The 72089-nt window shown below is 30.7% G+C and overlaps 12 protein-coding genes across 12 annotated transcripts; all 12 read left to right on the top strand.

Moving 5' to 3' along the window:
- The first annotated feature begins 23132 nt into the window (after window positions 1-23132).
- On the top strand, window positions 23133-27424 carry LOC127081716 (uncharacterized). Its single transcript, XM_051021941.1, has 2 exons — window positions 23133-23919; window positions 27204-27424. The coding sequence occupies exons 1-2, from the start codon at window positions 23133-23135 to the stop codon at window positions 27422-27424; spliced, it is 1008 nt and encodes a 335-aa protein (XP_050877898.1).
- A 5735-nt stretch (window positions 27425-33159) lies between these two features.
- LOC127081715 (uncharacterized) lies at window positions 33160-34110 on the top strand. Its single transcript, XM_051021940.1, has one exon. The coding sequence runs from the start codon at window positions 33160-33162 to the stop codon at window positions 34108-34110; it is 951 nt and encodes a 316-aa protein (XP_050877897.1).
- Window positions 34111-36506: 2396 nt separating this feature from the next.
- On the top strand, window positions 36507-37457 carry LOC127081714 (uncharacterized). Its single transcript, XM_051021939.1, has one exon. It carries the CDS (start codon window positions 36507-36509, stop codon window positions 37455-37457), a length of 951 nt encoding a protein of 316 aa, XP_050877896.1.
- Window positions 37458-39853: 2396 nt separating this feature from the next.
- Window positions 39854-40804, top strand: LOC127081713 (uncharacterized). The gene has a single exon (XM_051021938.1). It carries the CDS (start codon window positions 39854-39856, stop codon window positions 40802-40804), a length of 951 nt encoding a protein of 316 aa, XP_050877895.1.
- Window positions 40805-43198: 2394 nt separating this feature from the next.
- LOC127081712 (uncharacterized) lies at window positions 43199-44149 on the top strand. The gene has a single exon (XM_051021937.1). The coding sequence runs from the start codon at window positions 43199-43201 to the stop codon at window positions 44147-44149; it is 951 nt and encodes a 316-aa protein (XP_050877894.1).
- Window positions 44150-46544: 2395 nt separating this feature from the next.
- LOC127081710 (uncharacterized) lies at window positions 46545-47495 on the top strand. Its single transcript, XM_051021935.1, has one exon. It carries the CDS (start codon window positions 46545-46547, stop codon window positions 47493-47495), a length of 951 nt encoding a protein of 316 aa, XP_050877892.1.
- Window positions 47496-49890: 2395 nt separating this feature from the next.
- Window positions 49891-50841, top strand: LOC127081708 (uncharacterized). The gene has a single exon (XM_051021934.1). It carries the CDS (start codon window positions 49891-49893, stop codon window positions 50839-50841), a length of 951 nt encoding a protein of 316 aa, XP_050877891.1.
- Window positions 50842-53236: 2395 nt separating this feature from the next.
- Window positions 53237-54187, top strand: LOC127081707 (uncharacterized). The gene has a single exon (XM_051021933.1). It carries the CDS (start codon window positions 53237-53239, stop codon window positions 54185-54187), a length of 951 nt encoding a protein of 316 aa, XP_050877890.1.
- A 2395-nt stretch (window positions 54188-56582) lies between these two features.
- On the top strand, window positions 56583-57533 carry LOC127081706 (uncharacterized). The gene has a single exon (XM_051021932.1). It carries the CDS (start codon window positions 56583-56585, stop codon window positions 57531-57533), a length of 951 nt encoding a protein of 316 aa, XP_050877889.1.
- Window positions 57534-59928: 2395 nt separating this feature from the next.
- LOC127081705 (uncharacterized) lies at window positions 59929-60879 on the top strand. The gene has a single exon (XM_051021931.1). It carries the CDS (start codon window positions 59929-59931, stop codon window positions 60877-60879), a length of 951 nt encoding a protein of 316 aa, XP_050877888.1.
- A 2395-nt stretch (window positions 60880-63274) lies between these two features.
- LOC127081704 (uncharacterized) lies at window positions 63275-64225 on the top strand. The gene has a single exon (XM_051021930.1). The coding sequence runs from the start codon at window positions 63275-63277 to the stop codon at window positions 64223-64225; it is 951 nt and encodes a 316-aa protein (XP_050877887.1).
- Window positions 64226-66616: 2391 nt separating this feature from the next.
- On the top strand, window positions 66617-67567 carry LOC127081703 (uncharacterized). The gene has a single exon (XM_051021929.1). The coding sequence runs from the start codon at window positions 66617-66619 to the stop codon at window positions 67565-67567; it is 951 nt and encodes a 316-aa protein (XP_050877886.1).
- The last annotated feature ends 4522 nt before the right edge of the window (window positions 67568-72089 follow it).

Here is a 72089-nt window from a genome sequence, read left to right as displayed (position 1 = left end):
GAAGCCCACAAATTCCGCTGAGGATAAGATGAATGAGTACCGGTTAGTGAGCCACTATTCATTCATGCCCCAGGGCAACACAAGAGACAGTCAACAAGAAGCCAATTTAGGATCGATCCAAAAAGGCAAACTGAATCAAGACTCATCCTAATGAGGAAAGAACTCAATAGGGAAACCCGTCCCGTGAGGGAGGGAACGGAAACAACCGTCATCCACGAGGATCTAACTCGATGGGGAGCGCAGAAAGAAATGGTAGACACTTTCTGCTTAAAGGGTCAACTCTATATGGAGAGATCAGACACACCCACATCTACTAGGAGGCTACTGGGTAGAACCAGGTTTTTCTTTCACCAACGGATGAGGAAATAAACCTCTCTGGGGGTACCAATCCTAAGTGCCGTCAGGAGCAACTGTAGCGAAAGCGCTGTACAGACGTCGAACAAGAAGCTGCCTCTGCCGGGGAGACGGTCTGATCGGGTTGACACATGAATGCATATGTTTGAATTTTTCTATGGCGTAATGCTCCATTATGAATGGAAATGCTACGCCTTTGAGGATGCAATGATTACTATATGCAAAATGCAAAATGAACTCCGGCTAGGGAGCCGAACTGATCAGATACTCTAACTCTGTGGGGAGACTTTGCTGAGGAAATCTGCTTGATGAAAACTCTGTAGGGAGAGCACTGACTTCTCACTCATGCTGGAGAACGGAGATACCAAGAATCAACCAGGCCTCTGATGGGGATAGATAGGCATTGATAAAGTTCACCATGTCAACCACTCTGCCGAGGATCTATCCGGGAAAATGACGTAGTACTGGGATGCCAATCCTCCAAATACTAAATCTTCACAGAAAAGCACCCATGCCGGGGAGAAGAGAAGACTGCTTTGCTGGAGAGACGAAAGTTGAAGTCTTCAGTATACCTACTGCTTGAGAACTGGCCCACGATAATGTCCAAAACAACAACCTTGCTGGGGATGCCCCACGATAGGGCTCAAACAGCACTCTATTAGGGATGCCCCACCATAGGGCTAACAGAGACTTGGAGAAAACATGTTGCACTGTCGGGGACGTGAAGATGAACAACTTCAACCAACACTGCACTGAGCAACCTCGCTGAGGAGAGACCGTGAGAAGGTTCTACAGGACAAAGATACAGTTATGCCCGAGATACGAACAAATGTCTTACCTGTTGGTAATCGTACCACCCTTGGGAGAGCACTGCGGGTCTCCTAGGTATCCTTTCATCATTGTGAATGTTCACTTTGTTTAAGAACAATTTTGTGAAAATTTTTTGTTTATTTTGAAAACAATGATACTTTATCAATTAAAACATGCAAAACATTTGTTGAGTTGAAACAAAGAAGAGTGCAAACAATTGGATAAAAGCTCAAATCGATGTGATGGAACGGTAGTCTGCAAAGGGCGAGACTCCATAGATCTGTACAAGTTTGAAATCGGTGATATATATTGGAGAGGGCTACATTGAACATAATGACCTTTCCTCTACCATTCTGAATTTCGATGTATTCGGAGCATCGGTCGACGACGCATAGAGAATTCCTGGCGGATGACAGATATAGAACACGGTCTTGTCAAGATGCAGTTACTTGCCAAATCCCTAATTTTTGCCTAGATTGCCCCGGTGTGAGGTGCTCAATCTAGCGAGATGCAAATTCTTTTTTTCAATGTCTCTAACTTTTGTCTGGATCGCCCTTTCGGGTTTTCAATCCACCGAGACGCTCCTTTTTGCCTAAGTTACCCTTTGGGGTGTTCAACTTAGCGAGCTGTTTTGCTTTTTTTTTTGTTTAGGCTAAGTATTTCTTGACTGCATCTGGATTCACAGGACGAGTGAACTTCTTCATCCATTGCTGTAAGTGTCAAAGCACCGCCTGAAAAGGCTCTCTTGAAAGCATATGGACGTTCATAGCTTGGAGTCCACTTGCCCCTGGAATCGGGCACGAAAGACAAGACTTTCTTGAGCACAAGGTCATTTTCTCAGAACTCGAGACTCGACCTTCTAGTCGAATGCTTTCGTCACTCTCTGCTGATATAACTGACCATGACACCTGGCAGTTAATCTCTTCTTTTCGATCGAATTCAACATCAGTCAACTTGGGACTTTGAAGGTGCTATTTTTCCTTTGTTTTTTCTTTTGATTTTGCTTTTGATTTCTTTTGATTTCTTTTGCACCCTTTCTTTTTTTTTTTGATTGATTTTTTTTTATGCCCCAGTTGGCTGTTCTGCTGATTCTCGAGATGCAGCTGAGTGATCTTCTTTTCTTGCTCAAGAAGTCGGGAAATCTCGTCAGGAATCCCTTCAACATCATCCTCTTCTACTTCGAATACAAGGAATTCAAAATTGGGAGATGACGTTCGATCATTATGTTCAATGGGTTTGAGAAACAACCTGCATAATGATTTCGATATGAAAAACTTTTTGGAAAACAAACAAGACAATCGTTATGCAGATGAAAAGATTGCTTTTATTCCTGTTTTTAGGGTTTTTTGTGATCACCAATTTCATGCAAAAAGCGAAAAGGGAAAACAATTGGAAAAACAAATGTTTAACATGCATTTACTTGAATGAAAATATCATTGCACAAAATGTTGCCAACAATATCATCACTTCTCCTTTTGGCATGGGAGAAGGGTTTTTAAACAAAGTGATTATTACTCTGACTTATGAACAACTGTAGGAACGCCCACAGTGACCCAATTGTGATAGATCCCACCAGGGATAACAACTGTCAGAATCTCTTGCATTAGTAGCTTCTGCTTTTGATCAACCCTCTTTGTTGAAGACCTCAGGAGAAAAGCCAACGCCAGCCCGCGACTTGTTATCTTCAAGCTTGATTAACACGGGGACCCAAGTCTTCAAAGTTCAGAATACCTGACTGCACGAGGTCTTGAACCTTCATTTTCAACTGAAAGCAACTATCCACATCATGACCAGGAGCACCCGAATGATACACACAATGCTGCTCAGGCCTATACCACCACCGAGGGTTGACGGGTATAGCCGGCGGGTCTCTGGGAGTGATCAAGTTCCGCTCTATCAACGAGGGATACAGCTCTGCGTAAGACATGGGAATCGGGTCAAAAATGATCCTCTTCCTCTCATTACCCGTATTGGCTTGATTATCATAGGGAGGCTGGTAAGCTTGCTGTTGCGGACGATGTTGCTGATGTTGATACCGCTGAATTGGCCTTCCCTGTTGCTGTTGGGTTGCTGGAATAGTCACAGCGGCAGCTTGACGATATTGTCCTCTGTTCGCACTCCCTCGCCGGTGCACATTTGTTTCACTCTCTCCCCTTTTGGGTGCCCCAGAGAATGGCTTCTTAGAATTCAACGAACTTGAAGAGCCACGATGGCGAACCGGAGTACGGGTTGCTTTGACATTAACAGTTTCTGTAGCAAGAGGCTGTCCATTGACTATGATACCCCTCAGATCATCATCCACGTCGTAGTTGTTGACGGGAATAGTGACAGCAGCAATTTGATCATTAACGGGGACCCCCTCTGGTGAAGCACGACTGGGTGGCAGAATCATGGCTTCCTGTCCCTGGGCTAAGGCTCGCAGCTCCTCTTGCCCCTGAATGACCCCTTGCATCATGGTCATGAACTGGGCCATGTTTGCCCTCATCTCAGCCAACTCAGTCTGAACCTGATCCATACTCCTCTGATGATTCGATCTGGTTGCGGTGCGGACGATGATCAACAATCCTGTCTCAGACAGGAGCCAGAGTGAGAAGTCCGAACTAGAACACCTGTTATGCAACATGTTATGATTATGATGCTAATGCATATGATGCACATGATAATGATCATTTCTCAGGCCTTCAAAGAGCCTGATTCATCTTCGAAAAAAAAGCAATCTGCAGCTACGGCACATTATATGCACATTATATATGAGCAATGAGTACCGAGTGAAACCAACAATTTCATCTGTAAATGAGCACCCGGATCTATCAGTGAACAGACTCTGGAATGTACCTGAGAAATGATATGTATGCAGAGATCATTTTTTTTTTCTCTTTTTTCAAAAATTTTATTGATTCTTTTTTTTTTGTTGATTGCGTTTCTTTTGAAAAATAAACATGCTATGATGCACACGATGCAGACACGACTGGCAAGCTGTGCATATCTGGACATAGGATCGGAGCTTCGGCTCGAACTCTGATCACAACCATCTGAAACCCCAAAGTCAACTGGTCAACTGTCATCTGAACCCAATCTGAGGAACCGAGTCACCAACGGAGCAACCTTAAATTCAGCCCAGGGTTCCGAAATAAACGGAACCCTCTGATCAATACCGGGGTCAAACCTCCGGCGTCCAGAAATAACGATCCATAAATCCGACTTATAAATATGACTCTGATCAACGGAACCAAAACTCACCATCAAAGTCACCATCAGAACATGCATCTGTAAGAATCACCCTCCCCTCACAGGTAAATTCTAATCAGGTCATCCTAAGGCGGATAATAGTCTCAACAATCGGGCAGAGATACTCAATGGGTTTGCCCTTTCGGGTGTGCCATCGTAGCTCTCCTGAGATCGTCTAAACCAAAGATCCGGGAAAGAACGGTCACCAGAGTCAATAGTTCAGATGAAGTAACTCAACCAAAGTGGAATACCCACAGAGGCAAGCACTATCAAATGAACCTCGTCCGGCTTGTGGTACATCATGTTGCCAGGCACATGTTGACCTAACATGAAGGAGGCAACATGAGACCACACTAATCCTAGGTGTATACTCGGGCCTGGGTTTTAGCCCCACTCAGAACACCCACCCCAGACAGAAGAACCACCTGCACAGGAGACAGTTCAATGCCAGTATGATGCATGCAAACGTACATGCAAACAATAAATGCAAACAATAAATGCACATGTATACAACATAATAATCATGCATGCAATAAATAACAGCAAATAGCAACCAAAACCCTAACCTAGAGAGCGCTAGGAGAGACTCGCTTAGGGAAGATGGACCAGCACAGGCCAACTTCTCTTTGATCCCCAGCAGAGTCGCCAGCTGTCGCATTACGCGAAAAACCGGCGGGAAAACAAGAACAACAGAGCCGCCACCGTGCGTTATTTATCCCAAAAGAGGGAAAGGAAACGCTCGAAGTAAACCTGGAAAAGACATGGTCTCGCGACCAAAGAGAATGGGATCGGGAGTCGGTTATGCGAAGGGAAGGTATTAGCACCCCTACGCATCCGTCGTACTCGACGGGATCCACGCACAATAGGAAGGAAAATGGTTGCTAAAAAACGCTGCTCACACACACACACACACTGGCTGAAGGAGACACAAGAAAACAGACTGAAACTGACTCGGCAGGATATCGCATCCTGGGCCTACTTAGTCTATCAAGCATAGACATCAGAGTCAAAGTAGTTCGGACTGGGGAAACGACACATGCTCGCTAGGATGTCGTATCCTATGCATACGTATCTCCTTGGACGAAGGAGAATCAGAGCATTCGTAGCTCGGCTAACACGCACACAAACAAACACAGGCGAAGGCAAACGTGGAGCCTGAATGCCAATCACTGGACTTACATCAGCATCCGAACCAAAACACACACAAAAAGGCAAACGTGGAGCCTGAATGCCAATCACTGGGCTTACATCAGCATCCGAACCAAAACACACACGCTGGAACCTGAATGCCACTCGATGGACTTACATCAGCTTCCAAGCACACAACAAGAAGAAGGGTCTCGATTGCAACTAGGGCAAGAGAAAGGGAAGGTCTCAATCGCAACGAGGGCGAGAGAAAAGAATTAGTATTAGTTGTTAGTCAAACTCGACAAGACATCGCATCTCGTGCCTACGTATCTCATCTGAACATGAGAATCAGAGTTGCCGTAGTTCGGCTAAACTATTCCTGTTGGTTTGTGTTTTTTAAGTGGACGACGTCACTACGCAATCTACCGGATGCTCGACCTTTGGAGACTTACTCACCTGTAGTAGAAGGAGTTGACGTATCCTTAAGAGAGGATAATGTTTGTTTGTGTTTTAGGAAAGCTCAAGCAAGAAAGGAAGTCCTATACGAAGGAACCGTGCTACCTTAATTGACATGCAAACGAGACTACGCGGAGTCTAGCAAACCTAGGGGATACAATCACACCACACAAACATATACAGCATGAAATAACACACCAACAAGGGGCTCAAACATCGGGGCTAGGCTTTAGTCGAGGGGTCATATCAACCTCAACAAACAAGCCTCTGTATCGGGGTCAAGTTAGCTCTTAACCTTGCCATTGAGGGGCTAAGGTGAAGCTAGATGAAAGGTGATGAGGGGTGTGCCTCATTGCTTCTATCTCAATTCAGAGAGAGCATCAGACAAGGGAACGTGGGTCCAGAATGGGGGGACCCTTCTACGCTCAGGACATAGACTCGACTGTACAATGTACAAGATCTTGGGCTTGGATCTCAATGCTACAACCATGTAATGGGAGCAAGGAGAAGACTCACAGAATAGTGGGGGATAGATTGCTTATCCCTACCTTCCACCAATTGCCTCAAATGAGGACTTTCCCTGCTTAGGACAAATATAAACATACACAAGCATTGCCTCTTAAGGAGGACTTCAGACAGTTTTGCCCGGCCCGGTAACAGCCGGGTCTCCAGACTACATGAAGAAGAAGGTTCTATACCTCAATGCCAATTGCTTATAAGCAAAGCAATGCAAAGCAAGTTCTTAAGAGAACTGAGCAACTAAGTGTACCTGTACAAAAGTCAAACAGAATCAGCATCCCATTCATAATCAGACAACAATATAATGACCAATTAACAATCCCAATCATAATCAAACAATAATGTGCATAGCACAAAGCTCAATGCGAACCAACATCCTACAAAACAGCCACATTAGTTTACAAGTCAAGTAAGATAATCCCAAATGTGAAACAATTCCTTTAATCATTAACTTCTTAACCTGAAAAGCCAAAAACAAGTTCAAATGTAAGTGACAAGACCACTAGGACTAGCCTAGGGTCCAAAAGAAGGAAAAATCCCAAAACAGCAACCAATTCATGATCAAAGTCAAGATATTTCAAATACAAAGGGATCCCAATTGGTCCCATATCCAAACTATACACCTATTTCAATTTATACAACATGTAAGGCAAAGTGAACAAACGGGGATCATATAAGAGCAACCAGCAAGATCAAACTCAAGTAAATGCCAAAACAGCATGGAAAATTCCACAAAAATTACATCCTAAACAGAGGACCTTCAACAAGCTACATGTCAATTTTCAAGCAATTTGGATTAGTGGAACAATGGGAATTAATTCAACATGTCTAAGCATGCAAAAACACAATCAAATGAAGCTACAAAATATACATTAACTTCAATTCAATGGTAAACAGTGACATTACATGGGAAATTAGTAGGACCAAAGCCAAATGAAAGCTACACATGTCAGGAACTATTCTACCAAATTTCATGGTCATAGGGTTAAGTATGTGGATTTGGCAACATATACACAAAAGGTTACACAAGTAAAGCCCTAAAATGCTAGGCAGCACTCAAAAATTCTAATCAATTAGGAAATGGATTATAAAAATCCACAAAAATTCACAGTGAATGTTAACATATTAAATGTGCTACATGCAAAAATTCAAGGCCATAGGCCAAGGGGAAGCATGGTAAAAAATTCAGGGAACTCAACATATCATTTTGTGTCACATATTAGCACACTCAAGTTCATTAAATCATAGCAACAAAACCAGAGGTCCAAAAATTACAAAACCTATGTCAAAAATTCCAGAAATGTGTCAAGAATCTACACCTAAAATTTCAAGTCATTTGGTTTATGTATGATGATTTTATGATTAAAATGGTACAACATGTGAAAATGGTATACATTAAGGATATCTCTATGGCAATTAATTTTTCTACCAAGCAACAATTTATTTTTTATTCTATAAAAAAAAGTAGAGAAAAAAAGAAGATTAACAAAAAAAGTCTTGAATTTTTTGGACTAAGATTGATCATTTTATGATTTTTTGAAGTTTTTAAATATTTATTTCATAATTATTTAGGATTTATTATGATTTAATTAATTAAATGTGAAAGAATGGCAATTCCGTAAATAATTAATCCACCGCCAAAACGCTGCCGTTCTGTTTAATGTGCTGGCGTGTTGTGGTTCGCCGGAATCGAGCGGGAAACAGAAATTTGAAACGGCCAGGCGCGGAGATGAATCAAAACGCGTTCTGCAGAAAATCTTCAAGAACTTCATCAAGTTCTTCCGTGTTCTTGATGTTCTTGGCTGGGAAAACGCATCAGGATCAAACCTTCATGAAAATCGACGAAGCGCATACCGATGGAAAGGTTGTTCGATGTAGATCTCAAATATCCTAATGAAATCGTCCAGAACCTCGTGTACGCAACGAATCGATGGAAAGAAAATACGGCACATAAACTTCAAACGACGATAACTTAATCGATTCACGACGAAATCATAATCTACAAGTTTCAGATGCTTCTACAATGAATGCTCTACAGAATCCCTAACACAATTTGTGAAACGGTGACGATCGAATTTTTCACCTTATTGAAGAGCAGTAGCGGAATCTTGCGTGATTTGCCTTGAAATGCAGAAACAGATGCAGGAGGTTGTTGTGGAAGGTGAATGGCGAAGAAAATCCAACTCCAGAGTGCTCGAATCAAGCGATTCCTCGAAATGCCATGGAAGGACCTCTTTAAAACAGTTGCGAATTGGCTATGGTTTTTCCTTGATCTTCACTAACAGCAGCTCAATATCACCTGCAGATTATCAATCAACAGAAAAATCGCACCAAGATTGATAGGATCTTGATGAAATGATCAAAAAATGTTGTGAAAATTTTGAGCAAAAATGAGAGAGAATGAGAGTTTTTCTTTTTGGATTTGTAAATTGTGATTAGTCCCTTTTTTCTGTTATGGTTTAAGTTTATATATGGAAGCACTAATCCAACTATAATCATAATTAAGCAAAAAAAAAAGGTGATTAGTGAATGAAGCTTATGTGCATTTTTCTTCAATTTGGCCAAAATGCCCTCTCTCCAAATCAGTTCATGTAGCAGCTCAATTTTGGTTCCAACAAGTCCAAAATACCATATGTAATGTGTAGAAACAAGTTTCATTTCAATAGGCCATGTATCTTGCAATTTCACTATGTGGTAGAAAAAAGCCTAATTATGCACTTTCATTCTTCGAGCCAAAACTCAAATTATGAGGCCTAGCCATGAAATGAGGATTCAAACACATTCCAAATGCCATTCCTGAGGTGTTACAAAAAGTCCCATCTCAAAATTCCAAATATTTTGACATTTGGACAATTTTGCCCCTGGTCCAATTCAACAGTCCAGTTGAAAAGTGACTTTTTGCATTGGCCACCTTTGGAAAAATCCAATGATGCACCCTTGAAGTACATGTAAAATGGAGTTTGTGCATATAAAGAACTTGCAATTTGGACAATCCATGTGGTAGTTATGGCCTCCTGATTACGGGTCTTTTCTGAAATTCACTGAGCCATATTTTGCAAACCACACATTGGATTTTCAAGTTCTTGGACTTTTTGGAAAGGTGAGAACAAGATCTTCAACTTTCATGTTGGACAAAATTCCATTTGAAGCTTGTATGATGAAGTTATTTTGAGGAGAAAAAGTTTCCATTTTGGGCAGCTGAAATCACAGGTCGCCTGCTATTTTTGGAAACTTTCTGTCGGGCCTCCAAATCTTCAACCTTGGTCTTTGGCATGCCAAATGAGACTTATATGGACATGAATGAGGCCTTTCAAACCATTTCCCACCTTCCAATCCATAAAATCAGGCACAGTTGACCACAGTTGACCACAGTTGACTTTCTAGGGTTTCTGGTTGACTGAACAATGACTGGTGACTTCTGAGCATCCAATCTTTGGCCAAACCACTTCAAAATGATCCTTAGACCATATGAGCTTGCTACCTCAACCCTAGGGCTTTGTCTCAATAAAAAATGGCACTTGCTTGCTCGATTGACCTGATCTCCTGACCAGTTTGTCCTGATTCATCAACTGAGCTTGCACTTGGGCAAATGGACAATGCAATGTTATGCAGTGGACATTGTTAATGCTATGCCCTAATATGAAATGAATGTACACAATGGTAGGGTGCAAATTTGAGGTGCTACAGTAGTTTCTAGGATTTATTTCGCATGAATCCTCCCGGAGTTCATGGTGGACTGAGTCATGTGAAATCTTATGAGTGGATACCCAACATAGAAAGAGAGTTCACTATCTATGGAGAGTTGTATAGACAATGTTATGTGACTGAGAATAGTTTGAAGAAGGTCCAAGAGGAAAGGAGAAAGTATGGAGTTGACCAGAAGAATCAAGGAAGATTAATTCATCAATTTAGACCTAGACCACAAGCTTTCAAAGGCAAACAAGTGTATCGTGCAAAACCTACTTAGGTTCCCCAGTGTCAAGTGTGTAAGAAGTTCCATTTTGGAAGGTGTATTGGTGGTGTAGTCAGGTGTTTTACTTGTCATATAGAAGGTCACATGGTTAGAGAGTGTTCACAAAATAAGTTTCAGACATAAGAAAAGAATATTGGTCGGTTTTATACCTCGGATACGGAGAAGGCTAAAGGTAACAATGCTTTGATTGTTGGTTTGTGTCACGTAAATAATCATCCTTGTCCAGTATTCTCTGATTGTGGAACAACACACTCTTTTGTTTCGATTCAATGTATGAAGCATTTTGGTATGAAAAAATTTCTTTGTCTCCTCCTATGGTGGTAACTATTTCCATGGATGATGTTGTAGACACACCATAAATTTGTGAAAATTGTTCGCTATCGGTGAATGGTAGAGTTTTCCAGATTGATCTTATCTGTTTACCACTTAAGAAGGTTAATGTAGTCTTTGGGATGGATTGGATTTCTGCTAATTCAATGTTTATTGAACGTGAAGAGAAGTTAATCATCATTCCATATAGTGAAGCCACTCTAAAGGATGTATTAACTACTATTCTAGAAGGTAAAATTGGCATGGTTAATTTATTGTTCGAGAAGGAAAAATATGTTCTCTTGGTTCTCACAAAAGAATCAAGTAACAATCTGAAGGTTGTGCAAATTCCAATAGTTTGTGAATTTCCAGAAGTTTCCCCCGAGGATGTCACTTCTCTCCCTCTCGAAAGGGAAATGAATTTCTCTATTAATCTGATACCTAGAACGACCCCAATATCCGTTTCTCCGTATCATATGTCATCATTTGAGTTGAGAGAGTTGAAGAATCAATTGGAAGAGTTATTTTGACCAAGCATTTCATTCGACCTAGTGTCTCATCATGGGGAGCTCTAGTGTTACTAGTAAAGAAGAAGGATGGTGGTATGCGGTTATGTATTGACTATCGCCAGTTGAATAAAGTCACCATTAAGAATAAATATCCCCTACCAAGGATAGACAATTTATTAGATAAATTAAAAGGAGCCTAAATGTTCTCGAAGATTGATTTACAATCGGGCTATCATCAAATCTGAGTTAAAAGTTCTGATATACTAAAGACTGCATTTAGAACCCGATATGGCCATTATGAATTTCTTGTAATGCCATTTGGTGTGACGAATGCTCCTGCCGTTTTCATGGATCATATGAATAAAATATTTCAACCTTATTTGGACCAGTTTGTGGTGATATTTATTGATGACATTCTTGTTTATTCTCGTACTCCATAAGAGCACGTAGAACATCTAAGAATTGTTCTGTCAGTATTGTAAGAGAAGCAACTTTTTGTCAAATTGAGTAAGTGTGAATTTTGGATGACTGAAGTTAAGTTCTTGGTCATGTCATATCACATGGAGAAGTAGCCGTGGATCCATATAAAGTTGAAGGAGTTATTAATGGGGGAAGACCAAAGAATGCTTCTGAAGTTAAAAGTTTCTTAGGATTGGCAGGTTACTGTCAAAGGTTCATTAAAGGGTTTTCTTAGTTGTCTTTACCTTGAAGGTGTGGTGTCACTACTTGTACGAAGTATGTTTTGAAAAGTCTAGTGACCACAAAAGTCTGAAATATTTGTTTGATTAGAAGGAGTTGAACATGCACCAATGGAGATGGATGGAATACTTGAAGGATTTTGACTTTGAGCTAAAGTATCATCCAGGTAAAGCGTATAAAGTTGCAGATGTATTAAGTCGGAAAGAGATATACAAAGCTGAATGGATGATGTTAGAGTATGCATTATTGGAGAAGTTTCGAGATCTTAACCTCCAGTTTGCTTGGACTCAGAAGGGTGTGATAGTGGAAAATTTGAATGTTACTTCCAATCTAAGAGAAGAAATCCATCAAGGGAAAATGATAGATGAAAAGTTTCAAGAAATGTTGATTCAACCAGGTTTCACTCAAGCTACAGATTGAGTGGTTCTTTTTAATCAAAGGATTTGTGTTGCGAATGTTCGATGAGTTGAAAAGAAAAGATTTGGAAGAAGCTCATGAAGGCACGTTTATCATACATCCATGTTCATCAAAGCTGTATCAAGACTTAAAGAAGGACTATTGGTGGCATGAAATGGAAAGGATATTGTGGAGTATGTGACTGAATGTGTAATGTGCCAATAAGTAATGATTGAACATCAGAAGCCAGGTGGTTTGTTATGACCCTTAAAGATTCCAGTACGGAAATGGGATAGTATTTTAATGGATTTCGTAGTTGGGTTACCTCGTACACAAGGAGGGTATGATTCCATATGGGTGATTATGGATTGATTAACTAAGTCTGCATATTTCTTAGCTGTGAAAACTACTTACAAGGAAAGTCACCTAGCCCGGTTGTTTATTTTAGAAATTGTGAGATTGCATCGTGTCTTCACTTGTATTGTATCAGATAGAGATCCAAAGTTTACTTCAAGATTTTGGAGAGCTTTTCAGCAGGCCATGGGATCGAAGTTGTGTTTGAGTACATCTAATCATCCTTAAACAGATGGTCACACCGAGAGGATAATATAGACCTTGAAGGGTATGTTAAGGGCTTGTGTGCTTGAAAGTGGAGGAAATTGGAAAGAGCTGTTACCATTGATTGAATTTGCATACAATAATAGTTACCATGCGAGTATCGAAATGGCTCCTTATGAAGCTTTATATGGGAGAAAATGCAGAGTACCTTGTGATGAACGGAAGTTGGTGAAGAAAGGATCTTAGGACCAAAGATTATTCAAGAGACTACGGAAAAAACAAGAATGATTCGTGATAATGTGAAGAAAGCACAAGATCGTCAAAAGATTTATGTAGATAACAGAAGGTGACCTTTAGAATCTGAGGAAGGTGACCATGTAATCTTGAAGGTTACTCCAAGATTGAGATTGAAAGGACCATTTAAGTCACATAAGTTAAGTCCGAGATACATATGACCATATCATATTATAGAGAGGATTAATGAAGTAGATTATAGATTAGTCTTGCCACCTTATCTATCTGAGATGCATAGTGTCTTTTACGTATCTCAACTTCGGAAATTTATTCCTGATTCTCTTTAGCCAATTCTTCCTGATTCAGTAGAAGTAGAAACAAACCTAACTTTTGAACCTCAACAAAGTATTATTGTAGGAAGAGAAACTAAAGTTTTGAGGAACAAAGAGATTTCTCTTATTAAAGTTCAGTGGGACGAGTCACATCTGGGTGTTGCTATTTGGGAGCTTGAATCCGAGATGCGAGAAGTTTATCCTTATCTTTTCCAGGTAATCTTTAAATTTGAGGACAAATTTTAATTTAAGGAGGGGAGGATGTAATACCCCGTGTTTCATTAAATTATCAAATTCATATCAGTTGAGATCAGCTGAGTTCCTATGTGCTCTGAAAGTTATCAGTTGGGATAAATAGAGTAACTAGTGAACTCAGATTGACTTAATTAATATTATTTGGAACTGATCTTTTATTAATTGGGAAATTTTGATAACACTAATAATAGGTCAATTTCTCTAGTAGAATAAATAAATAAGTTGGTAGCACTTAAGATATTTTTCTACTACCTATATTCATCCCTATCCACACAATTCTTACCACTCTTAATGTCCACATATTCCTACCAAGTGAACTATCCACCACATGTAGTAATATCTTTTCCTAGGTATTGTTTCTTTGTACCATTCATTCTCTAAGTATCAGTAGAAAAACACTAGCAGAGAAAAGTTAGAAAGAAAGAAGGAAAATCTTGTGTAGAGGAGTAGAAGAGGAAACTTAGAGAAATCAAGAACTTGGAATCACCATCTTATCTCATCTCCACATCTTGCAACATCAATCTTCTTCATCTCTTTTGCTAAGGTGGGTTCTAGTTATGAACTCATGATTTTAGGAGTTAAGGCTTTATTGTTGAATCATAGGATAGCAAGTGAAATCCATGATAAGTATTCTAGGTTAATCATGAATGTTTGCTATAAACCATGAATTAACCATGTTTTATACGATTGTTGTGTTTTTGTGATTATATGTGGTTATTGTTGTTGTTATTATGGGTTTATGTTCATGATCTTGAGGAAACTTATGGAATATATTCTTGTTGTGATAAACCATGGCTTGTGTCATTGGTAGTTTGGATACCATGGTTGTGCTAAAAGTGAAACAAAACATTTACAGGTTGGAAAATGGGGTTTTTGGGTGAAAAAGTCCAGTATAGGTCGACATATACGGGTTTTAGGTCAAGCTATAGTAGTTTTCCTTTAGCATAGGTCGACACATAACTTTATAGGTCAACACCCACGCCTCAATGTTGAAGCATGTAGCCTCTGACTTATGTGTCGCCTCTCATAGGTCGACCTAAGACCTCCATAGGTCGACATGTTTCCTTCATAATTCGACATATAGACCTATTTCTTTGAAAAAATGAATTTCACCACTAGGCCAAGGCTTTTGTTGTTGAATACTTGTGCAATGATTAATTGTTAACCTAAATCTTGATTAGGTTAGTTTGTGAGATAATTCGAGTGTTGTAACTCCGTTTTGGATGCAAACAAATGAATTAGAAAGATAACGTAGAGGACTATTATTCTTGTACCATATTATATTACATTGTGTACTTATGAATGCTATGAATCATATTACAATGTATGCTAGATATTGTTGTTATATTGGCTGAGAAATAAAATGTTTAAAACCTTATGAAGATGAGTGAGGAAACCTAGGTTTATAACTAAGTAAGTGGACTAGAATGGATAACTTAGGGTATGACAAATTACCTAGAGGGAAATGCTTATACACAATGATACCTAGGTGTGTATCATGGACAAGTAATTGTTTAGCCATAAATGATAGGAACTGTATGGGACATGGGTGGATGATATGAATATTGGTGAATGAGGTCACCTAGTGATTGAAAAATTCAGTCATGTTTTTTGGAACTAGTCACATATTAAGATAATTTTCCCTTGAGGGTGCACATCCTCTTTGATATGCTTATGTAAAGTAGGAATGGGATGTGGCACCAATGATTCGTGCCTCAATTGGGTTTGAGTCCCAACCATGGCGGACATGGGGGAAAGGTCGACACCTAATTGGGTTAGAGACCTATACGGTGAAAGATATCCTATATGGGTTAGAGGTCCATACAGGTGACAGTCGCTTGAACTAAGTTTGAGTCTCATAGAGGATCCGATATCCACCACGAAAGTCGAATCATACGAACATGCGTGGACCGAGTTTTCCCTTGATGTAGGTCCGCTCGGGGATTGATGTTTCGTGAATAATAGTAGTGATTTAATTAAGTTATGAGAACTCAGATAACATGTTTTCATGCATTGCAAAATTTCCCCATTACTTGTGTCTTCTTTCCCTTGTTGACTTAAGTAGAGTTTTGATTAGAAACCCTGTAGAGCCGACTGGACCCATAAGATGGGAAACCCATTGAGATTGTTATCTCACCCCGTGTTGTTAATCATTTTTCAGGTAGTTCTGAGTAGATGAAGTGTGATGATAAGATAGCTTGATGTCCTTGCTTATTCGATGTTTTGGATGACTTTTTCCGGTGTGTAGATATCTCTTTTGAGATCATTCTATAATGATCTAGTTCGTAGATTTATTTTTGGGCACTCTTGTATATATTGTGCTATGTTTGTATTTCATTTTGGGCATGTAACATGTACAATGCTGCCACTAGACACTTATGTATTTCAGTACAAACATTTAAACTATGTATAATACGTATTTCTAGGCATGTATTATATATGGGTGTTACAAAAGATCTACAATTGATTTGAATAATATTTAGTTTTTACCTTAGCAAATTTTTTAATTAACATTTATATCATTATAAATAAAATGATATGTAATAATCAAGAATAATAGATCTATCAACATTAAGCAACTAAAAAAGTTTTAATTACTGCACTCTGAATGAAAATAAATAGGACCAGTATGCATTCTCTATTTAAACTATATCTATATTTATTTGGAAATTTTACAAATCAATTGAGAATATGAAAATGTTTAAATCATAATTTGTAACAATACATCCACATGTTTTATCTCCTAATGAAGAATTAAGTATATATTTCAATTTTATAAGTTTGCTCCCGCTCAAGATAAATCTCAATCGCACAAATGACCAAATAAGTGACGATGCTTCTTTTGATTTTGATAACTTTGCTTTCATCCAAGATAATCTTGATCTATATTGTAGCACAAAAAACACATTAACAACGACACTGTATTATATTTTGATGTCTTTTCTCCCGCTCAAGATAACTCTCAATCGCATTGTAGAACAAATCAACAAATTCAAAAAAGCGACGAAGAAAATAATGAAGAACAAGAATTTAGTTTTGCATGCACCGATGTCAAAGGAATGCATATATATGCCGATGACATATTTGAAAATGGAAAAATGAGAGCATTACTGCCTACTTTTGACCAATCGCTTCAATTATTCCCCACCATAAATAACAATGCTTCACATATTCGACATCCTCTAAAGAACATCTTTATTAAGAATTCTGCAAGTCCACAATCAATATCGAGTGGTATTTCTAAAGAAACTCAAAATGAGATATTGCAAAATATTACAATGAAGGCTTCAAGTGAGTGTTACGAGAAAAGCAACTCAACAGGATCATCAAATCTCTGGAGATTTAGACAAAATTTGGATCTTCAAAGTAACAGTGACCATAAGGATTCTTTTGTTATATTGAATCCTTCAGAGTCAAAAACGTCAATAAAGCCCAATGTAGAAAACATCATTATTAAAAAGAGGAAAGGTGAAAAACCCAAAAATACATTAACGGCTTATGAGAAGCTTTATGTGACAAATAAAGCAAGAAAAGGAAGCAATAAACGAAGATCACTTTTGCCATACAAACACGGGCTATTCGGATTCTTTACCAACATGCATGAATTGAGTAGAAACCTACACCCCTTTTGAGATCGAATTACCAACTTTTTTCATTGTTGAGGATTCATCTTATTTTGACAATGTAGATTAATTTATATGTACATAATCATTAGGTAGTTATCATTAGGATTTATTTTTCTCTTGATAAAAATCAAGTGCTTGTACTTCCCCTTATGACAATGAGGAGAGAATGATTAAATCTTTTATGATAGAATCCATATTCTCATATGTGTATTATTAAAGAGTAACCCTTGGTACACATATATTTTTCTCATTTCCAGTTATGATGGATCAAATCGTGAAACATGAGCATAAATTTTAATTTTTAATTTCATCTAACTCCCTCTATACCCCATTAAAATGGAAAAAGTTCATTTTAAGAGTATTATTTGTATCATCAATTAGAATAATCGTCAACTTCAATTTCCTACATGAAATGATATAATTAAATAGTTTATGTGGTGCCCATAACAAATATTCGACCTCACAACCTTATTACGAATCCCATTAAGGGACTTCCTCACATGAGATCATTGTTTTAAACGAGTTTTTAACGCCTTTTTTCTATTATTATCTTGTTTCTTAAACGGAAAATTGAATAATATAGCCTCCAACAAAATAGATTTAGAACTCCTTATGAATTCTACATGTTCTTTTTACATTAGTTTTTTTTCCTTCATGTCAATAGAGAAAGCACTGTGAAGAAAGTTTAAATAGGTACGTAAAGTGGTCGCTTAAATAATTAAATATAAATAAGACAAAACAAGCAATATTAATTTCTATCACGATTTGGATCTAGAAAATAAGTATCTTATAGTTTTCATGTTTATTACGTATCGAAGAAACATTTTTCTAAGGGACATTATATAACAATGCCACATGATAACTTTTTTCTTCTTCAATTAAAATGTGTACTTATTGTAAAATTATATTTGGAGGGTATTTAAATTTAAGACTCATAAAAACAAAATATATGGACTTATCTCTTAAGCTTCAAATTAAATAATATGGTAGATTATAAAGTTAGAGGTCAACATAGGAAAATAAAGCAGGTAAAAATAACAAATATTTTATATAATAAACTTTCATACATAAATGAAAAGTCCTCTTCTCCCTTTCCCATTAAATTACTTCCTTTCCCCGTGTTCTCTATACTCCCAAACAAATTAATGTTAAAGTAAAATAAAAGAAAAATGTGTTATCTTATGTTTTCCTTGCAAGAAATGAACTCAAAATGAAAACTTATGAGATACGGAGATATAGGGAGATTGTTGTAATATATTATTATGTACAAACCCACTCATCTCCAAGAGCAAAGTAAAATAAAACATAACCCAAACTATATGTGAATATGTTTTCGATCTTTGCCTTACTAGAAACTTGCATAATATCATTTTATAAACGAACTAACATGCATATCTTAAATGAAAATGTATTAATACAGTTAATATATAATAATTTTCTATAATAAGTCTTAAAATTTTCTACTACAAAACATAAAATGGTTATTAACTTGCTTGTCAATTTCAGAGATGTTACAACATAAAAGATCTACAATTTATTTGAATAATATATAGTCTTTACCTTAACAAATTTTCATATTAAAATTTAAATAATTATAAATAAAATAATATGTAATCATCGAAAATAGATCTATCAACATTAAGCAACTAAATAATATTTTTATTGCACTCTGAAGGAAAATAAATAGGACCAATATGCATTCTCTATTTAAACTATATCTATATTTATTTGGAAATCTTACAAATAAATAGAGAATATGAAAATGTTTAGAGCACACTTTATAACAATTACATCCACATGTTTTATCTCCTAAAGAAGAATTAAGTATATATTTCAATTTTATAATGTTTTTTAAATTATATTTTTTTACGTAAGGACAATGTCATGAATTTTAAATATAAAGTGTTTCCATCCAAGTTTAATTTTAATTTTTCAATTTCAATTTATTATTTTTAATTTAGTAACCAACAAGAAAATCATAATCGACAAACAAACTTTATAAGTAGCCACTAACAAGCAAAACTGAAGCGGCTGCACTTACCCATAAGCAGTTTAACACCGCTAACACATGATAACAGAAAAATAATTTTCTAAAAGAGGGGAATCGGTTTTAAATCCAAATATAATTTCCTTAATTGAAATAAATAAATAAATAAATTTATTTGGCCTAAAATTGTTTCGAAACAAATATAAGGTATAACTTAAACAAATTAGCAAGTTTTTAATAATCTTCACACCTTTCGCATGTAACTACCTCCTTAAATATCCAAGCTAACCGTGTTCCATTGAACTAACAAAATACAATAAAAATTGTTGTTTATATATAAATATCTCTCATTTAACAATCACTTTCAATAACAAAGTTACTTCACCACATTTCTCAATCTCTCTATTAAAACAAAATGCAGAAGACAAACTCAAATATAGAGATGTTAAGGGTGCAAGCACTATCAATCCTTTGTACACCTCACCCTTTCCTTGATTTTTCTTGCTTATCTCCTATTCAAGATAAAGTTGATCCATGTTGTGGCACAAATGACCAAATAAGTGACGATGCTTCTTTTGATTTTGATAACTTTGCTTTCATCCAAGATAATCTTGATCCATATTGTAGCACAAAAAAACACATTAACAATGACACTGTATTAGATTTTGATGTCTTTGCTCCCGCTCAAGATAACTCTCAATTGCATTGTAGCACAAATCAACAAATTCAAAAAAGCGACGAAGAAATAATGAAGAACAAGAATTTAGTTTTGCATGCACCGATGTCAAAGGAATGCATATATATGCCGATGACATATTTGAAAATGGAAAAATGAGAGCATTACTGCCTACTTTTGACCAATCGCTTCAATTATTCCCCACCATAAATAACAATGCTTCACATATTCGACATCCTCTAAAGAACATCTTTATTAAGTATTCTGTAAGTCCACAATCAATATCGAGTGGTATTTCTAAAGAAACTCAAAATGAGATATTGCAAAATATTACAATGAAGGCTTCAAGTGAGTGTTACGAGAAAAGCAACTCAACAGGATCATCAAATCTCTGGAGATTTAGACAAAATTTGGATCTTCGAAGTAACAGTGACCATAAGGATTCTTTTGTTATATTGAATCCTTCAGAGTCAAAAACGTCAATAAAGCCCAATGTAGAAAACATCATTATTAAAAAGAGGAAAGGTGAAAAACCCAAAAATACATTAACGGCTTATGAGAAGCTTTATGTGACAAATAAAGCAAGAAAAAGGAGCAATAAACGAAGATCACTTTTGCCATACAAACAAGGGCTATTCGGATTCTTTACCACCATGCATGAATTGAGTAGAAACCTGCACCCCTTTTGAGATCGAATTACCAACTTTTTTCATTGTTTAGGATTCATCTTATTTTGACAATGTAGATTAATTTATATGTACATAATCATTAGGTAGTTATCATTAGGATTTTTTTTTCTCTTGATAAAAATCAAGTGCTTGTACTTCCCCTTATGACAATGAGGAGAGAATGATTAAATCTTTTATGATAGAATCCATATTCTCATATGTGTATTATTAAAGAGTAACCCTTGGTACACATATATTTTTCTCATTTCCAGTTATGATGGATCAAATCGTGAAACATGAGCATAAATTTTAATTTTTAATTTCATCTAACTCCCTCTGTACCCCATTAAAATGGAAAAAGTTCATTTTAAGAGTATATTTTGTATTTTCAATTAGAATAATCGTCAACTTCAATTTCCTACATGAAATGATATAATTAAATAGTTTATGTGGTGCCCATAACAAATATTCGACCTTACAACCTTATTACGAATCCCATTAAGTGACTTCCTCAAATGAGATCATTGTTTTAAACGAGTTTTTAACGCCTTTTTTCTATTATTATCTTGTTTCTTAACCGGAAAATTGAATAATATAGCCTCCAACAAAATAGATTTAGAACTCCTTATGAATTCTACATGTTCTTTTTACATTAGTTTTTTTTCTTCATGTCAATAGAGAAAGCAGTGTGAAGAAAGTTTAAATAGGTACGTAAAGTGGTCGCTTAAATAATTAAATATAAATAAGACAAAACAAGCAATATTAATTTCTATCACGATTTGGATCTAGAAAATAAGTATCTTATAGTTTTCATGTTTATTACGTATCGAAGAAACATTTTTCTAAGGGACATTATATAACAATGCCACATGATAACTTTTTTCTTCTTCAACTAAAATGTGTACTTATTGTAAAATTATATTTGGAGGGTATTTAAATTTAATACTCATAAAAACAAAATATATGGACTTATCTCTTAAGCTTCAAATAAAATAATATGGTAGATTATAAAGTTAGAGGTCAAAATAGGAAAATAAAGCAGGTAAAAATAACAAATATTTTATATAATAAACTTTCATACATAAATGAAAAGTCCTCTTCTCCCTTTCCCATTAAATGACTTCCTTTCCCGTGTTCTCTATACTCCCAAACAAATTAATGTTAAAGTAAAATAAAAGAAAAATGTGTTATCTTATGTTTTCCATGCAAGAAATGAACTCAAAATGAAAACTTATGAGATACGGAGATATAGGGAGATTGTTGTAATATATTATTATGTACAAACCCACTCATCTCCAAGAGCAAAGTAAAATAAAACATAACCCAAACTATATGTGAATGTGTTTTCGATCTTTGCCTTACTAGAAACTTGCATAATATCATTTTATAAACGAACTAACATGCATATCTTAAATGAAAATGTATTAATACAGTTAATATATAATAATTTTCTATAATAAGTCTTAAAATTTTCTACTACAAAACATAAAATGGTTATTAACTTGCTTGTCAAATTCAGAGATGTTAAAACATAAAAGATCTACAATTTATTTGAATAATATATAGTCTTTACCTTAACAATTTTTCATATTAAAATTTAAATAATTATAAATAAAATAATATGTAATCATCGAAAATAGATCTATCAACATTAAGCAACTAAATAATATTTTTCATTGCACTCTGAAGGAAAATAAATAGGACCAATATGCATTCTCTATTTAAACTATATCTATATTTATTTGGAAATTTTACAAATAAATAGAGAATATGAAAATGTTTAGAGCACACTTTGTAACAATACATCCACATGTTTTATCTCCTAAAGAAGAATTAAGTATATATTTCAATTTTATAATGTTTTTTAAATTATATTTTTTACGTAAGGACAATGTCATGAATTTTAAATATAAAGTGTTTCCATCCAAGTTTAATTTTAATTTTTCAATTTCATTTTATTATTTTTAATTTAGTAACCAACAAGAAAATCATAATCGACAAACAAACTTTATAAGTAGCCACTAACAAGCAAAACTGAAGCGGCTGCACTTACCCATAAGCAGTTTAACACCGCTAACACATGATAACAGAAAAATAATTTTCTAAAAGAGGGGAATCGGTTTTAAATCCAAATATAATTTCCTTAATTGAAAAAAATAAAAAAATAAATTTATTTGGCCTAAAATTGTTTCGAAACAAATATAAGGTATAACTTAAACAAATTAGCAAGTTTTTAATAATCTTCACACCTTCCGCATGTAACTACCTCCTTAAATATCCAAGCTAACCGTGTTCCATTGAACTAACATAATACAATAAAAAATTGGTGTTTATATATAAATATCTCTCATTTAACAATCACTTTCAATAACAAAGTTACTTCACCATATTTCTCAATCTCTCTATTAAAACAAAATGCAGAAAACAAACTCAAATATAGAGACGTTAAGGGTGCAAGCACTATCAATCCTTTGTACACCTCACCCTTTCCTTGATTTTTCTTGCTTATCTCCTATTCAAGATAAAGTTGATCCATGTTGTGGCACAAATGACCAAATAAGTGACGATGCTTCTTTTGATTTTGATAACTTTGCTTTCATCCAAGATAATCTTGATCCATATTGTAGCACAAAAAAACACATAAACAACGACACTGTATTAGATTTTGAAGTCTTTGCTCCCGCTCAAGATAACTCTCAATTGCATTGTAGCACAAATCAACAAATTCAAAAAAGCGACGAAGAAAATAATGAAGAACAAGAATTTAGTTTTGCATGCACCAATGTCAAAGGAATGCATATATTTGCCGATGACATATTTGAAAATGGAAAAATGAGAGCATTACTGCCTACTTTTGACCAATCGCTTCAATTATTCCCCACCATAAATAACAATGCTTCACATATTCGACATCCTCTAAAGAACATCTTTATTAAGAATTATTTAAGTCCACAGTCAATATCGAGTGGTATTTCTAAAGAAACTCAAAATGAGATATTGCAAAATATTACAATGAAGGCTTCAAGTGAGTGTTACGAGAAAAGCAACTCAACAGGATCATCAAATCTCTGGAGATTTAGACAAAATTTGGATCTTCGAAGTAACAGTGACCATAAGGATTCTTTTGTTATATTGAATCCTTCAGAGTCAAAAACGTCAATAAAGCCCAATGTAGAAAACATCATTATTAAAAAGAGGAAAGGTGAAAAACCAAAAATACATTAACGGCTTATGAGAAGCTTTATGTGACAAATAAAGCAAGAAAAGGGAGCAATAAACGAAGATCACTTTTGCCATACAAACACGGGCTATTCGGATTCTTTACCAACATGCATGAATTGAGTAGAAACCTGCACCCCTTTTGAGATCGAATTACCAACTTTTTTCATTGTTGAGGATTCATCTTATTTTGACAATGTAGATTAATTTATATGTACATAATCATTAGGTAGTTATCATTAGGATTTATTTTTCTCTTGATAAAAATCAAGTGCTTGTACTTCCCCTTATGACAATGAGGAGAGAATGATTAAATCTTTTATGATAGAATCCATATTCGCATATGTGTATTATTAAAGGGTAACACTTGGTACACATATATTTTTCTCATTTCCAGTTATGATGGATCAAATCGTGAAACATGAGCATAAATTTTAATTTTTAATTTCATCTAACTCCCTCTGTACCCCATTAAAATGGAAAAAGTTCATTTTAAGAGTATATTTTGTATTTTCAATTAGAATAATCGTCAACTTCAATTTCCTACATGAAATGATATAATTAAATAGTTTATGTGGTGCCCATAACAAATATTCGACCTTACAACCTTATTACGAATCCCATTAAGTGACTTCCTCAAATGAGATCATTGTTTTAAACGAGTTTTTAATGCTTTTTTCTATTATTATCTTGTTTCTTAACCGGCAAATTGAATAATATAGCCTCCAACAAAATAGATTTAGAACTCCTTATGAATTCTACATGTTCTTTTTACATTAGTTTTTTTTCTTCATGTCAATAGAGAAAGCACTGTGAAGAAAGTTTAAATAGGTACGTAAAGTGGTCGCTTAAATAATTAAATATAAATAAGACAAAACAAGCAATATTAATTTCTATCACGATTTGGATCTAGAAAATAAGTATCTTATAGTTTTCATGATTATTACGTATCGAAGAAACATTTTTCTAAGGGACATTATATAACAATGCCACATGATAACTTTTTTCTTCTTCAACTAAAATGTGTACTTATTGTAAAATTATATTTGGAGGGTATTTAAATTTAAGACTCATAAAAACAAAATATATGGACTTATCTCTTAAGCTTCAAATAAAATAATATGGTAGATTATAAAGTTAGAGGTCAAAATAGGAAAATAAAGCAGGTAAAAATAACAAATATTTTATATAATAAACTTTCATACATAAATGAAAAGTCCTCTTCTCCCTTTCCCATTAAATGACTTCCTTTCCCCGTGTTCTCTATACTCCCAAACAAATTAATGTTAAAGTAAAATAAAAGAAAAATGTGTTATCTTATGTTTTCCATGCAAGAAATGAACTCAAAATGAAAACTTATGAGATACGGAGATATAGGGAGATTGTTGTAATATATTATTATGTACAAACCCACTCATCTCCAAGAGCAAAGTAAAATAAAACATAACCCAAACTATATGTGAATGTGTTTTCGATCTTTGCCTTACTAGAAACTTGCATAATATCATTTTATAAACGAACTAACATGCATATCTTAAATGAAAATGTATTAATACAGTTAATATATAATAATTTTCTATAATAAGTCTTAAAATTTTCTACTACAAAACATAAAATGGTTATTAACTTGCTTGTCAATTTCAGAGATGTTACAACATAAAAGATCTACAATTTATTTGAATAATATATAGTCTTTACCTTAACAATTTTCATATTAAAATTTAAATAATTATAAATAAAATAATATGTAATCATCGAAAATAGATCTATCAACATTAAGCAACTAAATAATTTTTTATTGCACTCTGAAGGAAAATAAATAGGACCAATATGCATTCTCTATTTAAACTATATCTATATTTATTTGGAAATTTTACAAATAAATAGAGAATATGAAAATGTTTAGAGCACACTTTGTAACAATACATCCACATGTTTTATCTCCTAAAGAAGAATTAAGTATATATTTCAATTTTATAATGTTTTTTAAATTATATTTTTTTACGTAAGGACAATGTCATGAATTTTAAATATAAAGTGTTTCCATCCAAGTTTAATTTTAATTTTTCAATTTCATTTTATTATTTTTAATTTAGTAACCAACAAGAAAATCATAATCGACAAACAAACTTTATAAGTAGCCACTAACAAGCAAAACTGAAGCGGCTGCACTTACCCATAAGCAGTTTAACACCGCTAACACATGATAACAGAAAAATAATTTTCTAAAAGAGGGGAATCGGTTTTAAATCCAAATATAATTTCCTTAATTGAAAAAAATAAAAAAATAAATTTATTTGGCCTAAAATTGTTTCGAAACAAATATAAGGTATAACTTAAACAAATTAGCAAGTTTTTAATAATCTTCACACCTTCCGCATGTAACTACCTCCTTAAATATCCAAGCTAACCGTGTTCCATTGAACTAACATAATACAATAAAAAATTGGTGTTTATATATAAATATCTCTCATTTAACAATCACTTTCAATAACAAAGTTACTTCACCATATTTCTCAATCTCTCTATTAAAACAAAATGCAGAAAACAAACTCAAATATAGAGACGTTAAGGGTGCAAGCACTATCAATCCTTTGTACACCTCACCCTTTCCTTGATTTTTCTTGCTTATCTCCTATTCAAGATAAAGTTGATCCATGTTGTGGCACAAATGACCAAATAAGTGACGATGCTTCTTTTGATTTTGATAACTTTGCTTTCATCCAAGATAATCTTGATCCATATTGTAGCACAAAAAAACACATTAACAACGACACTGTATTAGATTTTGATGTCTTTGCTCCCGCTCAAGATAACTCTCAATCGCATTGTAGCACAAATCAACAAATTCAAAAAAGCGACGAAGAAAATAATGAAGAACAAGAATTTAGTTTTGCATGCACCGATGTCAAAGGAATGCATATATTTGCCGATGACATATTTGAAAATGGAAAAATGAGAGCATTACTGCCTACTTTTGACCAATCGCTTCAATTATTCCCCACCATAAATAACAATGCTTCACATATTCGACATCCTCTAAAGAACATCTTTATTAAGAATTCTTAAGTCCACAATCAATATCGAGTGGTATTTCTAAAGAAACTCAAAATGAGATATTGCAAAATATTACAATGAAGGCTTCAAGTGAGTGTTACGAGAAAAGCAACTCAACAGGATCATCAAATCTCTGGAGATTTAGACAAAATTTGGATCTTCGAAGTAACAGTGACCATAAGGATTCTTTTGTTATATTGAATCCTTCAGAGTCAAAAACGTCAATAAAGCCCAATGTAGAAAACATCATTATTAAAAAGAGGAAAGGTGAAAAACCCAAAAATACATTAACGGCTTATGAGAAGCTTTATGTGACAAATAAAGCAAGAAAAGGGAGCAATAAACGAAGATCACTTTTGCCATACAAACACGGGCTATTCGGATTCTTTACCAACATGCATGAATTGAGTAGAAACCTGCACCCCTTTTGAGATCGAATTACCAACTTTTTTCATTGTTGAGGATTCATCTTATTTTGACAATGTAGATTAATTTATATGTACATAATCATTAGGTAGTTATCATTAGGATTTATTTTTCTCTTGATAAAAATCAAGTGCTTGTACTTCCCCTTATGACAATGAGGAGAGAATGATTAAATCTTTTATGATAGAATCCATATTCGCATATGTGTATTATTAAAGAGTAACCTTGGTACACATATATTTTTCTCATTTCCAGTTATGATGGATCAAATCGTGAAACATGAGCATAAATTTTAATTTTTAATTTCATCTAACTCCCTCTGTACCCCATTAAAATGGAAAAAGTTCATTTTAAGAGTATATTTTGTATTTTCAATTAGAATAATCGTCAACTTCAATTTCCTACATGAAATGATATAATTAAATAGTTTATGTGGTGCCCATAACAAATATTCGACCTTACAACCTTATTACGAATCCCATTAAGTGACTTCCTCAAATGAGATCATTGTTTTAAACGAGTTTTTAACGCTTTTTTTCTATTATTATCTTGTTTCTTAACCGGAAAATTGAATAATATAGCCTCCAACAAAATAGATTTAGAACTCCTTATGAATTCTACATGTTCTTTTTACATTAGTTTTTTTTCTTCATGTCAATAGAGAAAGCACTGTGAAGAAAGTTTAAATAGGTACGTAAAGTGGTCGCTTAAATAATTAAATATAAATAAGACAAAACAAGCAATATTAATTTCTATCACGATTTGGATCTAGAAAATAAGTATCTTATAGTTTTCATGATTATTACGTATCGAAGAAACATTTTTCTAAGGGACATTATATAACAATGCCACATGATAACTTTTTTCTTCTTCAACTAAAATGTGTACTTATTGTAAAATTATATTTGGAGGGTATTTAAATTTAAGACTCATAAAAACAAAATATATGGACTTATCTCTTAAGCTTCAAATAAAATAATATGGTAGATTATAAAGTTAGAGGTCAAAATAGGAAAATAAAGCAGGTAAAAATAACAAATATTTTATATAATAAACTTTCATACATAAATGAAAAGTCCTCTTCTCCCTTTCCCATTAAATGACTTCCTTTCCCCGTGTTCTCTATACTCCCAAACAAATTAATGTTAAAGTAAAATAAAAGAAAAATGTGTTATCTTATGTTTTCCATGCAAGAAATGAACTCAAAATGAAAACTTATGAGATACGGAGATATAGGGAGATTGTTGTAATATATTATTATGTACAAACCCACTCATCTCCAAGAGCAAAGTAAAATAAAACATAACCCAAACTATATGTGAATGTGTTTTCGATCTTTGCCTTACTAGAAACTTGCATAATATCATTTTATAAACGAACTAACATGCATATCTTAAATGAAAATGTATTAATACAGTTAATATATAATAATTTTCTATAATAAGTCTTAAAATTTTCTACTACAAAACATAAAATGGTTATTAACTTGCTTGTCAATTTCAGAGATGTTACAACATAAAAGATCTACAATTTATTTGAATAATATATAGTCTTTACCTTAACAATTTTCATATTAAAATTTAAATAATTATAAATAAAATAATATGTAATCATCGAAAATAGATCTATCAACATTAAGCAACTTAATAATTTTTTCATTGCACTCTGAAGGAAAATAAATAGGACCAATATGCATTCTCTATTTAAACTATATCTATATTTATATGGAAATTTTACAAATAAATAGAGAATATGAAAATGTTTAGAGCACACTTTGTAACAATACATCCACATGTTTTATCTCCTAAAGAAGAATTAAGTATATATTTCAATTTTATAATGTTTTTTAAATTATATTTTTTTACGTAAGGACAATGTCATGAATTTTAAATATAAAGTGTTTCCATCCAAGTTTAATTTTAATTTTTCAATTTCATTTATTATTTTTAATTTAGTAACCAACAAGAAAATCATAATCGACAAACAAACTTTATAAGTAGCCACTAACAAGCAAAACTGAAGCGGCTGCACTTACCCATAAGCAGTTTAACACCGCTAACACATGATAACAGAAAAATAATTTTCTAAAAGAGGGGAATCGGTTTTAAATCCAAATATAATTTCCTTAATTGAAAAAAATAAAAAAATAAATTTATTTGGCCTAAAATTGTTTCGAAACAAATATAAGGTATAACTTAAACAAATTAGCAAGTTTTTAATAATCTTCACACCTTCCGCATGTAACTACCTCCTTAAATATCCAAGCTAACCGTGTTCCATTGAACTAACATAATACAATAAAAAATTGGTGTTTATATATAAATATCTCTCATTTAACAATCACTTTCAATAACAAAGTTACTTCACCATATTTCTCAATCTCTCTATTAAAACAAAATGCAGAAACAAACTCAAATATAGAGACGTTAAGGGTGCAAGCACTATCAATCCTTTGTACACCTCACCCTTTCCTTGATTTTTCTTGCTTATCTCCTATTCAAGATAAAGTTGATCCATGTTGTGGCACAAATGACCAAATAAGTGACGATGCTTCTTTTGATTTTGATAACTTTGCTTTCATCCAAGATAATCTTGATCCATATTGTAGCACAAAAAAACACATTAACAATGACACTGTATTAGATTTTGATGTCTTTGCTCCCGCTCAAGATAACTCTCAATTGCATTGTAGCACAAATCAACAAATTCAAAAAAGCGACGAAGAAAATAATGAAGAACAAGAATTTAGTTTTGCATGCACCAATGTCAAAGGAATGCATATATTTGCCGATGACATATTTGAAAATGGAAAAATGAGAGCATTACTGCCTACTTTTGACCAATCGCTTCAATTATTCCCCACCATAAATAACAATGCTTCACATATTCGACATCCTCTAAAGAACATCTTTATTAAGAATTATTTAAGTCCACAGTCAATATCGAGTGGTATTTCTAAAGAAACTCAAAATGAGATATTGCAAAATATTACAATGAAGGCTTCAAGTGAGTGTTACGAGAAAAGCAACTCAACAGGATCATCAAATCTCTGGAGATTTAGACAAAATTTGGATCTTCGAAGTAACAGTGACCATAAGGATTCTTTTGTTATATTGAATCCTTCAGAGTCAAAAACGTCAATAAAGCCCAATGTAGAAAACATCATTATTAAAAAGAGGAAAGGTGAAAAACCCAAAAATACATTAACGGCTTATGAGAAGCTTTATGTGACAAATAAAGCAAGAAAAGGGAGCAATAAACGAAGATCACTTTTGCCATACAAACACGGGCTATTCGGATTCTTTACCAACATGCATGAATTGAGTAGAAACCTGCACCCCTTTTGAGATCGAATTACCAACTTTTTTCATTGTTGAGGATTCATCTTATTTTGACAATGTAGATTAATTTATATGTACATAATCATTAGGTAGTTATCATTAGGATTTATTTTTCTCTTGATAAAAATCAAGTGCTTGTACTTCCCCTTATGACAATGAGGAGAGAATGATTAAATCTTTTATGATAGAATCCATATTCGCATATGTGTATTATTAAAGGGTAACACTTGGTACACATATATTTTTCTCATTTCCAGTTATGATGGATCAAATCGTGAAACATGAGCATAAATTTTAATTTTTAATTTCATCTAACTCCCTCTGTACCCCATTAAAATGGAAAAAGTTCATTTTAAGAGTATATTTTGTATTTTCAATTAGAATAATCGTCAACTTCAATTTCCTACATGAAATGATATAATTAAATAGTTTATGTGGTGCCCATAACAAATATTCGACCTTACAACCTTATTACGAATCCCATTAAGTGACTTCCTCAAATGAGATCATTGTTTTAAACGAGTTTTTAATGCTTTTTTCTATTATTATCTTGTTTCTTAACCGGCAAATTGAATAATATAGCCTCCAACAAAATAGATTTAGAACTCCTTATGAATTCTACATGTTCTTTTTACATTAGTTTTTTTTCTTCATGTCAATAGAGAAAGCACTGTGAAGAAAGTTTAAATAGGTACGTAAAGTGGTCGCTTAAATAATTAAATATAAATAAGACAAAACAAGCAATATTAATTTCTATCACGATTTGGATCTAGAAAATAAGTATCTTATAGTTTTCATGATTATTACGTATCGAAGAAACATTTTTCTAAGGGACATTATATAACAATGCCACATGATAACTTTTTTCTTCTTCAACTAAAATGTGTACTTATTGTAAAATTATATTTGGAGGGTATTTAAATTTAATACTCATAAAAACAAAATATATGGACTTATCTCTTAAGCTTCAAATAAAATAATATGGTAGATTATAAAGTTAGAGGTCAAAATAGGAAAATAAAGCAGGTAAAAATAACAAATATTTTATATAATAAACTTTCATACATAAATGAAAAGTCCTCTTCTCCCTTTCCCATTAAATGACTTCCTTTCCCCGTGTTCTCTATACTCCCAAACAAATTAATGTTAAAGTAAAATAAAAGAAAAATGTGTTATCTTATGTTTTCCATGCAAGAAATGAAGTCAAAATGAAAACTTATGAGATAGGGAGATATAGGGAGATTGTTGTAATATATTATTATGTACAAACCCACTCATCTCCAAGAGCAAAGTAAAATAAAACATAACCCAAACTATATGTGAATGTGTTTTCGATCTTTGCCTTACTAGAAACTTGCATAATATCATTTTATAAACGAACTAACATGCATATCTTAAATGAAAATGTATTAATACAGTTAATATATAATAATTTTCTATAATAAGTCTTAAAATTTTCTACTACAAAACATAAAATGGTTATTAACTTGCTTGTCAAATTCAGAGATGTTACAACATAAAATATCTACAATTTATTTGAATAATATATAGTCTTTACCTTAACAATTTTCATATTAACATTTAAATAATTATAAATAAAATAATATGTAATCATCGAAAATAGATCTATCAACATTAAGCAACTAAATAATTTTTTTCATTGCACTCTGAAGGAAAATAAATAGGACCAATATGCATTCTCTATTTAAACTATATCTATATTTATTTGGAAATTTTATAAATAAATAGAGAATATGAAAATGTTTAGAGCACACTTTGTAACAATACATCCACATGTTTTATCTCCTAAAGAAGAATTAAGTTTATATTTCAATTTTATAATGTTTTTTAAATTATATTTTTTTACGTAAGGACAATGTCATGAATTTTAAATATAAAGTGTTTCCATCCAAGTTTAATTTTAATTTTTCAATTTCATTTTATTATTTTTAATTTAGTAACCAACAAGAAAATCATAATCGACAAACAAACTTTATAAGTAGCCACTAACAAGCAAAACTGAAGCGGCTGCACTTACCCATAAGCAGTTTAACACCGCTAACACATGATAACAGAAAAATAATTTTCTAAAAGAGGGGAATCGGTTTTAAATCCAAATATAATTTCCTTAATTGAAAAAAATAAAAAATAAATTTATTTGGCCTAAAATTGTTTCGAAACAAATATAAGGTATAACTTAAACAAATTAGCAAGTTTTTAATAATCTTCACACCTTCCGCATGTAACTACCTCCTTAAATATCCAAGCTAACCGTGTTCCATTGAACTAACATAATACAATAAAAAATTGGTGTTTATATATAAATATCTCTCATTTAACAATCACTTTCAATAACAAAGTTACTTCACCATATTTCTCAATCTCTCTATTAAAACAAAATGCAGAAAACAAACTCAAATATAGAGACGTTAAGGGTGCAAGCACTATCAATCCTTTGTACACCTCACCCTTTCCTTGATTTTTCTTGCTTATCTCCTATTCAAGATAAAGTTGATCCATGTTGTGGCACAAATGACCAAATAAGTGACGATGCTTCTTTTGATTTTGATAACTTTGCTTTCATCCAAGATAATCTTGATCCATATTGTAGCACAAAAAAACACATAAACAACGACACTGTATTAGATTTTGAAGTCTTTGCTCCCGCTCAAGATAACTCTCAATTGCATTGTAGCACAAATCAACAAATTCAAAAAAGCGACGAAGAAAATAATGAAGAACAAGAATTTAGTTTTGCATGCACCAATGTCAAAGGAATGCATATATTTGCCGATGACATATTTGAAAATGGAAAAATGAGAGCATTACTGCCTACTTTTGACCAATCGCTTCAATTATTCCCCACCATAAATAACAATGCTTCACATATTCGACATCCTCTAAAGAACATCTTTATTAAGAATTATTTAAGTCCACAGTCAATATCGAGTGGTATTTCTAAAGAAACTCAAAATGAGATATTGCAAAATATTACAATGAAGGCTTCAAGTGAGTGTTACGAGAAAAGCAACTCAACAGGATCATCAAATCTCTGGAGATTTAGACAAAATTTGGATCTTCGAAGTAACAGTGACCATAAGGATTCTTTTGTTATATTGAATCCTTCAGAGTCAAAAACGTCAATAAAGCCCAATGTAGAAAACATCATTATTAAAAAGAGGAAAGGTGAAAAACCCAAAAATACATTAACGGCTTATGAGAAGCTTTATGTGACAAATAAAGCAAGAAAAGGGAGCAATAAACGAAGATCACTTTTGCCATACAAACACGGGCTATTCGGATTCTTTACCAACATGCATGAATTGAGTAGAAACCTGCACCCCTTTTGAGATCGAATTACCAACTTTTTTCATTGTTGAGGATTCATCTTATTTTGACAATGTAGATTAATTTATATGTACATAATCATTAGGTAGTTATCATTAGGATTTATTTTTCTCTTGATAAAAATCAAGTGCTTGTACTTCCCCTTATGACAATGAGGAGAGAATGATTAAATCTTTTATGATAGAATCCATATTCGCATATGTGTATTATTAAAGGGTAACACTTGGTACACATATATTTTTCTCATTTCCAGTTATGATGGATCAAATCGTGAAACATGAGCATAAATTTTAATTTTTAATTTCATCTAACTCCCTCTGTACCCCATTAAAATGGAAAAAGTTCATTTTAAGAGTATATTTTGTATTTTCAATTAGAATAATCGTCAACTTCAATTTCCTACATGAAATGATATAATTAAATAGTTTATGTGGTGCCCATAACAAATATTCGACCTTACAACCTTATTACGAATCCCATTAAGTGACTTCCTCAAATGAGATCATTGTTTTAAACGAGTTTTTAATGCTTTTTTTCTATTATTATCTTGTTTCTTAACCGGCAAATTGAATAATATAGCCTCCAACAAAATAGATTTAGAACTCCTTATGAATTCTACATGTTCTTTTTACATTAGTTTTTTTTCTTCATGTCAATAGAGAAAGCACTGTGAAGAAAGTTTAAATAGGTACGTAAAGTGGTCGCTTAAATAATTAAATATAAATAAGACAAAACAAGCAATATTAATTTCTATCACGATTTGGATCTAGAAAATAAGTATCTTATAGTTTTCATGATTATTACGTATCGAAGAAACATTTTTCTAAGGGACATTATATAACAATGCCACATGATAACTTTTTTCTTCTTCAACTAAAATGTGTACTTATTGTAAAATTATATTTGGAGGGTATTTAAATTTAATACTCATAAAAACAAAATATATGGACTTATCTCTTAAGCTTCAAATAAAATAATATGGTAGATTATAAAGTTAGAGGTCAAAATAGGAAAATAAAGCAGGTAAAAATAACAAATATTTTATATAATAAACTTTCATACATAAATGAAAAGTCCTCTTCTCCCTTTCCCATTAAATGACTTCCTTTCCCCGTGTTCTCTATACTCCCAAACAAATTAATGTTAAAGTAAAATAAAAGAAAAATGTGTTATCTTATGTTTTCCATGCAAGAAATGAAGTCAAAATGAAAACTTATGAGATAGGGAGATATAGGGAGATTGTTGTAATATATTATTATGTACAAACCCACTCATCTCCAAGAGCAAAGTAAAATAAAACATAACCCAAACTATATGTGAATGTGTTTTCGATCTTTGCCTTACTAGAAACTTGCATAATATCATTTTATAAACGAACTAACATGCATATCTTAAATGAAAATGTATTAATACAGTTAATATATAATAATTTTCTATAATAAGTCTTAAAATTTTCTACTACAAAACATAAAATGGTTATTAACTTGCTTGTCAAATTCAGAGATGTTACAACATAAAATATCTACAATTTATTTGAATAATATATAGTCTTTACCTTAACAATTTTTCATATTAACATTTAAATAATTATAAATAAAATAATATGTAATCATCGAAAATAGATCTATCAACATTAAGCAACTAAATAATTTTTTTCATTGCACTCTGAAGGAAAATAAATAGGACCAATATGCATTCTCTATTTAAACTATATCTATATTTATTTGGAAATTTTATAAATAAATAGAGAATATGAAAATGTTTAGAGCACACTTTGTAGCAATACATCCACATGTTTTATCTCCTAAAGAAGAATTAAGTATATATTTCAATTTTATAATGTTTTTTAAATTATATTTTTTTACGTAAGGACAATGTCATGAATTTTAAATATAAAGTGTTTCCATCCAAGTTTAATTTTAATTTTTCAATTTCATTTTATTATTTTTAATTTAGTAACCAACAAGAAAATCATAATCGACAAACAAACTTTATAAGTAGCCACTAACAAGCAAAACTGAAGCGGCTGCACTTACCCATAAGCAGTTTAACACCGCTAACACATGATAACAGAAAAATAATTTTCTAAAAGAGGGGAATCGGTTTTAAATCCAAATATAATTTCCTTAATTGAAAAAAATAAAAAAATAAATTTATTTGGCCTAAAATTGTTTCGAAACAAATATAAGGTATAACTTAAACAAATTAGCAAGTTTTTAATAATCTTCACACCTTCCGCATGTAACTACCTCCTTAAATATCCAAGCTAACCGTGTTCCATTGAACTAACATAATACAATAAAAAATTGGTGTTTATATATAAATATCTCTCATTTAACAATCACTTTCAATAACAAAGTTACTTCACCATATTTCTCAATCTCTCTATTAAAACAAAATGCAGAAAACAAACTCAAATATAGAGACGTTAAGGGTGCAAGCACTATCAATCCTTTGTACACCTCACCCTTTCCTTGATTTTTCTTGCTTATCTCCTATTCAAGATAAAGTTGATCCATGTTGTGGCACAAATGACCAAATAAGTGACGATGCTTCTTTTGATTTTGATAACTTTGCTTTCATCCAAGATAATCTTGATCCATATTGTAGCACAAAAAAACACATAAACAACGACACTGTATTAGATTTTGAAGTCTTTGCTCCCGCTCAAGATAACTCTCAATTGCATTGTAGCACAAATCAACAAATTCAAAAAAGCGACGAAGAAAATAATGAAGAACAAGAATTTAGTTTTGCATGCACCAATGTCAAAGGAATGCATATATTTGCCGATGACATATTTGAAAATGGAAAAATGAGAGCATTACTGCCTACTTTTGACCAATCGCTTCAATTATTCCCCACCATAAATAACAATGCTTCACATATTCGACATCCTCTAAAGAACATCTTTATTAAGAATTATTTAAGTCCACAGTCAATATCGAGTGGTATTTCTAAAGAAACTCAAAATGAGATATTGCAAAATATTACAATGAAGGCTTCAAGTGAGTGTTACGAGAAAAGCAACTCAACAGGATCATCAAATCTCTGGAGATTTAGACAAAATTTGGATCTTCGAAGTAACAGTGACCATAAGGATTCTTTTGTTATATTGAATCCTTCAGAGTCAAAAACGTCAATAAAGCCCAATGTAGAAAACATCATTATTAAAAAGAGGAAAGGTGAAAAACCCAAAAATACATTAACGGCTTATGAGAAGCTTTATGTGACAAATAAAGCAAGAAAAGGGAGCAATAAACGAAGATCACTTTTGCCATACAAACACGGGCTATTCGGATTCTTTACCAACATGCATGAATTGAGTAGAAACCTGCACCCCTTTTGAGATCGAATTACCAACTTTTTTCATTGTTGAGGATTCATCTTATTTTGACAATGTAGATTAATTTATATGTACATAATCATTAGGTAGTTATCATTAGGATTTATTTTTCTCTTGATAAAAATCAAGTGCTTGTACTTCCCCTTATGACAATGAGGAGAGAATGATTAAATCTTTTATGATAGAATCCATATTCGCATATGTGTATTATTAAAGGGTAACACTTGGTACACATATATTTTTCTCATTTCCAGTTATGATGGATCAAATCGTGAAACATGAGCATAAATTTTAATTTTTAATTTCATCTAACTCCCTCTGTACCCCATTAAAATGGAAAAAGTTCATTTTAAGAGTATATTTTGTATTTTCAATTAGAATAATCGTCAACTTCAATTTCCTACATGAAATGATATAATTAAATAGTTTATGTGGTGCCCATAACAAATATTCGACCTTACAACCTTATTATGAATCCCATTAAGTGACTTCCTCAAATGAGATCATTGTTTTAAACGAGTTTTTAATGCTTTTTTTCTATTATTATCTTGTTTCTTAACCGGCAAATTGAATAATATAGCCTCCAACAAAATAGATTTAGAACTCCTTATGAATTCTACATGTTCTTTTTACATTAGTTTTTTTTCTTCATGTCAATAGAGAAAGCACTGTGAAGAAAGTTTAAATAGGTACGTAAAGTGGTCGCTTAAATAATTAAATATAAATAAGACAAAACAAGCAATATTAATTTCTATCACGATTTGGATCTAGAAAATAAGTATCTTATAGTTTTCATGATTATTACGTATCGAAGAAACATTTTTCTAAGGGACATTATATAACAATGCCACATGATAACTTTTTTCTTCTTCAACTAAAATGTGTACTTATTGTAAAATTATATTTGGAGGGTATTTAAATTTAATACTCATAAAAACAAAATATATGGACTTATCTCTTAAGCTTCAAATAAAATAATATGGTAGATTATAAAGTTAGAGGTCAAAATAGGAAAATAAAGCAGGTAAAAATAACAAATATTTTATATAATAAACTTTCATACATAAATGAAAAGTCCTCTTCTCCCTTTCCCATTAAATGACTTCCTTTCCCCGTGTTCTCTATACTCCCAAACAAATTAATGTTAAAGTAAAATAAAAGAAAAATGTGTTATCTTATGTTTTCCATGCAAGAAATGAAGTCAAAATGAAAACTTATGAGATAGGGAGATATAGGGAGATTGTTGTAATATATTATTATGTACAAACCCACTCATCTCCAAGAGCAAAGTAAAATAAAACATAACCCAAACTATATGTGAATGTGTTTTCGATCTTTGCCTTACTAGAAACTTGCATAATATCATTTTATAAACGAACTAACATGCATATCTTAAATGAAAATGTATTAATACAGTTAATATATAATAATTTTCTATAATAAGTCTTAAAATTTTCTACTACAAAACATAAAATGGTTATTAACTTGCTTGTCAAATTCAGAGATGTTACAACATAAAATATCTACAATTTATTTGAATAATATATAGTCTTTACCTTAACAATTTTTCATATTAACATTTAAATAATTATAAATAAAATAATATGTAATCATCGAAAATAGATCTATCAACATTAAGCAACTAAATAATTTTTTTCATTGCACTCTGAAGGAAAATAAATAGGACCAATATGCATTCTCTATTTAAACTATATCTATATTTATTTGGAAATTTTATAAATAAATAGAGAATATGAAAATGTTTAGAGCACACTTTGTAGCAATACATCCACATGTTTTATCTCCTAAAGAAGAATTAAGTATATATTTCAATTTTATAATGTTTTTTAAATTATATTTTTTTACGTAAGGACAATGTCATGAATTTTAAATATAAAGTGTTTCCATCCAAGTTTAATTTTAATTTTTCAATTTCATTTTATTATTTTTAATTTAGTAACCAACAAGAAAATCATAATCGACAAACAAACTTTATAAGTAGCCACTAACAAGCAAAACTGAAGCGGCTGCACTTACCCATAAGCAGTTTAACACCGCTAACACATGATAACAGAAAAATAATTTTCTAAAAGAGGGGAATCGGTTTTAAATCCAAATATAATTTCCTTAATTGAAAAAAATAAAAAAATAAATTTATTTGGCCTAAAATTGTTTCGAAACAAATATAAGGTATAACTTAAACAAATTAGCAAGTTTTTAATAATCTTCACACCTTCCGCATGTAACTACCTCCTTAAATATCCAAGCTAACCGTGTTCCATTGAACTAACATAATACAATAAAAAATTGGTGTTTATATATAAATATCTCTCATTTAACAATCACTTTCAATAACAAAGTTACTTCACCATATTTCTCAATCTCTCTATTAAAACAAAATGCAGAAAACAAACTCAAATATAGAGACGTTAAGGGTGCAAGCACTATCAATCCTTTGTACACCTCACCCTTTCCTTGATTTTTCTTGCTTATCTCCTATTCAAGATAAAGTTGATCCATGTTGTGGCACAAATGACCAAATAAGTGACGATGCTTCTTTTGATTTTGATAACTTTGCTTTCATCCAAGATAATCTTGATCCATATTGTAGCACAAAAAAACACATAAACAACGACACTGTATTAGATTTTGAAGTCTTTGCTCCCGCTCAAGATAACTCTCAATTGCATTGTAGCACAAATCAACAAATTCAAAAAAGCGACGAAGAAAATAATGAAGAACAAGAATTTAGTTTTGCATGCACCAATGTCAAAGGAATGCATATATTTGCCGATGACATATTTGAAAATGGAAAAATGAGAGCATTACTGCCTACTTTTGACCAATCGCTTCAATTATTCCCCACCATAAATAACAATGCTTCACATATTCGACATCCTCTAAAGAACATCTTTATTAAGAATTATTTAAGTCCACAGTCAATATCGAGTGGTATTTCTAAAGAAACTCAAAATGAGATATTGCAAAATATTACAATGAAGGCTTCAAGTGAGTGTTACGAGAAAAGCAACTCAACAGGATCATCAAATCTCTGGAGATTTAGACAAAATTTGGATCTTCGAAGTAACAGTGACCATAAGGATTCTTTTGTTATATTGAATCCTTCAGAGTCAAAAACGTCAATAAAGCCCAATGTAGAAAACATCATTATTAAAAAGAGGAAAGGTGAAAAACCCAAAAATACATTAACGGCTTATGAGAAGCTTTATGTGACAAATAAAGCAAGAAAAGGGAGCAATAAACGAAGATCACTTTTGCCATACAAACACGGGCTATTCGGATTCTTTACCAACATGCATGAATTGAGTAGAAACCTGCACCCCTTTTGAGATCGAATTACCAACTTTTTTCATTGTTGAGGATTCATCTTATTTTGACAATGTAGATTAATTTATATGTACATAATCATTAGGTAGTTATCATTAGGATTTATTTTTCTCTTGATAAAAATCAAGTGCTTGTACTTCCCCTTATGACAATGAGGAGAGAATGATTAAATCTTTTATGATAGAATCCATATTCGCATATGTGTATTATTAAAGGGTAACACTTGGTACACATATATTTTTCTCATTTCCAGTTATGATGGATCAAATCGTGAAACATGAGCATAAATTTTAATTTTTAATTTCATCTAACTCCCTCTGTACCCCATTAAAATGGAAAAAGTTCATTTTAAGAGTATATTTTGTATTTTCAATTAGAATAATCGTCAACTTCAATTTCCTACATGAAATGATATAATTAAATAGTTTATGTGGTGCCCATAACAAATATTCGACCTTACAACCTTATTACGAATCCCATTAAGTGACTTCCTCAAATGAGATCATTGTTTTAAACGAGTTTTTAATGCTTTTTTCTATTATTATCTTGTTTCTTAACCGGCAAATTGAATAATATAGCCTCCAACAAAATAGATTTAGAACTCCTTATGAATTCTACATGTTCTTTTTACATTAGTTTTTTTTCTTCATGTCAATAGAGAAAGCACTGTGAAGAAAGTTTAAATAGGTACGTAAAGTGGTCGCTTAAATAATTAAATATAAATAAGACAAAACAAGCAATATTAATTTCTATCACGATTTGGATCTAGAAAATAAGTATCTTATAGTTTTCATGATTATTACGTATCGAAGAAACATTTTTCTAAGGGACATTATATAACAATGCCACATGATAACTTTTTTCTTCTTCAACTAAAATGTGTACTTATTGTAAAATTATATTTGGAGGGTATTTAAATTTAATACTCATAAAAACAAAATATATGGACTTATCTCTTAAGCTTCAAATAAAATAATATGGTAGATTATAAAGTTAGAGGTCAAAATAGGAAAATAAAGCAGGTAAAAATAACAAATATTTTATATAATAAACTTTCATACATAAATGAAAAGTCCTCTTCTCCCTTTCCCATTAAATGACTTCCTTTCCCCGTGTTCTCTATACTCCCAAACAAATTAATGTTAAAGTAAAATAAAAGAAAAATGTGTTATCTTATGTTTTCCATGCAAGAAATGAAGTCAAAATGAAAACTTATGAGATAGGGAGATATAGGGAGATTGTTGTAATATATTATTATGTACAAACCCACTCATCTCCAAGAGCAAAGTAAAATAAAACATAACCCAAACTATATGTGAATGTGTTTTCGATCTTTGCCTTACTAGAAACTTGCATAATATCATTTTATAAACGAACTAACATGCATATCTTAAATGAAAATGTATTAATACAGTTAATATATAATAATTTTCTATAATAAGTCTTAAAATTTTCTACTACAAAACATAAAATGGTTATTAACTTGCTTGTCAAATTCAGAGATGTTACAACATAAAATATCTACAATTTATTTGAATAATATATAGTCTTTACCTTAACAATTTTTCATATTAACATTTAAATAATTATAAATAAAATAATATGTAATCATCGAAAATAGATCTATCAACATTAAGCAACTAAATAATTTTTTTCATTGCACTCTGAAGGAAAATAAATAGGACCAATATGCATTCTCTATTTAAACTATATCTATATTTATTTGGAAATTTTATAAATAAATAGAGAATATGAAAATGTTTAGAGCACACTTTGTAGCAATACATCCACATGTTTTATCTCCTAAAGAAGAATTAAGTATATATTTCAATTTTATAATGTTTTTTAAATTATATTTTTTTACGTAAGGACAATGTCATGAATTTTAAATATAAAGTGTTTCCATCCAAGTTTAATTTTAATTTTTCAATTTCATTTTATTATTTTTAATTTAGTAACCAACAAGAAAATCATAATCGACAAACAAACTTTATAAGTAGCCACTAACAAGCAAAACTGAAGCGGCTGCACTTACCCATAAGCAGTTTAACACCGCTAACACATGATAACAGAAAAATAATTTTCTAAAAGAGGGGAATCGGTTTTAAATCCAAATATAATTTCCTTAATTGAAAAAAATAAAAAATAAATTTATTTGGCCTAAAATTGTTTCGAAACAAATATAAGGTATAACTTAAACAAATTAGCAAGTTTTTAATAATCTTCACACCTTCCGCATGTAACTACCTCCTTAAATATCCAAGCTAACCGTGTTCCATTGAACTAACATAATACAATAAAAAATTGGTGTTTATATATAAATATCTCTCATTTAACAATCACTTTCAATAACAAAGTTACTTCACCATATTTCTCAATCTCTCTATTAAAACAAAATGCAGAAAACAAACTCAAATATAGAGACGTTAAGGGTGCAAGCACTATCAATCCTTTGTACACCTCACCCTTTCCTTGATTTTTCTTGCTTATCTCCTATTCAAGATAAAGTTGATCCATGTTGTGGCACAAATGACCAAATAAGTGACGATGCTTCTTTTGATTTTGATAACTTTGCTTTCATCCAAGATAATCTTGATCCATATTGTAGCACAAAAAAACACATAAACAACGACACTGTATTAGATTTTGAAGTCTTTGCTCCCGCTCAAGATAACTCTCAATTGCATTGTAGCACAAATCAACAAATTCAAAAAAGCGACGAAGAAAATAATGAAGAACAAGAATTTAGTTTTGCATGCACCAATGTCAAAGGAATGCATATATTTGCCGATGACATATTTGAAAATGGAAAAATGAGAGCATTACTGCCTACTTTTGACCAATCGCTTCAATTATTCCCCACCATAAATAACAATGCTTCACATATTCGACATCCTCTAAAGAACATCTTTATTAAGAATTATTTAAGTCCACAGTCAATATCGAGTGGTATTTCTAAAGAAACTCAAAATGAGATATTGCAAAATATTACAATGAAGGCTTCAAGTGAGTGTTACGAGAAAAGCAACTCAACAGGATCATCAAATCTCTGGAGATTTAGACAAAATTTGGATCTTCGAAGTAACAGTGACCATAAGGATTCTTTTGTTATATTGAATCCTTCAGAGTCAAAAACGTCAATAAAGCCCAATGTAGAAAACATCATTATTAAAAAGAGGAAAGGTGAAAAACCCAAAAATACATTAACGGCTTATGAGAAGCTTTATGTGACAAATAAAGCAAGAAAAGGGAGCAATAAACGAAGATCACTTTTGCCATACAAACACGGGCTATTCGGATTCTTTACCAACATGCATGAATTGAGTAGAAACCTGCACCCCTTTTGAGATCGAATTACCAACTTTTTTCATTGTTGAGGATTCATCTTATTTTGACAATGTAGATTAATTTATATGTACATAATCATTAGGTAGTTATCATTAGGATTTATTTTTCTCTTGATAAAAATCAAGTGCTTGTACTTCCCCTTATGACAATGAGGAGAGAATGATTAAATCTTTTATGATAGAATCCATATTCGCATATGTGTATTATTAAAGGGTAACACTTGGTACACATATATTTTTCTCATTTCCAGTTATGATGGATCAAATCGTGAAACATGAGCATAAATTTTAATTTTTAATTTCATCTAACTCCCTCTGTACCCCATTAAAATGGAAAAAGTTCATTTTAAGAGTATATTTTGTATTTTCAATTAGAATAATCGTCAACTTCAATTTCCTACATGAAATGATATAATTAAATAGTTTATGTGGTGCCCATAACAAATATTCGACCTTACAACCTTATTATGAATCCCATTAAGTGACTTCCTCAAATGAGATCATTGTTTTAAACGAGTTTTTAATGCTTTTTTCTATTATTATCTTGTTTCTTAACCGGCAAATTGAATAATATAGCCTCCAACAAAATAGATTTAGAACTCCTTATGAATTCTACATGTTCTTTTTACATTAGTTTTTTTTCTTCATGTCAATAGAGAAAGCACTGTGAAGAAAGTTTAAATAGGTACGTAAAGTGGTCGCTTAAATAATTAAATATAAATAAGACAAAACAAGCAATATTAATTTCTATCACGATTTGGATCTAGAAAATAAGTATCTTATAGTTTTCATGATTATTACGTATCGAAGAAACATTTTTCTAAGGGACATTATATAACAATGCCACATGATAACTTTTTTCTTCTTCAACTAAAATGTGTACTTATTGTAAAATTATATTTGGAGGGTATTTAAATTTAATACTCATAAAAACAAAATATATGGACTTATCTCTTAAGCTTCAAATAAAATAATATGGTAGATTATAAAGTTAGAGGTCAAAATAGGAAAATAAAGCAGGTAAAAATAACAAATATTTTATATAATAAACTTTCATACATAAATGAAAAGTCCTCTTCTCCCTTTCCCATTAAATGACTTCCTTTCCCCGTGTTCTCTATACTCCCAAACAAATTAATGTTAAAGTAAAATAAAAGAAAAATGTGTTATCTTATGTTTTCCATGCAAGAAATGAAGTCAAAATGAAAACTTATGAGATAGGGAGATATAGGGAGATTGTTGTAATATATTATTATGTACAAACCCACTCATCTCCAAGAGCAAAGTAAAATAAAACATAACCCAAACTATATGTGAATGTGTTTTCGATCTTTGCCTTACTAGAAACTTGCATAATATCATTTTATAAACGAACTAACATGCATATCTTAAATGAAAATGTATTAATACAGTTAATATATAATAATTTTCTATAATAAGTCTTAAAATTTTCTACTACAAAACATAAAATGGTTATTAACTTGCTTGTCAAATTCAGAGATGTTACAACATAAAATATCTACAATTTATTTGAATAATATATAGTCTTTACCTTAACAATTTTTCATATTAACATTTAAATAATTATAAATAAAATAATATGTAATCATCGAAAATAGATCTATCAACATTAAGCAACTAAATAATTTTTTTCATTGCACTCTGAAGGAAAATAAATAGGACCAATATGCATTCTCTATTTAAACTATATCTATATTTATTTGGAAATTTTATAAATAAATAGAGAATATGAAAATGTTTAGAGCACACTTTGTAGCAATACATCCACATGTTTTATCTCCTAAAGAAGAATTAAGTATATATTTCAATTTTATAATGTTTTTTAAATTATATTTTTTTACGTAAGGACAATGTCATGAATTTTAAATATAAAGTGTTTCCATCCAAGTTTAATTTTAATTTTTCAATTTCATTTTATTATTTTTAATTTAGTAACCAACAAGAAAATCATAATCGACAAACAAACTTTATAAGTAGCCACTAACAAGCAAAACTGAAGCGGCTGCACTTACCCATAAGCAGTTTAACACCGCTAACACATGATAACAGAAAAATAATTTTCTAAAAGAGGGGAATCGGTTTTAAATCCAAATATAATTTCCTTAATTGAAAAAAATAAAAAAATAAATTTATTTGGCCTAAAATTGTTTCGAAACAAATATAAGGTATAACTTAAACAAATTAGCAAGTTTTTAATAATCTTCACACCTTCCGCATGTAACTACCTCCTTAAATATCCAAGCTAACCGTGTTCCATTGAACTAACATAATACAATAAAAAATTGGTGTTTATATATAAATATCTCTCATTTAACAATCACTTTCAATAACAAAGTTACTTCACCATATTTCTCAATCTCTCTATTAAAACAAAATGCAGAAAACAAACTCAAATATAGAGACGTTAAGGGTGCAAGCACTATCAATCCTTTGTACACCTCACCCTTTCCTTGATTTTTCTTGCTTATCTCCTATTCAAGATAAAGTTGATCCATGTTGTGGCACAAATGACCAAATAAGTGACGATGCTTCTTTTGATTTTGATAACTTTGCTTTCATCCAAGATAATCTTGATCCATATTGTAGCACAAAAAAACACATAAACAACGACACTGTATTAGATTTTGAAGTCTTTGCTCCCGCTCAAGATAACTCTCAATTGCATTGTAGCACAAATCAACAAATTCAAAAAAGCGACGAAGAAAATAATGAAGAACAAGAATTTAGTTTTGCATGCACCAATGTCAAAGGAATGCATATATTTGCCGATGACATATTTGAAAATGGAAAAATGAGAGCATTACTGCCTACTTTTGACCAATCGCTTCAATTATTCCCCACCATAAATAACAATGCTTCACATATTCGACATCCTCTAAAGAACATCTTTATTAAGAATTATTTAAGTCCACAGTCAATATCGAGTGGTATTTCTAAAGAAACTCAAAATGAGATATTGCAAAATATTACAATGAAGGCTTCAAGTGAGTGTTACGAGAAAAGCAACTCAACAGGATCATCAAATCTCTGGAGATTTAGACAAAATTTGGATCTTCGAAGTAACAGTGACCATAAGGATTCTTTTGTTATATTGAATCCTTCAGAGTCAAAAACGTCAATAAAGCCCAATGTAGAAAACATCATTATTAAAAAGAGGAAAGGTGAAAAACCCAAAAATACATTAACGGCTTATGAGAAGCTTTATGTGACAAATAAAGCAAGAAAAGGGAGCAATAAACGAAGATCACTTTTGCCATACAAACACGGGCTATTCGGATTCTTTACCAACATGCATGAATTGAGTAGAAACCTGCACCCCTTTTGAGATCGAATTACCAACTTTTTTCATTGTTGAGGATTCATCTTATTTTGACAATGTAGATTAATTTATATGTACATAATCATTAGGTAGTTATCATTAGGATTTATTTTTCTCTTGATAAAAATCAAGTGCTTGTACTTCCCCTTATGACAATGAGGAGAGAATGATTAAATCTTTTATGATAGAATCCATATTCGCATATGTGTATTATTAAAGGGTAACACTTGGTACACATATATTTTTCTCATTTCCAGTTATGATGGATCAAATCGTGAAACATGAGCATAAATTTTAATTTTTAATTTCATCTAACTCCCTCTGTACCCCATTAAAATGGAAAAAGTTCATTTTAAGAGTATATTTTGTATTTTCAATTAGAATAATCGTCAACTTCAATTTCCTACATGAAATGATATAATTAAATAGTTTATGTGGTGCCCATAACAAATATTCGACCTTACAACCTTATTATGAATCCCATTAAGTGACTTCCTCAAATGAGATCATTGTTTTAAACGAGTTTTTAATGCTTTTTTCTATTATTATCTTGTTTCTTAACCGGCAAATTGAATAATATAGCCTCCAACAAAATAGATTTAGAACTCCTTATGAATTCTACATGTTCTTTTTACATTAGTTTTTTTTCTTCATGTCAATAGAGAAAGCACTGTGAAGAAAGTTTAAATAGGTACGTAAAGTGGTCGCTTAAATAATTAAATATAAATAAGACAAAACAAGCAATATTAATTTCTATCACGATTTGGATCTAGAAAATAAGTATCTTATAGTTTTCATGATTATTACGTATCGAAGAAACATTTTTCTAAGGGACATTATATAACAATGCCACATGATAACTTTTTTCTTCTTCAACTAAAATGTGTACTTATTGTAAAATTATATTTGGAGGGTATTTAAATTTAATACTCATAAAAACAAAATATATGGACTTATCTCTTAAGCTTCAAATAAAATAATATGGTAGATTATAAAGTTAGAGGTCAAAATAGGAAAATAAAGCAGGTAAAAATAACAAATATTTTATATAATAAACTTTCATACATAAATGAAAAGTCCTCTTCTCCCTTTCCCATTAAATGACTTCCTTTCCCCGTGTTCTCTATACTCCCAAACAAATTAATGTTAAAGTAAAATAAAAGAAAAATGTGTTATCTTATGTTTTCCATGCAAGAAATGAAGTCAAAATGAAAACTTATGAGATAGGGAGATATAGGGAGATTGTTGTAATATATTATTATGTACAAACCCACTCATCTCCAAGAGCAAAGTAAAATAAAACATAACCCAAACTATATGTGAATGTGTTTTCGATCTTTGCCTTACTAGAAACTTGCATAATATCATTTTATAAACGAACTAACATGCATATCTTAAATGAAAATGTATTAATACAGTTAATATATAATAATTTTCTATAATAAGTCTTAAAATTTTCTACTACAAAACATAAAATGGTTATTAACTTGCTTGTCAAATTCAGAGATGTTACAACATAAAATATCTACAATTTATTTGAATAATATATAGTCTTTACCTTAACAATTTTTCATATTAACATTTAAATAATTATAAATAAAATAATATGTAATCATCGAAAATAGATCTATCAACATTAAGCAACTAAATAATTTTTTTCATTGCACTCTGAAGGAAAATAAATAGGACCAATATGCATTCTCTATTTAAACTATATCTATATTTATTTGGAAATTTTATAAATAAATAGAGAATATGAAAATGTTTAGAGCACACTTTGTAGCAATACATCCACATGTTTTATCTCCTAAAGAAGAATTAAGTATATATTTCAATTTTATAATGTTTTTTAAATTATATTTTTTTACGTAAGGACAATGTCATGAATTTTAAATATAAAGTGTTTCCATCCAAGTTTAATTTTAATTTTTCAATTTCATTTTATTATTTTTAATTTAGTAACCAACAAGAAAATCATAATCGACAAACAAACTTTATAAGTAGCCACTAACAAGCAAAACTGAAGCGGCTGCACTTACCCATAAGCAGTTTAACACCGCTAACACATGATAACAGAAAAATAATTTTCTAAAAGAGGGGAATCGGTTTTAAATCCAAATATAATTTCCTTAATTGAAAAAAATAAAAAAATAAATTTATTTGGCCTAAAATTGTTTCGAAACAAATATAAGGTATAACTTAAACAAATTAGCAAGTTTTTAATAATCTTCACACCTTCCGCATGTAACTACCTCCTTAAATATCCAAGCTAACCGTGTTCCATTGAACTAACATAATACAATAAAAAATTGGTGTTTATATATAAATATCTCTCATTTAACAATCACTTTCAATAACAAAGTTACTTCACCATATTTCTCAATCTCTCTATTAAAACAAAATGCAGAAAACAAACTCAAATATAGAGACGTTAAGGGTGCAAGCACTATCAATCCTTTGTACACCTCACCCTTTCCTTGATTTTTCTTGCTTATCTCCTATTCAAGATAAAGTTGATCCATGTTGTGGCACAAATGACCAAATAAGTGACGATGCTTCTTTTGATTTTGATAACTTTGCTTTCATCCAAGATAATCTTGATCCATATTGTAGCACAAAAAAACACATAAACAACGACACTGTATTAGATTTTGAAGTCTTTGCTCCCGCTCAAGATAACTCTCAATTGCATTGTAGCACAAATCAACAAATTCAAAAAAGCGACGAAGAAAATAATGAAGAACAAGAATTTAGTTTTGCATGCACCAATGTCAAAGGAATGCATATATTTGCCGATGACATATTTGAAAATGGAAAAATGAGAGCATTACTGCCTACTTTTGACCAATCGCTTCAATTATTCCCCACCATAAATAACAATGCTTCACATATTCGACATCCTCTAAAGAACATCTTTATTAAGAATTATTTAAGTCCACAGTCAATATCGAGTGGTATTTCTAAAGAAACTCAAAATGAGATATTGCAAAATATTACAATGAAGGCTTCAAGTGAGTGTTACGAGAAAAGCAACTCAACAGGATCATCAAATCTCTGGAGATTTAGACAAAATTTGGATCTTCGAAGTAACAGTGACCATAAGGATTCTTTTGTTATATTGAATCCTTCAGAGTCAAAAACGTCAATAAAGCCCAATGTAGAAAACATCATTATTAAAAAGAGGAAAGGTGAAAAACCCAAAAATACATTAACGGCTTATGAGAAGCTTTATGTGACAAATAAAGCAAGAAAAGGGAGCAATAAACGAAGATCACTTTTGCCATACAAACACGGGCTATTCGGATTCTTTACCAACATGCATGAATTGAGTAGAAACCTGCACCCCTTTTGAGATCGAATTACCAACTTTTTTCATTGTTGAGGATTCATCTTATTTTGACAATGTAGATTAATTTATATGTACATAATCATTAGGTAGTTATCATTAGGATTTATTTTTCTCTTGATAAAAATCAAGTGCTTGTACTTCCCCTTATGACAATGAGGAGAGAATGATTAAATCTTTTATGATAGAATCCATATTCGCATATGTGTATTATTAAAGGGTAACACTTGGTACACATATATTTTTCTCATTTCCAGTTATGATGGATCAAATCGTGAAACATGAGCATAAATTTTAATTTTTAATTTCATCTAACTCCCTCTGTACCCCATTAAAATGGAAAAAGTTCATTTTAAGAGTATATTTTGTATTTTCAATTAGAATAATCGTCAACTTCAATTTCCTACATGAAATGATATAATTAAATAGTTTATGTGGTGCCCATAACAAATATTCGACCTTACAACCTTATTATGAATCCCATTAAGTGACTTCCTCAAATGAGATCATTGTTTTAAACGAGTTTTTAATGCTTTTTTCTATTATTATCTTGTTTCTTAACCGGCAAATTGAATAATATAGCCTCCAACAAAATAGATTTAGAACTCCTTATGAATTCTACATGTTCTTTTTACATTAGTTTTTTTTCTTCATGTCAATAGAGAAAGCACTGTGAAGAAAGTTTAAATAGGTACGTAAAGTGGTCGCTTAAATAATTAAATATAAATAAGACAAAACAAGCAATATTAATTTCTATCACGATTTGGATCTAGAAAATAAGTATCTTATAGTTTTCATGATTATTACGTATCGAAGAAACATTTTTCTAAGGGACATTATATAACAATGCCACATGATAACTTTTTTCTTCTTCAACTAAAATGTGTACTTATTGTAAAATTATATTTGGAGGGTATTTAAATTTAATACTCATAAAAACAAAATATATGGACTTATCTCTTAAGCTTCAAATAAAATAATATGGTAGATTATAAAGTTAGAGGTCAAAATAGGAAAATAAAGCAGGTAAAAATAACAAATATTTTATATAATAAACTTTCATACATAAATGAAAAGTCCTCTTCTCCCTTTCCCATTAAATGACTTCCTTTCCCCGTGTTCTCTATACTCCCAAACAAATTAATGTTAAAGTAAAATAAAAGAAAAATGTGTTATCTTATGTTTTCCATGCAAGAAATGAAGTCAAAATGAAAACTTATGAGATAGGGAGATATAGGGAGATTGTTGTAATATATTATTATGTACAAACCCACTCATCTCCAAGAGCAAAGTAAAATAAAACATAACCCAAACTATATGTGAATGTGTTTTCGATCTTTGCCTTACTAGAAACTTGCATAATATCATTTTATAAACGAACTAACATGCATATCTTAAATGAAAATGTATTAATACAGTTAATATATAATAATTTTCTATAATAAGTCTTAAAATTTTCTACTACAAAACATAAAATGGTTATTAACTTGCTTGTCAAATTCAGAGATGTTACAACATAAAATATCTACAATTTATTTGAATAATATATAGTCTTTACCTTAACAATTTTTCATATTAACATTTAAATAATTATAAATAAAATAATATGTAATCATCGAAAATAGATCTATCAACATTAAGCAACTAAATAATTTTTTTCATTGCACTCTGAAGGAAAATAAATAGGACCAATATGCATTCTCTATTTAAACTATATCTATATTTATTTGGAAATTTTATAAATAAATAGAGAATATGAAAATGTTTAGAGCACACTTTGTAGCAATACATCCACATGTTTTATCTCCTAAAGAAGAATTAAGTATATATTTCAATTTTATAATGTTTTTTAAATTATATTTTTTTACGTAAGGACAATGTCATGAATTTTAAATATAAAGTGTTTCCATCCAAGTTTAATTTTAATTTTTCAATTTCATTTTATTATTTTTAATTTAGTAACCAACAAGAAAATCATAATCGACAAACAAACTTTATAAGTAGCCACTAACAAGCAAAACTGAAGCGGCTGCACTTACCCATAAGCAGTTTAACACCGCTAACACATGATAACAGAAAAATAATTTTCTAAAAGAGGGGAATCGGTTTTAAATCCAAATATAATTTCCTTAATTGAAAAAAATAAAAAAATAAATTTATTTGGCCTAAAATTGTTTCGAAACAAATATAAGGTATAACTTAAACAAATTAGCAAGTTTTTAATAATCTTCACACCTTCCGCATGTAACTACCTCCTTAAATATCCAAGCTAACCGTGTTCCATTGAACTAACATAATACAATAAAAAATTGGTGTTTATATATAAATATCTCTCATTTAACAATCACTTTCAATAACAAAGTTACTTCACCATATTTCTCAATCTCTCTATTAAAACAAAATGCAGAAAACAAACTCAAATATAGAGACGTTAAGGGTGCAAGCACTATCAATCCTTTGTACACCTCACCCTTTCCTTGATTTTTCTTGCTTATCTCCTATTCAAGATAAAGTTGATCCATGTTGTGGCACAAATGACCAAATAAGTGACGATGCTTCTTTTGATTTTGATAACTTTGCTTTCATCCAAGATAATCTTGATCCATATTGTAGCACAAAAAAACACATAAACAACGACACTGTATTAGATTTTGAAGTCTTTGCTCCCGCTCAAGATAACTCTCAATTGCATTGTAGCACAAATCAACAAATTCAAAAAAGCGACGAAGAAAATAATGAAGAACAAGAATTTAGTTTTGCATGCACCAATGTCAAAGGAATGCATATATTTGCCGATGACATATTTGAAAATGGAAAAATGAGAGCATTACTGCCTACTTTTGACCAATCGCTTCAATTATTCCCCACCATAAATAACAATGCTTCACATATTCGACATCCTCTAAAGAACATCTTTATTAAGAATTATTTAAGTCCACAGTCAATATCGAGTGGTATTTCTAAAGAAACTCAAAATGAGATATTGCAAAATATTACAATGAAGGCTTCAAGTGAGTGTTACGAGAAAAGCAACTCAACAGGATCATCAAATCTCTGGAGATTTAGACAAAATTTGGATCTTCGAAGTAACAGTGACCATAAGGATTCTTTTGTTATATTGAATCCTTCAGAGTCAAAAACGTCAATAAAGCCCAATGTAGAAAACATCATTATTAAAAAGAGGAAAGGTGAAAAACCCAAAAATACATTAACGGCTTATGAGAAGCTTTATGTGACAAATAAAGCAAGAAAAGGGAGCAATAAACGAAGATCACTTTTGCCATACAAACACGGGCTATTCGGATTCTTTACCAACATGCATGAATTGAGTAGAAACCTGCACCCCTTTTGAGATCGAATTACCAACTTTTTTCATTGTTGAGGATTCATCTTATTTTGACAATGTAGATTAATTTATATGTACATAATCATTAGGTAGTTATCATTAGGATTTATTTTTCTCTTGATAAAAATCAAGTGCTTGTACTTCCCCTTATGACAATGAGGAGAGAATGATTAAATCTTTTATGATAGAATCCATATTCGCATATGTGTATTATTAAAGGGTAACACTTGGTACACATATATTTTTCTCATTTCCAGTTATGATGGATCAAATCGTGAAACATGAGCATAAATTTTAATTTTTAATTTCATCTAACTCCCTCTGTACCCCATTAAAATGGAAAAAGTTCATTTTAAGAGTATATTTTGTATTTTCAATTAGAATAATCGTCAACTTCAATTTCCTACATGAAATGATATAATTAAATAGTTTATGTGGTGCCCATAACAAATATTCGACCTTACAACCTTATTATGAATCCCATTAAGTGACTTCCTCAAATGAGATCATTGTTTTAAACGAGTTTTTAATGCTTTTTTCTATTATTATCTTGTTTCTTAACCGGCAAATTGAATAATATAGCCTCCAACAAAATAGATTTAGAACTCCTTATGAATTCTACATGTTCTTTTTACATTAGTTTTTTTTCTTCATGTCAATAGAGAAAGCACTGTGAAGAAAGTTTAAATAGGTACGTAAAGTGGTCGCTTAAATAATTAAATATAAATAAGACAAAACAAGCAATATTAATTTCTATCACGATTTGGATCTAGAAAATAAGTATCTTATAGTTTTCATGATTATTACGTATCGAAGAAACATTTTTCTAAGGGACATTATATAACAATGCCACATGATAACTTTTTTCTTCTTCAACTAAAATGTGTACTTATTGTAAAATTATATTTGGAGGGTATTTAAATTTAATACTCATAAAAACAAAATATATGGACTTATCTCTTAAGCTTCAAATAAAATAATATGGTAGATTATAAAGTTAGAGGTCAAAATAGGAAAATAAAGCAGGTAAAAATAACAAATATTTTATATAATAAACTTTCATACATAAATGAAAAGTCCTCTTCTCCCTTTCCCATTAAATGACTTCCTTTCCCCGTGTTCTCTATACTCCCAAACAAATTAATGTTAAAGTAAAATAAAAGAAAAATGTGTTATCTTATGTTTTCCATGCAAGAAATGAAGTCAAAATGAAAACTTATGAGATAGGGAGATATAGGGAGATTGTTGTAATATATTATTATGTACAAACCCACTCATCTCCAAGAGCAAAGTAAAATAAAACATAACCCAAACTATATGTGAATGTGTTTTCGATCTTTGCCTTACTAGAAACTTGCATAATATCATTTTATAAACGAACTAACATGCATATCTTAAATGAAAATGTATTAATACAGTTAATATATAATAATTTTCTATAATAAGTCTTAAAATTTTCTACTACAAAACATAAAATGGTTATTAACTTGCTTGTCAAATTCAGAGATGTTACAACATAAAATATCTACAATTTATTTGAATAATATATAGTCTTTACCTTAACAATTTTTCATATTAACATTTAAATAATTATAAATAAAATAATATGTAATCATCGAAAATAGATCTATCAACATTAAGCAACTAAATAATTTTTTTCATTGCACTCTGAAGGAAAATAAATAGGACCAATATGCATTCTCTATTTAAACTATATCTATATTTATTTGGAAATTTTATAAATAAATAGAGAATATGAAAATGTTTAGAGCACACTTTGTAGCAATACATCCACATGTTTTATCTCCTAAAGAAGAATTAAGTATATATTTCAATTTTATAATGTTTTTTAAATTATATTTTTTTACGTAAGGACAATGTCATGAATTTTAAATATAAAGTGTTTCCATCCAAGTTTAATTTTAATTTTTCAATTTCATTTTATTATTTTTAATTTAGTAACCAACAAGAAAATCATAATCGACAAACAAACTTTATAAGTAGCCACTAACAAGCAAAACTGAAGCGGCTGCACTTACCCATAAGCAGTTTAACACCGCTAACACATGATAACAGAAAAATAATTTTCTAAAAGAGGGGAATCGGTTTTAAATCCAAATATAATTTCCTTAATTGAAAAAAATAAAAAAATAAATTTATTTGGCCTAAAATTGTTTCGAAACAAATATAAGGTATAACTTAAACAAATTAGCAAGTTTTTAATAATCTTCACACCTTCCGCATGTAACTACCTCCTTAAATATCCAAGCTAACCGTGTTCCATTGAACTAACATAATACAATAAAAAATTGGTGTTTATATATAAATATCTCTCATTTAACAATCACTTTCAATAACAAAGTTACTTCACCATATTTCTCAATCTCTCTATTAAAACAAAATGCAGAAAACAAACTCAAATATAGAGACGTTAAGGGTGCAAGCACTATCAATCCTTTGTACACCTCACCCTTTCCTTGATTTTTCTTGCTTATCTCCTATTCAAGATAAAGTTGATCCATGTTGTGGCACAAATGACCAAATAAGTGACGATGCTTCTTTTGATTTTGATAACTTTGCTTTCATCCAAGATAATCTTGATCCATATTGTAGCACAAAAAAACACATAAACAACGACACTGTATTAGATTTTGAAGTCTTTGCTCCCGCTCAAGATAACTCTCAATTGCATTGTAGCACAAATCAACAAATTCAAAAAAGCGACGAAGAAAATAATGAAGAACAAGAATTTAGTTTTGCATGCACCAATGTCAAAGGAATGCATATATTTGCCGATGACATATTTGAAAATGGAAAAATGAGAGCATTACTGCCTACTTTTGACCAATCGCTTCAATTATTCCCCACCATAAATAACAATGCTTCACATATTCGACATCCTCTAAAGAACATCTTTATTAAGAATTATTTAAGTCCACAGTCAATATCGAGTGGTATTTCTAAAGAAACTCAAAATGAGATATTGCAAAATATTACAATGAAGGCTTCAAGTGAGTGTTACGAGAAAAGCAACTCAACAGGATCATCAAATCTCTGGAGATTTAGACAAAATTTGGATCTTCGAAGTAACAGTGACCATAAGGATTCTTTTGTTATATTGAATCCTTCAGAGTCAAAAACGTCAATAAAGCCCAATGTAGAAAACATCATTATTAAAAAGAGGAAAGGTGAAAAACCCAAAAATACATTAACGGCTTATGAGAAGCTTTATGTGACAAATAAAGCAAGAAAAGGGAGCAATAAACGAAGATCACTTTTGCCATACAAACACGGGCTATTCGGATTCTTTACCAACATGCATGAATTGAGTAGAAACCTGCACCCCTTTTGAGATCGAATTACCAACTTTTTTCATTGTTGAGGATTCATCTTATTTTGACAATGTAGATTAATTTATATGTACATAATCATTAGGTAGTTATCATTAGGATTTATTTTTCTCTTGATAAAAATCAAGTGCTTGTACTTCCCCTTATGACAATGAGGAGAGAATGATTAAATCTTTTATGATAGAATCCATATTCGCATATGTGTATTATTAAAGGGTAACACTTGGTACACATATATTTTTCTCATTTCCAGTTATGATGGATCAAATCGTGAAACATGAGCATAAATTTTAATTTTTAATTTCATCTAACTCCCTCTGTACCCCATTAAAATGGAAAAAGTTCATTTTAAGAGTATATTTTGTATTTTCAATTAGAATAATCGTCAACTTCAATTTCCTACATGAAATGATATAATTAAATAGTTTATGTGGTGCCCATAACAAATATTCGACCTTACAACCTTATTACGAATCCCATTAAGTGACTTCCTCAAATGAGATCATTGTTTTAAACGAGTTTTTAATGCTTTTTTCTATTATTATCTTGTTTCTTAACCGGCAAATTGAATAATATAGCCTCCAACAAAATAGATTTAGAACTCCTTATGAATTCTACATGTTCTTTTTACATTAGTTTTTTTTCTTCATGTCAATAGAGAAAGCACTGTGAAGAAAGTTTAAATAGGTACGTAAAGTGGTCGCTTAAATAATTAAATATAAATAAGACAAAACAAGCAATATTAATTTCTATCACGATTTGGATCTAGAAAATAAGTATCTTATAGTTTTCATGATTATTACGTATCGAAGAAACATTTTTCTAAGGGACATTATATAACAATGCCACATGATAACTTTTTTCTTCTTCAACTAAAATGTGTACTTATTGTAAAATTATATTTGGAGGGTATTTAAATTTAATACTCATAAAAACAAAATATATGGACTTATCTCTTAAGCTTCAAATAAAATAATATGGTAGATTATAAAGTTAGAGGTCAAAATAGGAAAATAAAGCAGGTAAAAATAACAAATATTTTATATAATAAACTTTCATACATAAATGAAAAGTCCTCTTCTCCCTTTCCCATTAAATGACTTCCTTTCCCCGTGTTCTCTATACTCCCAAACAAATTAATGTTAAAGTAAAATAAAAGAAAAATGTGTTATCTTATGTTTTCCATGCAAGAAATGAAGTCAAAATGAAAACTTATGAGATAGGGAGATATAGGGAGATTGTTGTAATATATTATTATGTACAAACCCACTCATCTCCAAGAGCAAAGTAAAATAAAACATAACCCAAACTATATGTGAATGTGTTTTCGATCTTTGCCTTACTAGAAACTTGCATAATATCATTTTATAAACGAACTAACATGCATATCTTAAATGAAAATGTATTAATACAGTTAATATATAATAATTTTCTATAATAAGTCTTAAAATTTTCTACTACAAAACATAAAATGGTTATTAACTTGCTTGTCAAATTCAGAGATGTTACAACATAAAATATCTACAATTTATTTGAATAATATATAGTCTTTACCTTAACAATTTTTCATATTAACATTTAAATAATTATAAATAAAATAATATGTAATCATCGAAAATAGATCTATCAACATTAAGCAACTAAATAATTTTTTTCATTGCACTCTGAAGGAAAATAAATAGGACCAATATGCATTCTCTATTTAAACTATATCTATATTTATTTGGAAATTTTATAAATAAATAGAGAATATGAAAATGTTTAGAGCACACTTTGTAGCAATACATCCACATGTTTTATCTCCTAAAGAAGAATTAAGTATATATTTCAATTTTATAATGTTTTTTAAATTATATTTTTTTACGTAAGGACAATGTCATGAATTTTAAATATAAAGTGTTTCCATCCAAGTTTAATTTTAATTTTTCAATTTCATTTTATTATTTTTAATTTAGTAACCAACAAGAAAATCATAATCGACAAACAAACTTTATAAGTAGCCACTAACAAGCAAAACTGAAGCGGCTGCACTTACCCATAAGCAGTTTAACACCGCTAACACATGATAACAGAAAAATAATTTTCTAAAAGAGGGGAATCGGTTTTAAATCCAAATATAATTTCCTTAATTGAAAAAAATAAAAAAATAAATTTATTTGGCCTAAAATTGTTTCGAAACAAATATAAGGTATAACTTAAACAAATTAGCAAGTTTTTAATAATCTTCACACCTTCCGCATGTAACTACCTCCTTAAATATCCAAGCTAACCGTGTTCCATTGAACTAACATAATACAATAAAAAATTGGTGTTTATATATAAATATCTCTCATTTAACAATCACTTTCAATAACAAAGTTACTTCACCATATTTCTCAATCTCTCTATTAAAACAAAATGCAGAAAACAAACTCAAATATAGAGACGTTAAGGGTGCAAGCACTATCAATCCTTTGTACACCTCACCCTTTCCTTGATTTTTCTTGCTTATCTCCTATTCAAGATAAAGTTGATCCATGTTGTGGCACAAATGACCAAATAAGTGACGATGCTTCTTTTGATTTTGATAACTTTGCTTTCATCCAAGATAATCTTGATCCATATTGTAGCACAAAAAAACACATAAACAACGACACTGTATTAGATTTTGAAGTCTTTGCTCCCGCTCAAGATAACTCTCAATTGCATTGTAGCACAAATCAACAAATTCAAAAAAGCGACGAAGAAAATAATGAAGAACAAGAATTTAGTTTTGCATGCACCAATGTCAAAGGAATGCATATATTTGCCGATGACATATTTGAAAATGGAAAAATGAGAGCATTACTGCCTACTTTTGACCAATCGCTTCAATTATTCCCCACCATAAATAACAATGCTTCACATATTCGACATCCTCTAAAGAACATCTTTATTAAGAATTATTTAAGTCCACAGTCAATATCGAGTGGTATTTCTAAAGAAACTCAAAATGAGATATTGCAAAATATTACAATGAAGGCTTCAAGTGAGTGTTACGAGAAAAGCAACTCAACAGGATCATCAAATCTCTGGAGATTTAGACAAAATTTGGATCTTCGAAGTAACAGTGACCATAAGGATTCTTTTGTTATATTGAATCCTTCAGAGTCAAAAACGTCAATAAAGCCCAATGTAGAAAACATCATTATTAAAAAGAGGAAAGGTGAAAAACCCAAAAATACATTAACGGCTTATGAGAAGCTTTATGTGACAAATAAAGCAAGAAAAGGGAGCAATAAACGAAGATCACTTTTGCCATACAAACACGGGCTATTCGGATTCTTTACCAACATGCATGAATTGAGTAGAAACCTGCACCCCTTTTGAGATCGAATTACCAACTTTTTTCATTGTTGAGGATTCATCTTATTTTGACAATGTAGATTAATTTATATGTACATAATCATTAGGTAGTTATCATTAGGATTTATTTTTCTCTTGATAAAAATCAAGTGCTTGTACTTCCCCTTATGACAATGAGGAGAGAATGATTAAATCTTTTATGATAGAATCCATATTCGCATATGTGTATTATTAAAGGGTAACACTTGGTACACATATATTTTTCTCATTTCCAGTTATGATGGATCAAATCGTGAAACATGAGCATAAATTTTAATTTTTAATTTCATCTAACTCCCTCTGTACCCCATTAAAATGGAAAAAGTTCATTTTAAGAGTATATTTTGTATTTTCAATTAGAATAATCGTCAACTTCAATTTCCTACATGAAATGATATAATTAAATAGTTTATGTGGTGCCCATAACAAATATTCGACCTTACAACCTTATTACGAATCCCATTAAGTGACTTCCTCAAATGAGATCATTGTTTTAAACGAGTTTTTAATGCTTTTTTTCTATTATTATCTTGTTTCTTAACCGGCAAATTGAATAATATAGCCTCCAACAAAATAGATTTAGAACTCCTTATGAATTCTACATGTTCTTTTTACATTAGTTTTTTTTCTTCATGTCAATAGAGAAAGCACTGTGAAGAAAGTTTAAATAGGTACGTAAAGTGGTCGCTTAAATAATTAAATATAAATAAGACAAAACAAGCAATATTAATTTCTATCACGATTTGGATCTAGAAAATAAGTATCTTATAGTTTTCATGATTATTACGTATCGAAGAAACATTTTTCTAAGGGACATTATATAACAATGCCACATGATAACTTTTTTCTTCTTCAACTAAAATGTGTACTTATTGTAAAATTATATTTGGAGGGTATTTAAATTTAATACTCATAAAAACAAAATATATGGACTTATCTCTTAAGCTTCAAATAAAATAATATGGTAGATTATAAAGTTAGAGGTCAAAATAGGAAAATAAAGCAGGTAAAAATAACAAATATTTTATATAATAAACTTTCATACATAAATGAAAAGTCCTCTTCTCCCTTTCCCATTAAATGACTTCCTTTCCCCGTGTTCTCTATACTCCCAAACAAATTAATGTTAAAGTAAAATAAAAGAAAAATGTGTTATCTTATGTTTTCCATGCAAGAAATGAAGTCAAAATGAAAACTTATGAGATAGGGAGATATAGGGAGATTGTTGTAATATATTATTATGTACAAACCCACTCATCTCCAAGAGCAAAGTAAAATAAAACATAACCCAAACTATATGTGAATGTGTTTTCGATCTTTGCCTTACTAGAAACTTGCATAATATCATTTTATAAACGAACTAACATGCATATCTTAAATGAAAATGTATTAATACAGTTAATATATAATAATTTTCTATAATAAGTCTTAAAATTTTCTACTACAAAACATAAAATGGTTATTAACTTGCTTGTCAAATTCATAGATGTTAAAACATAAAAGATCTAAAATTTATTTGAATAATATATAGTCTTTACCTTAACAATTTTTCATATTAACATTTAAATAATTATAAATAAAATAATATGTAATCATCGAAAATAGATCTATCAACATTAAGCAACTAAATAATTTTTTTCATTGCACTCTGAAGGAAAATAAATAGGACCAATATGCATTCTCTATTTAAACTATATCTATATTTATTTGGAAATTTTATAAATAAATAGAGAATATGAAAATGTTTAGAGCACACTTTGTAGCAATACATCCACATGTTTTATCTCCTAAAGAAGAATTAAGTATATATTTCAATTTTATAATGTTTTTTAAATTATATTTTTTTACGTAAGGACAATGTCATGAATTTTAAATATAAAGTGTTTCCATCCAAGTTTAATTTTAATTTTTCAATTTCATTTTATTATTTTTAATTTAGTAACCAACAAGAAAATCATAATCGACAAACAAACTTTATAAGTAGCCACTAACAAGCAAAACTGAAGCGGCTGCACTTACCCATAAGCAGTTTAACACCGCTAACACATGATAACAGAAAAATAATTTTCTAAAAGAGGGGAATCGGTTTTAAATCCAAATATAATTTCCTTAATTGAAAAAAATAAAAAATAAATTTATTTGGCCTAAAATTGTTTCGAAACAAATATAAGGTATAACTTAAACAAATTAGCAAGTTTTTAATAATCTTCACACCTTCCGCATGTAACTACCTCCTTAAATATCCAAGCTAACCGTGTTCCATTGAACTAACATAATACAATAAAAAATTGGTGTTTATATATAAATATCTCTCATTTAACAATCACTTTCAATAACAAAGTTACTTCACCATATTTCTCAATCTCTCTATTAAAACAAAATGCAGAAAACAAACTCAAATATAGAGACGTTAAGGGTGCAAGCACTATCAATCCTTTGTACACCTCACCCTTTCCTTGATTTTTCTTGCTTATCTCCTATTCAAGATAAAGTTGATCCATGTTGTGGCACAAATGACCAAATAAGTGACGATGCTTCTTTTGATTTTGATAACTTTGCTTTCATCCAAGATAATCTTGATCCATATTGTAGCACAAAAAAACACATAAACAACGACACTGTATTAGATTTTGAAGTCTTTGCTCCCGCTCAAGATAACTCTCAATTGCATTGTAGCACAAATCAACAAATTCAAAAAAGCGACGAAGAAAATAATGAAGAACAAGAATTTAGTTTTGCATGCACCAATGTCAAAGGAATGCATATATTTGCCGATGACATATTTGAAAATGGAAAAATGAGAGCATTACTGCCTACTTTTGACCAATCGCTTCAATTATTCCCCACCATAAATAACAATGCTTCACATATTCGACATCCTCTAAAGAACATCTTTATTAAGAATTATTTAAGTCCACGGTCAATATCGAGTGGTATTTCTAAAGAAACTCAAAATGAGATATTGCAAAATATTACAATGAAGGCTTCAAGTGAGTGTTACGAGAAAAGCAACTCAACAGGATCATCAAATCTCTGGAGATTTAGACAAAATTTGGATCTTCGAAGTAACAGTGACCATAAGGATTCTTTTGTTATATTGAATCCTTCAGAGTCAAAAACGTCAATAAAGCCCAATGTAGAAAACATCATTATTAAAAAGAGGAAAGGTGAAAAACCCAAAAATACATTAACGGCTTATGAGAAGCTTTATGTGACAAATAAAGCAAGAAAAGGGAGCAATAAACGAAGATCACTTTTGCCATACAAACACGGGCTATTCGGATTCTTTACCAACATGCATGAATTGAGTAGAAACCTGCACCCCTTTTGAGATCGAATTACCAACTTTTTTCATTGTTGAGGATTCATATTATTTTGACAACGTAGATTAATTTATATGTACATAATCATTAGGTAGTTATCATTAGGATTTATTTTTCTCTTGATAAAAATCAAGTGCTTGTACTTCCCCTTATGACAATGAGGAGAGAATGATTAAATCTTTTATGATAGAATCCATATTCGCATATGTGTATTATTAAAGGGTAACACTTGGTACACATATATTTTTCTCATTTCCAGTTATGATGGATCAAATCGTGAAACATGAGCATAAATTTTAATTTTTAATTTCATCTAACTCCCTCTGTACCCCATTAAAATGGAAAAAGTTCATTTTAAGAGTATATTTTGTATTTTCAATTAGAATAATCGTCAACTTCAATTTCCTACATGAAATGATATAATTAAATAGTTTATGTGGTGCCCATAACAAATATTCGACCTTACAACCTTATTACGAATCCCATTAAGTGACTTCCTCAAATGAGATCATTGTTTTAAACGAGTTTTTAACGCCTTTTTTCTATTATTATCTTGTTTCTTAACCGGCAAATTGAATAATATAGCCTCCAACAAAATAGATTTAGAACTCCTTATGAATTCTACATGTTCTTTTTACATTAGTTTTTTTCTTCATGTCAATAGAGAAAGCACTGTGAAGAAAGTTTAAATAGGTACGTAAAGTGGTCGCTTAAATAATTAAATATAAATAAGACAAAACAAGCAATATTAATTTCTATCACGATTTGGATCTAGAAAATAAGTATCTTATAGTTTTCATGATTATTACGTATCGAAGAAACATTTTTCTAAGGGACATTATATAACAATGCCACATGATAACTTTTTTCTTCTTCAACTAAAATGTGTACTTATTGTAAAATTATATTTGGAGGGTATTTAAATTTAATACTCATAAAAACAAAATATATGGACTTATCTCTTAAGCTTCAAATAAAATAATATGGTAGATTATAAAGTTAGAGGTCAAAATAGGAAAATAAAGCAGGTAAAAATAACAAATATTTTATATAATAAACTTTCATACATAAATGAAAAGTCCTCTTCTCCCTTTCCCATTAAATGACTTCCTTTCCCCGTGTTCTCTATACTCCCAAACAAATTAATGTTAAAGTAAAATAAAAGAAAAATGTGTTATCTTATGTTTTCCATGCAAGAAATGAAGTCAAAATGAAAACTTATGAGATAGGGAGATATAGGGAGATTGTTGTAATATATTATTATGTACAAACCCACTCATCTCCAAGAGCAAAGTAAAATAAAACATAACCCAAACTATATGTGAATGTGTTTTCGATCTTTGCCTTACTAGAAACTTGCATAATATCATTTTATAAACGAACTAACATGCATATCTTAAATGAAAATGTATTAATACAGTTAATATATAATAATTTTCTATAATAAGTCTTAAAATTTTCTACTACAAAACATAAAATGGTTATTAACTTGCTTGTCAAATTCAGAGATGTTACAACATAAAATATCTACAATTTATTTGAATAATATATAGTCTTTACCTTAACAATTTTCATATTAACATTTAAATAATTATAAATAAAATAATATGTAATCATCGAAAATAGATCTATCAACATTAAGCAACTAAATAATTTTTTCATTGCACTCTGAAGGAAAATAAATAGGACCAATATGCATTCTCTATTTAAACTATATCTATATTTATTTGGAAATTTTATAAATAAATAGAGAATATGAAAATGTTTAGAGCACACTTTGTAGCAATACATCCACATGTTTTATCTCCTAAAGAAGAATTAAGTATATATTTCAATTTTATAATGTTTTTTAAATTATATTTTTTTACGTAAGGACAATGTCATGAATTTTAAATATAAAGTGTTTCCATCCAAGTTTAATTTTAATTTTTCAATTTCATTTTATTATTTTAATTTAGTAACCAACAAGAAAATCATAATCGACAAACAAACTTTATAAGTAGCCACTAACAAGCAAAACTGAAGCGGCTGCACTTACCCATAAGCAGTTTAACACCGCTAACACATGATAACAGAAAAATAATTTTCTAAAAGAGGGGAATCGGTTTTAAATCCAAATATAATTTCCTTAATTGAAAAAAATAAAAAATAAATTTATTTGGCCTAAAATTGTTTCGAAACAAATATAAGGTATAACTTAAACAAATTAGCAAGTTTTTAATAATCTTCACACCTTCCGCATGTAACTACCTCCTTAAATATCCAAGCTAACCGTGTTCCATTGAACTAACATAATACAATAAAAAATTGGTGTTTATATATAAATATCTCTCATTTAACAATCACTTTCAATAACAAAGTTACTTCACCATATTTCTCAATCTCTCTATTAAAACAAAATGCAGAAAACAAACTCAAATATAGAGACGTTAAGGGTGCAAGCACTATCAATCCTTTGTACACCTCACCCTTTCCTTGATTTTTCTTGCTTATCTCCTATTCAAGATAAAGTTGATCCATGTTGTGGCACAAATGACCAAATAAGTGACGATGCTTCTTTTGATTTTGATAACTTTGCTTTCATCCAAGATAATCTTGATCCATATTGTAGCACAAAAAAACACATAAACAACGACACTGTATTAGATTTTGAAGTCTTTGCTCCCGCTCAAGATAACTCTCAATTGCATTGTAGCACAAATCAACAAATTCAAAAAAGCGACGAAGAAAATAATGAAGAACAAGAATTTAGTTTTGCATGCACCAATGTCAAAGGAATGCATATATTTGCCGATGACATATTTGAAAATGGAAAAATGAGAGCATTACTGCCTACTTTTGACCAATCGCTTCAATTATTCCCCACCATAAATAACAATGCTTCACATATTCGACATCCTCTAAAGAACATCTTTATTAAGAATTATTTAAGTCCACGGTCAATATCGAGTGGTATTTCTAAAGAAACTCAAAATGAGATATTGCAAAATATTACAATGAAGGCTTCAAGTGAGTGTTACGAGAAAAGCAACTCAACAGGATCATCAAATCTCTGGAGATTTAGACAAAATTTGGATCTTCGAAGTAACAGTGACCATAAGGATTCTTTTGTTATATTGAATCCTTCAGAGTCAAAAACGTCAATAAAGCCCAATGTAGAAAACATCATTATTAAAAAGAGGAAAGGTGAAAAACCCAAAAATACATTAACGGCTTATGAGAAGCTTTATGTGACAAATAAAGCAAGAAAAGGGAGCAATAAACAAAGATCACTTTTGCCATACAAACACGGGCTATTCGGATTCTTTACCAACATGCATGAATTGAGTAGAAACCTGCACCCCTTTTGAGATCGAATTACCAACTTTTTTCATTGTTGAGGATTCATATTATTTTGACAACGTAGATTAATTTATATGTACATAATCATTAGGTAGTTATCATTAGGATTTATTTTTCTCTTGATAAAAATCAAGTGCTTGTACTTCCCCTTATGACAATGAGGAGAGAATGATTAAATCTTTTATGATAGAATCCATATTCGCATATGTGTATTATTAAAGGGTAACACTTGGTACACATATTTTTCTCATTTCCAGTTATGATGGATCAAATCGTGAAACATGAGCATAAATTTTAATTTTTAATTTCATCTAACTCCCTCTGTACCCCATTAAAATGGAAAAAGTTCATTTTAAGAGTATATTTTGTATTTTCAATTAGAATAATCGTCAACTTCAATTTCCTACATGAAATGATATAATTAAATAGTTTATGTGGTGCCCATAACAAATATTCGACCTTACAACCTTATTACGAATCCCATTAAGTGACTTCCTCAAATGAGATCATTGTTTTAAACGAGTTTTTAATGCTTTTTTTCTATTATTATCTTGTTTCTTAACCGGCAAATTGAATAATATAGCCTCCAACAAAATAGATTTAGAACTCCGTATGAATTCTACATGTTCTTTTTACATTAGTTTTTTTTCTTCATGTCAATAGAGAAAGCACTGTGAAGAAAGTTTAAATAGGTACGTAAAGTGGTCGCTTAAATAATTAAATATAAATAAGACAAAACAAGCAATATTAATTTCTATCACGATTTGGATCTAGAAAATAAGTATCTTATAGTTTTCATGATTATTACGTATCGAAGAAACATTTTTCTAAGGGACATTATATAACAATGCCACATGATAACTTTTTTCTTCTTCAACTAAAATGTGTACTTATTGTAAAATTATATTTGGAGGGTATTTAAATTTAATACTCATAAAAACAAAATATATGGACTTATCTCTTAAGCTTCAAATAAAATAATATGGTAGATTATAAAGTTAGAGGTCAAAATAGGAAAATAAAGCAGGTAAAAATAACAAATATTTTATATAATAAACTTTCATACATAAATGAAAAGTCCTCTTCTCCCTTTCCCATTAAATGACTTCCTTTCCCCGTGTTCTCTATACTCCCAAACAAATTAATGTTAAAGTAAAATAAAAGAAAAATGTGTTATCTTATGTTTTCCATGCAAGAAATGAAGTCAAAATGAAAACTTATGAGATAGGGAGATATAGGGAGATTGTTGTAATATATTATTATGTACAAACCCACTCATCTCCAAGAGCAAAGTAAAATAAAACATAACCCAAACTATATGTGAATGTGTTTTCGATCTTTGCCTTACTAGAAACTTGCATAATATCATTTTATAAACGAACTAACATGCATATCTTAAATGAAAATGTATTAATACAGTTAATATATAATAATTTTCTATAATAAGTCTTAAAATTTTCTACTACAAAACATAAAATGGTTATTAACTTGCTTGTCAAATTCAGAGATGTTACAACATAAAATATCTACAATTTATTTGAATAATATATAGTCTTTACCTTAACAATTTTTCATATTAACATTTAAATAATATAAATAAAATAATATGTAATCATCGAAAATAGATCTATCAACATTAAGCAACTAAATAATTTTTTCATTGCACTCTGAAGGAAAATAAATAGGACCAATATGCATTCTCTATTTAAACTATATCTATATTTATTTGGAAATTTTATAAATAAATAGAGAATATGAAAATGTTTAGAGCACACTTTGTAGCAATACATCCACATGTTTTATCTCCTAAAGAAGAATTAAGTATATATTTCAATTTTATAATGTTTTTTAAATTATATTTTTTTACGTAAGGACAATGTCATGAATTTTAAATATAAAGTGTTTCCATCCAAGTTTAATTTTAATTTTTCAATTTCATTTTATTATTTTAATTTAGTAACCAACAAGAAAATCATAATCGACAAACAAACTTTATAAGTAGCCACTAACAAGCAAAACTGAAGCGGCTGCACTTACCCATAAGCAGTTTAACACCGCTAACACATGATAACAGAAAAATAATTTTCTAAAAGAGGGGAATCGGTTTTAAATCCAAATATAATTTCCTTAATTGAAAAAAATAAAAAAATAAATTTATTTGGCCTAAAATTGTTTCGAAACAAATATAAGGTATAACTTAAACAAATTAGCAAGTTTTTAATAATCTTCACACCTTCCGCATGTAACTACCTCCTTAAATATCCAAGCTAACCGTGTTCCATTGAACTAACATAATACAATAAAAAATTGGTGTTTATATATAAATATCTCTCATTTAACAATCACTTTCAATAACAAAGTTACTTCACCATATTTCTCAATCTCTCTATTAAAACAAAATGCAGAAAACAAACTCAAATATAGAGACGTTAAGGGTGCAAGCACTATCAATCCTTTGTACACCTCACCCTTTCCTTGATTTTTCTTGCTTATCTCCTATTCAAGATAAAGTTGATCCATGTTGTGGCACAAATGACCAAATAAGTGACGATGCTTCTTTTGATTTTGATAACTTTGCTTTCATCCAAGATAATCTTGATCCATATTGTAGCACAAAAAAACACATAAACGACGACACTGTATTAGATTTTGAAGTCTTTGCTCCCGCTCAAGATAACTCTCAATTGCATTGTAGCACAAATCAACAAATTCAAAAAAGCGACGAAGAAAATAATGAAGAACAAGAATTTAGTTTTGCATGCACCAATGTCAAAGGAATGCATATATTTGCCGATGACATATTTGAAAATGGAAAAATGAGAGCATTACTGCCTACTTTTGACCAATCGCTTCAATTATTCCCCACCATAAATAACAATGCTTCACATATTCGACATCCTCTAAAGAACATCTTTATTAAGAATTATTTAAGTCCACAGTCAATATCGAGTGGTATTTCTAAAGAAACTCAAAATGAGATATTGCAAAATATTACAATGAAGGCTTCAAGTGAGTGTTACGAGAAAAGCAACTCAACAGGATCATCAAATCTCTGGAGATTTAGACAAAATTTGGATCTTCGAAGTAACAGTGACCATAAGGATTCTTTTGTTATATTGAATCCTTCAGAGTCAAAAACGTCAATAAAGCCCAATGTAGAAAACATCATTATTAAAAAGAGGAAAGGTGAAAAACCCAAAATACATTAACGGCTTATGAGAAGCTTTATGTGACAAATAAAGCAAGAAAAGGGAGCAATAAACAAAGATCACTTTTGCCATACAAACACGGGCTATTCGGATTCTTTACCAACATGCATGAATTGAGTAGAAACCTGCACCCCTTTTGAGATCGAATTACCAACTTTTTTCATTGTTGAGGATTCATATTATTTTGACAACGTAGATTAATTTATATGTACATAATCATTAGGTAGTTATCATTAGGATTTATTTTTCTCTTGATAAAAATCAAGTGCTTGTACTTCCCCTTATGACAATGAGGAGAGAATGATTAAATCTTTTATGATAGAATCCATATTCGCATATGTGTATTATTAAAGGGTAACACTTGGTACACATATATTTTTCTCATTTCCAGTTATGATGGATCAAATCGTGAAACATGAGCATAAATTTTAATTTTTAATTTCATCTAACTCCCTCTGTACCCCATTAAAATGGAAAAAGTTCATTTTAAGAGTATATTTTGTATTTTCAATTAGAATAATCGTCAACTACAATTTCCTACATGAAATGATATAATTAAATAGTTTATGTGGTGCCCATAACAAATATTCGACCTTACAACCTTATTATGAATCCCATTAAGTGACTTCCTCAAATGAGATCATTGTTTTAAACGAGTTTTTAATGCTTTTTTCCTATTATTATCTTGTTTCTTAACCGGAAAATTGAATAATATAGCCTCCAACAAAATAGATTTAGAACTCCGTATGAATTCTACATGTTCTTTTTACATTAGTTTTTTTTCTTCATGTCAATAGAGAAAGCACTGTGAAGAAAGTTTAAATAGGTACGTAAAGTGGTCGCTTAAATAATTAAATATAAATAAGACAAAACAAGCAATATTAATTTGGATCTAGAAAATAAGTATCTTATAGTTTTCATGATTATTACGTATCGAAGAAACATTTTTCTAAGGGACATTATATAACAATGCCACATGATAACTTTTTTCTTCTTCAACTAAAATGTGTACTTATTGTAAAATTATATTTGGAGGGTATTTAAATTTAATACTCATAAAAACAAAATATATGGACTTATCTCTTAAGCTTCAAATAAAATAATATGGTAGATTATAAAGTTAGAGGTCAAAATAGGAAAATAAAGCAGGTAAAAATAACAAATATTTTATATAATAAACTTTCATACATAAATGAAAAGTCCTCTTCTCCCTTTCCCATTAAATGACTTCCTTTCCCCGTGTTCTCTATACTCCCAAACAAATTAATGTTAAAGTAAAATAAAAGAAAAATGTGTTATCTTATGTTTTCCATGCAAGAAA

This window comes from Lathyrus oleraceus, chromosome 5 (assembly GCF_024323335.1).
Source record: "Lathyrus oleraceus cultivar Zhongwan6 chromosome 5, CAAS_Psat_ZW6_1.0, whole genome shotgun sequence".
Lineage (NCBI taxonomy): Eukaryota > Viridiplantae > Streptophyta > Magnoliopsida > Fabales > Fabaceae > Lathyrus > Lathyrus oleraceus.
Note: the sequence above shows the minus strand (reverse complement) of the source record. Positions and strands in the feature narration are given on the sequence as shown.

What these genes read in the sequence shown, in the direction of transcription:
- LOC127081704 (XM_051021930.1), top strand. Translation starts at nt 63,275, where the DNA reads ATGCAGAAAACAAACTCAAATATAGAGACGTTAAGGGTGCAAGCACTA.
- LOC127081714 (XM_051021939.1), top strand. Translation starts at nt 36,507, where the DNA reads ATGCAGAAAACAAACTCAAATATAGAGACGTTAAGGGTGCAAGCACTA.
- LOC127081710 (XM_051021935.1), top strand. Translation starts at nt 46,545, where the DNA reads ATGCAGAAAACAAACTCAAATATAGAGACGTTAAGGGTGCAAGCACTA.
- LOC127081705 (XM_051021931.1), top strand. Translation starts at nt 59,929, where the DNA reads ATGCAGAAAACAAACTCAAATATAGAGACGTTAAGGGTGCAAGCACTA.
- LOC127081708 (XM_051021934.1), top strand. Translation starts at nt 49,891, where the DNA reads ATGCAGAAAACAAACTCAAATATAGAGACGTTAAGGGTGCAAGCACTA.
- LOC127081716 (XM_051021941.1), top strand. Translation starts at nt 23,133, where the DNA reads ATGCAGAAAACAAACTCAAATATAGAGACGTTAAGGGTGCAAGCACTA. An exon ending in CATTATTAAAAAGAGGAAAG is followed by an intron (nt 23,920 to 27,203) that starts GTGAAAAACCAA and finishes TGAATCCTTCAG; the next exon opens with AGTCAAAAACGTCAATAAAG.
- LOC127081712 (XM_051021937.1), top strand. Translation starts at nt 43,199, where the DNA reads ATGCAGAAAACAAACTCAAATATAGAGACGTTAAGGGTGCAAGCACTA.
- LOC127081703 (XM_051021929.1), top strand. Translation starts at nt 66,617, where the DNA reads ATGCAGAAAACAAACTCAAATATAGAGACGTTAAGGGTGCAAGCACTA.
- LOC127081706 (XM_051021932.1), top strand. Translation starts at nt 56,583, where the DNA reads ATGCAGAAAACAAACTCAAATATAGAGACGTTAAGGGTGCAAGCACTA.
- LOC127081715 (XM_051021940.1), top strand. Translation starts at nt 33,160, where the DNA reads ATGCAGAAAACAAACTCAAATATAGAGACGTTAAGGGTGCAAGCACTA.
- LOC127081713 (XM_051021938.1), top strand. Translation starts at nt 39,854, where the DNA reads ATGCAGAAAACAAACTCAAATATAGAGACGTTAAGGGTGCAAGCACTA.
- LOC127081707 (XM_051021933.1), top strand. Translation starts at nt 53,237, where the DNA reads ATGCAGAAAACAAACTCAAATATAGAGACGTTAAGGGTGCAAGCACTA.